At 41.8% G+C, this 72,089-nt stretch overlaps 1 protein-coding gene across 3 annotated transcripts; it reads left to right on the top strand.

Annotated features, from left to right (window-relative positions):
* The first annotated feature begins 24,982 nt into the window (after positions 1 to 24,982).
* Positions 24,983 to 52,739, top strand: ZDHHC22 (zinc finger DHHC-type palmitoyltransferase 22). Of its 3 annotated transcripts, none has more exons than XM_060757984.2 (3): positions 24,983 to 25,417; positions 29,583 to 30,164; positions 52,224 to 52,739. In XM_060757984.2, the coding sequence occupies exons 2-3, from the start codon at positions 29,597 to 29,599 to the stop codon at positions 52,487 to 52,489; spliced, it is 834 nt and encodes a 277-aa protein (XP_060613967.2). In that variant the 5' UTR covers positions 24,983 to 25,417; positions 29,583 to 29,596; the 3' UTR covers positions 52,490 to 52,739. The 3 variants fall into 3 exon arrangements, with proteins under 3 accessions (XP_060613967.2, XP_060613976.2, XP_060613982.2); XM_060757993.2 differs by lacking the exon at positions 24,983 to 25,417 and adding an exon at positions 26,853 to 27,296; XM_060757999.2 differs by lacking the exon at positions 24,983 to 25,417 and adding an exon at positions 27,456 to 27,502.
* The last annotated feature ends 19,350 nt before the right edge of the window (positions 52,740 to 72,089 follow it).

Raw genomic sequence — 72,089 nt, 5'->3', positions numbered from 1 at the left:
GTGAAATAGTCGAACGAGATCTTTAGGAAGTTTTAGAAGAGGATGATTGAGCAGCCAAAGGCCTCCCAGATGTTACTGATTGCCACCTATCACCATCCCCAACCACTGACCATGCTAAGTGGAGTTCAGATGTGCTAGTCTAAAACCACCCGAAAGGCAATGTGTTCCTATCTCTAAAGAAAGTTTTTTTGTCATGTCAGCAGCAACTTGAGAAACTGCAAGTCGCTTCTGGTGTGAGAGAATTGGCTGTCTGCAAGGGCGTTACCTAGGGGACACCCAGATGTTTTGATGTTTTACCATTCTTCTGGTAGGCTTCTCTCATGTCCCCACATGGGGAGTTGGAGCTGACAGAGGGAGCTCATCCGCACCCTCCCCAGATTCGAATCTGCAACCTTTCGGTCTTCAGTCCTGCCGGCACAAGAATTTAACCCATTGCGCCACTGGGGGCTCCTTCTAAAGAAAGTGAAAGGTATAGAATCATAGAATCATAGAGTTGGAAGAGACCTTGTGGGCCATCCAGTCCAACCCCCTGCCACAAAGCAGGAAAATCGCATTCAAAGTACCCCTGACAGATGGCCATCCAGCCTCTATTTAAAAGGTGCCAAAGGAGCAGGCTCCACCACACTCCGGGGCAGAGTTCCACTGCTGAACAGCTCTTACAGTCAGGAAGTTCTTCCTAATATTCAAGTGGAATCTCCTTTCCTCTAGTTTGAAGCCATTGCTCTGCATCTTAGTCTCCAGGGCAGCAGAAAACAAGCCTGCTCCTTCCTCCCTATGACTTCCCCTCACATATTTATGCATGGCCTTCATGTCTCTTCTCAGCCTTCTCTTCTGCAGCTAAACATGCCCAGCTCTTTAAACCACTCCTCATAGGGCTTGTTCTATAGAGCTTTGATCATTTTACTTGCCCTCCTCTGGTCACATGCCAGCCCAGAATTGTGGCGCCCAGAATTGGACACAGTATTCCAGGTGTGGTCTGATCAAGGCAGAATAGAGGAGTAGCATGACTTCCCTGGATCTAGACACTATACACGTATCAATGCAGGCCTAAATCCCATTGTTTTTTTGAAGCTGCTGCATCACGTTGTTGGCTCATGTTCAGCTTCCTGTCCACAAGGAGTCCAAGATCTTTTTCACACATACTGCTGTTGAGCCAGGCATCCCTCATTCTCTATATTACAATTGTTGTATTCATGTATCTCAATGTTTCCCCAGCAATGTGACTCAAGCCATTTTACAAATGTTGTTTCATTTTGTGAAGCTGTTCAATCAATTTGAGGGGGTATAGTTTTTTTAAAACCATTTTTGAAGTGCCCTCAGTGCATGTGGTAAACATTTGGGAGTGGCTTTGCTGAAGATTACTTGGAGTGGGTGGCAAACCATCCTGGAAAGATTTTACCTTTTACCAATCATCTCATTTGTCGATGTTTTGGGACTTTTCATGTTTTTTTTCTATTTAGACCCATATTTTTTTGACATCAATTAAAATTTCTAATTGAGTTCTGAATAGTGGTCAGCATAAAAAAGAAAAGGCCGCCAGCCCTCTTGTTATCTCCATGACAAAGTGTTCTAGGGCATTGCACAATACTTTATCATTCCTAGAAATGTCCTCTCTTTGCCATAGCCTAAATGTTCCTGTAGACAAGAAATGCCTAATCCAGAGAGAAAGTCCTGGAAGGAGCTTCAAAACTGAGCAGCTTTGAAAATTAAACTTTGTTATCAAAAAGGCAGTAAATCAGGCAAAAGGGGACAGTGGATTGTTGTAGGTTTTTTAGGCTGTATGGCCATGTTCTCTAGAAGCATTCTCTCCTGATGTTTCACCTGAATCTATGGCAGGCATCCATGTCTGAGTGCTGTTCTTTATTTACTGTTATAATTTTAGAGTTTTTTTTAATACTGGCAGCCAGATTTTGTTCATTTTCTTCCTTTCTATTGAAATTGTCCACATGTTTGTGGATTTCAATTGCTTCTCTGTGTAGCCTGACATGGTAGTTGTTAGAGTGGTCCAGCATTTCTGTGTTCTCAAATAATGTGCTGTGTCCAAGTTGGTTCATCAGGTGCTCTGCTATGGCTGACTTCTCTGGTTGAAGTAGTCTGCAGTGCCTTTCATGTTCCTTGATTCGTGTTTGGGCAATGCTGTGTTTGGTGGTACTATGTAGACTTGTCCACAGCTGCATGGTATCTGGTAGACTCCTGCAGAGGTGAGGGGATCTCTCTTGTCCTTTGCTGAATGTAGCATTTGTTGGATTTTCTTAGTGGGTCTGTAGATAGTTTGTATATTGTGTTTCCTCATCAGCTTCCCTATGTGGTCAGTGGTTCCCTTGATGTATGGCAAGAACACTTTTCCTCTGGGTGGATCTTTGTCTTTTCTCTCGTGGATTGTTCCCGCTCTTGCAGGTCTTCTGATGTCTGTGGTGGAGTATCCATTGGCCTATAAAGTCCAGTTTAGGTGGTTCAGTCCATCTTGGTGGAGGTGTGGTTCACAGATTCCTTTTGCACAGTCTGCCACGGCTTTAATGGTGCTTCTTTTTTCGACTTGGGTGATGGTTGGAGTTTTTATGTAGATATCTATCTGCGTGTATAGGTTTTCTGTAAACTGTGTGACCCAATTGTTGATCTGGTTTGTGGATAACTAGGACATCTAGAAAAGGCAGTTTTCCTTCATTTTCTTTTTCCATGGTGAATTGGATGTTTGGGTGGGGGACAGTTATGGGTTCCTAGTCACACTGTCTCTCCTGATAGCTGGAAGTGAAATGACTAGCACTTTGGTCATGAGGAGGTGAAGTAATTCCAAATGATGCTCTCAACACTCCCACAATGACACATCACAATCCCCGAATTTACTGCTAAAATGCTTTTGGATATACCACACAACTGAAAATGCTTTGAAGACAGATTCAAAGTGTTTTCAGCTGCCAAAAAGGGGAGTTCCCATTTTTAGAAAATCACTGTTTATGCTGTAGATGAGTTGCAGACTGGTTTGGAATGAATATAGAATGACTTCGTGCTTTCCTTTTTCTCTACCACTTGCAACCCACTTAGATTTGGCATGATTGCTATCTGTGTACTGACAGCAAATGACCTCACTATACTGGATGTCAGGAATTAGGGGACAGTGTTGGTCCTCCCAAGAAACCTTGGAGAGATCTCATAGCCCACTGTAATATATATTGAAAATGCTCCTCAACATTCTCTAGTGCAGTGTTTCTCTATCTGGGGATTATATCCGGGGGGGGGGGGGGAGGAGGGGGTCACGAGGGGTGTGCCAGAGGAGTCACCAATGACCATCAAAAAACACAGTAGTTTCTGTTGGTCAAAGGGGTTCTGTGTGGGAAGTTTGGGCCAATTCTATCGTTGGTGGTGTTCAGAATGCTCTTTGATTGCAGGTGAACTATAAATTCCAGCAACTACAACTCCCTCCCAAATGTCAAGGTCTCCTTTCCCCAAACTCCATAAGTATTCACATTTGGGCATATTGAGTATCCGTGCCAAGTTTGGTCCACATCTATCATTGTTTGAGCCCACAGTGCTCTCAGGATGTAGATGAACTACAGCTCCAAAACTCAAGGTCAATGTCCACCAAATCCTTCCAGTATTTTCTGGTGATCATGGGAGTTCTGTGTGCCAGAAGGTCCCCATTCTGTATCTTTGCATTTCATTTTTTTTTTTGCTAGAAGTGTCTCTTTGCCTTTTCCCACCGAAGTAACACCTATTTATCTACTCATGTTACATGTTTTCGAAGCTGACAAATGGGAGTCACCCATCTCGCAGATTGAACTGCCAACCTTCAGGTAAGCAGTTCTGCAGCATAAGGGTTTAAACCTGTCATGCTACCGCGGCTCCTTCTCAAGCACAAATTTTGTAGATGACAATGGAATGAAATAATCAGAGTATGTTATGTCTGCAAGTATTAGAGTATTATCTGTAATACACATTATAATTGCAACTGGTTTAGTGAGAAAATCTGCTCTACAATTTTAAAAGAACCTCCAAACAGCGTGGTGCATAATTAGGATTATTTTGCCAAGGTTTTTCTTGCTTATCTGTGGAGGCAGATATCATGGAAATTATGCACAGACCAATTTTTTGCTCGTCAGTTGTTGTTAGTGTTAGCATATTTTATGCATCGCCCTAAACAATTCTTCTTCTTCCATGTGGCCCAGGGAAGCCAAAAGTTAGGACATCCCTGTCTGAGAGCAACCTACTTGGCCCAGGGGATTGGCTGACAGAGAACTGCTTGGGACATCATTTTTGCACTGTTTTTTTCCCTCCTCCCAAGTCTAAATTGATAATTTAAAGATGCCTTGCATGTTTTAATGGACCCTGTCAGAATTATTGCTTAATACTAAAATGAGGTTACCTGAATGACATTGTGGCCACAGCCTGTCTGAAGGATGCACTCTTTTTCACTTCAGTGCCTCCAAACTGTCCTGGCTGATTTTCAGTGTGTGGCAACGTGCAGCATGTAATGTGCTGCTTTGGATGACAACTTTTGGCCCACAGCAGTTTTCTACTGTTGAACTACAAACTCAGGAAAACAGGAGGCTTGCAAGGAGAAACAAACAAACCAATGTCAGGTCAGATCTTGGCCCATGAAAGAAAGAAAGCACTTCTGCATTAATGCAGCAGATTTCAATACTGCATATGTATTAATACGATGGGGTCGGTTTATTCAACTCCTTAAAACCTATGAGAATGTGAGAGCCATTTCTTCTTGTCCCTTTGGTAATCAGTCAGAGAATCATAGGGTAAGAAGCAGCCAAAAGAGATATCTTGTCCAACTCCTGCCATATAGGACTACACAGTTAAAGCACTCCTGAAAGATGGCTATCCAACCTGTGCTTAAAGAAGGTGACTCTACCACCTATTCTGTGGTCAAATAGTTTTTATGCTTCCCAGTATTTAGGTGCAATTTCCTTTTGTTATTTAAATCAATTGGCTTCTAGTCTGTGGAGTAGCAGAAAACAAGTTCGCTTCATCTTCTCTCTATATCAGCGTTTCTCAACCTGGGGGTCGGGACCCCTGGGGGGTTGTGAGGGGGTTTCAGAGGGGTCAACAAAGACCACCAGAAAACATATTTGTGATGGTCTTAGGAATCCCTTTGGCAGAGAAGGCTGAAGATCTTTCTGCCTGTCTTTCTCTTCATTTTTGGAAACAGACGGCAAATCCTCCCACCAAAAGCCCTCCTCCTGTTCTGATTGGCTGACCTCTCAACCAGCCTCTCAGCCAAGGGGAGAGCTGTTTCTGAGACTCCAAGCAGGGAGGGGAGAGCAGGCGAGCTTGACACATAGCAGTGTGGTGCACATGTGAGGGCGAGGGAGAGCGTGCAATTCTGGAGGGAGGCTCACGCCAACAAATCCCTTCAAGGCATGGGGATTCCGTGTGGGAAGTTTGGTCCAATTCTATCATTGGTAGGGTTCAGAATGCTATTTGATTGTAGGTGAACTATAAATCCCAGCAACTGCATCTCTGAAATGTCAAGATCTATTTTCCCCAAACTCCACCAGTGTTGACATTGGGGCATATTGAGTGTTCATGCCAAGTTTGGTCCAGATCTATCATTGTTTGAGTCCTTAGTTCTCTCTGGATAAAGGTGAACTACTACTCCAAAACTCAAGGCCAATGCCCAGAAAACACTTCCAGTGTCTTCTGTTGGTCATGGGAGTTGTGTGTGCCAAGTTTGGTTCAACTCCATCACTGGTGGAGTTCAGAATGCTCTTTGATTGTAAGTTAACTCTAAATCCCAGCAACTACAACTCCTAAATGACAAAATCAACCCCCCCAAACCCCACCAGTATTCAAATTGGAACATATTGAGTACTTGAGCTAAATTTGGTCCAGTGAATGAAAATACATCCTGCATATCATATATTTACATTACAATTCATAATCGTAGCAAAATTACAGTTATGAAGTAGTAACAAAAATAATTTTATGGTTGGGGATCACCACAACATGAGGAACTGTATTAAGGGGTCGTGGAATTAGGAAGGTTGAAAAACACTGATCTATATGATATCCTTTCAAATATTACAAGATGACTATCATATGACTTCTAAGTACACCAGGCAGACTCTCAAAGAGAAGGGCAAAATTGAGGTTATTGTGTGTTTTTCAGTCATTTTTGGTAGCAATATTGATTCAGAAGGGATTTTACTTTACTATCATCTGAGACTAAGAGAGTGTGACTTATGTAAGATCACTCAGCGAGTGCCCATGGCTGAAAGAGGATTCAAACCCTGGTCTTCAGATCATAGTCCAATATTCAAAGCACTATCCCATAAGCTTCTAAAGGTCTGAGGCTTCAGTAAGTCTGAAATCACTTAACCCAGGCATGGGCCACTTGGCCTCTCCAGGTGTTTTGGACTTCAACTCCCACAATTCCTAACAGCCTCAAGCCCCTTATCCTCCTCAGCCGCTTAAGTGCAAATACCTGATATGCCCAAATTTTGTCATTTGGGAGTTGTAGTTGATGGGATTTATAGTTAACCTACAATAAAAGAACATTCTGAACACCACCAATGATAGAATTGGTCCAAACTCCCCACACAGAACCTCCTTGACCAACAGAAAATACTGGTGGTGGGCATGGACCTTGCGTTTTGGAGTTGTAGTTCACCTACAACTCAAACAATGATGGAACTGGACCAAAGTTAGCACAAATACTCGTTATGCCCAAATGTGATCACTGGTGGAGTTTGGGGAAAATAGACCTTGACATTTGGGAGTTGTAGTTGTTGGGATTTATAGTTCATCTACAATCAAAGAGTATTCTGAAACCCATCAACAATAGAATTGGGCCAAACTTTGCACAAAAACCCCCCATGACCAACAGAAAATACTGTGTTTTCTGATAGTCTTTGATGACTCTTCTGACACCCCCTTGTGTCCCCCCCCCAGGGGTTCCGACCCCCAAATTGAGAAACACTGCTTTAGACTAACAAATTAATAACTGCTCAGATTAAGCTCAAAGCAACCATTCAGAGTCTGAAAATAATGCTCATATATTTATTTAGGTTTTATCTTTTCATTGATCATCCCTTCAATTTAAGAGGTATATTTGCACATATCACTGGGCAATTCATTGCACTCAAACAACTGAGTATAATTCATAGTTATTAAACCATTGCCTGGTGTGAATGAGATCCAGCTACATCCTTAATGCAGATTTAATGGGTGTTTCAGCTATTGCTTTGCATAGTTGGCTCCTGAGTGAGAGTCAGAAAGCATGAAGCTCAATAGGCTGTTAATTATTTTTGCCAGTGACAGGCAACCAGAATACTGGGCCGAAGCGCCTTTCCGTTCTTGGCCACTGGTTCATGGTCAGGCGGTTTTCCTCATTATCAAATGGTACAGCCGCCTGCAAGTTGCTTGGCAGATTGGAGCAGAACACACTACTTTAGCAGAAGAACTATCCAGACTAGACATATCAGCATTAAAGGAAAACCCACTAATTGTGATATGCCCTCTGGGTGGCAGCAAAGAAATGAACCATTCCATGGAAATAGTGACCTTAAATATTTCTTGCATGTCAGAATATCTTTTCAGGACCACCAATAGAGAGGAAAAGGTTTAGTTGTGGCTTGGAAACCTCAGAAGAGCCTTGCAATGTGTAAGTTGGGTTGTGTGTAGAGTTATCATTATGGAGAGCGGCTGGTGCTGTATTTCAGTCCTGAGTTGCTCAGCTCTGTGGATTATGATACCCCCCCCCCCAAAGTTACTGGTGTAGTGAGTTGTGGAATAATGTGACATTTCAGATGTTGTTTTAGAGCTTGAGAAAGTTACTTCCCAGTCAGCAGGACCATTAGGATTCAGGAAGATGTGGTCTAAAAGATAAAAAGTTTCCATACTTTCTCACATCCTGTGGCAATGATCCTCACAACTTAATCAAGTTAATCACATAATTAGAGTTGGTATTTACAAAAGGAGTCATGTAATCCAAGTCCTTTCCATGAAGGGATAAACATGGTCATACAGCTTGGAAAACTCACAGCAACCCAGTGATTCTGGCCATTAAAGTCTTCGACAACACAAACTAAAACACTCCTGGACGGCCATATGTTGACAGTGCTTTGATTTTGTATTCCTGCATGGTGGGGGGTTGGATTGGATGGTCCTTTGTAGTCTCTTCAAACTCTATGATTCTTAAGATGTTTATCCTTTCATCTCTCTTGAATCTTCCAATGTTCAGCAACAATGGATGACTCCAGGTTGCTGTATAGCAAGACAGATTTCCCCCTCCTTCACTTTCTTCACACTGTGCATAATTTTCTACAGTTTTAATGTATTGTTGAAGGCTTTCATGGCCGGAATCACTGGGTTATTGTAGGTTTTTGGGGTTGTATGGCCATATTCTAGATGCATTCTCTCCTGATGTTTCATCTGCATCTGTGGCAGGCATCCTCAGAGGTTGTGAGATCTGTGGAAACTAGGAAAATTGGGTTTTTATATATCTGTGGTGTTTCCAGGGTGGTAGAAAGAACTCTTGCCAGATGGAGCTAGGTGTGAATGTTTCAATTGGCCACCTTGATTAGCATTTGATGGCCTGATAGTTTTTAGGTGTTGCTTGTTACTGCCTGGGAGAATCCTTTGTTGAGAGGTGATTAGATGTCCCTGATTGTTTCTTGTGTGGAGTTCCCCTGTGTTTGAGTGTTGTTCTTTATTTACTGTTATAATTTTAGAGTTTTTTTAATACTCGTAGCCAGATTTTGTTCATTATCATGGTTTCTTCTTTTCTGTTGTACTTGTCCACATGCTTGTGGATTCTCTGTGTAGTCTGACATCGTGGTTGTTAGAGTGGCCCAGCATTTCTGTGTTCTCAAATAATATGCTATGTCCAGGTTGGTTCAGCAGCTGCTCTGCTATGGCTGACTTCTCTGGTCGAAGTAGTCTGCAGTGCCTTTCATGTTCCTTGATTCGTGATAGGGCAATGCTGCATTTGGTGGTCCCTATGTAGACTTGTCCACAGCTGCATGGTACATGGTAGACTCCTGCAGAGGAGAAAGGATCTCTCTTGTCCTTTGCTGAATGTAGCATTTGTTGGATTTTCTTAGTGGGTCTGTAGATAGTTTGTATGTTGTGTTTCCTCATCAGCTTCCCTATGTGGTCAGTAGTTCCCTTGATGTATGGTAAGAACACTTTTCCTCTGGGTGGATCTTTGTCTTTACTCTCGTGGCTTGTTCTCGCTCTTGCAGCTCTTCTGATGTCTGTGGTGGAGTATCCATTGGCCTGTAAAGCCCAGTTTAGATGGTTATGTTCGTCTTGGTGGAGGTGGGCTTCACAGATTTTGTTGCACTGTCTGCCAGCGCTTTCTGCAGTTTTGTTACATCTCCTCTTTTCAACAGTCCCAGTTGTTTGTACCTCACATGGAAGAAGATTTAATCCAGCCCCTTGATACATTTTGTTGCCCTTGAAATGAGGACGTGCATTTGTTTACTGTCCTGAAACATTTGCCAATCTGTTTCATTAGATGCTGCCAAGTTCTAGCATTATGATAGATGATTTGGGGGGGGGGGGGGGCTCACCATGTAAAATTTTATCAACTTCTGTCAACTTCCCCCATGCTCTGACATTTCTCCCTAAGGTAAAAAGCCCTAATTATTTTTTGTCTTACCCCACAGAAAAGGCGCTCCAACTCCCTGATCATTTGGTTTCCCTATGCAATGTCTTTTCAAGCCCAGCAGTAACTTTATTAAGAAGTGGCAATCACAGCTGCACACAGCATTCCAAATGAGAATGCACCAAGAAATTGTGGAAAGCCATTGTGATACTGACATTAAAAGAAATCATCACTCTGATCCATTTTCTAAAAACCTTTAACATGAAATGTTTCTATTATTCAGCCACTGCACACAAAATGGTTCTTTTCATTGATTTTTCCACTGTGATCTCAAAGTACCTTCTGCTTAGGTGCCATTAGTTCATACCTTCTGCGGAGACATGTACTCAGAGGTGCAAAGAGCAAAACAAGAGGAAAGGAAGGACAGTGTTGTATATAAGCATCATTGCCTATGTGTTTAGGTTCAGAAGCACATACTGGTAACAGCTGAACAACCTCTTGGTGTAGCATAAAATTCACATGTGCAGAGCTGTTATATGAAGACTATCCCTATGCAGAATTATTTATTTGTTTTTTATGATATTTCTATCTTGCTCCTCTCACCTCGAAGAGGACTTCAAGCAGCTTACAATTATTGCAAAGTTCAGTGCCTCATTACACATACAGATAAACAAATACAACAAATTGAGCAATAAAACAGTTAAAACATATAAATACAATAATATAATAAAATACAATAAAAACATAGTGCCTGGTTCCATAATTGTTATTCGTGGTGCTACATTCAAGTCGGATTCCATATTGCACTACTCTTAAAACATCTGGAGGGAGGGATCCAGTCTGATGTCACTGGGGAGGGAGTTCCATAATCGAGGGGCCACCACTGAGGAGGCCCTGTCTCTCACCCCCACCAGTTGCTCTTGCGAAGGATGTGGGATCAAGAGCAGGGCCTCTCCAGCAGATCTCAATGCTCTGACTGGCTCATAGAGGGAGATACGTTCAGACAGGTAAGTTGGGCCAGAACCATTTAGGGCTTTATAGGGTAAAGGCAGCACTTCGAATAACAAAAATTTATAACACGTGACTAGGTGCCATTGTGCAATGCACACTACATGATACGCAACTGAAGCACACAATATACAATGCGCAACCACAATGAATATGATATGCAACTGCAATACACATTGTACAATATATAACCATAGCTCTCAGTATATCATAATCATGGGTGGTCACTCATGACTGAGTTTGATTGTCTTCCAGATGTAGAGCCTTGGCAGTGGATCTGTAAATGACTGTGAAGACCTGTTCTGAATCCACACGGTCTTTCACATTGAGGACACAGATTTTCAGATGGAAGGCAGTCCCAACAAAAGCTTGCTTGATGTGCTTTCCTCTTGGCACATTCTCTCTCTTTACCTCTATTTGTGCCTCTTCAAAATCCACAGCATTTTGCTAACGGCTGATCACCAGTTACTGCACTCAAGGGCCTGGGCTTCCCAGTTGAGTTATACCACATTTTTAAAGGTTAGCTTAAAATCTTTAAATCTCTTTTGTTGTCCACCAACATTCTGGTTTCTGTTCTTAAGCTGAAGAATAAAGTAACTGCTTTGGGAGACAATTGGAGATTCAGACAACATGGCTAGTCCAGCAAACGTGATGGTGGAGAATCATCACCTCCATGCTGGTGGTGTTTGCTTCTTCTAGAACTCTGATATTTGTCTACTTGCCTTCCCAAGAGATTTACAGGATTTTTTTTGAAGGCAACACTGATGGAAGCTTTCCACAAGTGTAAAGTGACATTTGTAGGTGGTCCATGTTTCCCATGTAACTTCAACATGCAATGGACAGCCATGACACATAATGTACAAATGCAGTGTGCAGGAAGAAGGCAAAACAGAACACACTGTATGTACAATTCTGCTTATACCAGTGAGCAATGGTGACATTTTGGCCCCACATGCATAGCAGGAATTATTCTTAAAAGGGTTGCAAACATAGTTGGCTGAACACAGAAGTCTCTTTATGACAGAATGTGTCCCACTAGAATTCCTAACTGCACATAATCCATCTTAATGTGGTTTAGATCCTCACCATCAGCTCTTAGTGCTAACTTTAAAAGATCTGGGTATCTGAGATGTCATAGAAGGTAGCCCTTCCATGTCCTTGCCTCCCTTTTGCCCTTCGTAAGATGAGCCCAAATTACCTAGTGTATAAGGAGGAAGGATTTAGTACCCCAATGTGCATCACTTTACACTTACACTAAAGTGCATTTGCCATTTTGTTACCCATTCACCCAGTGAATATATTAATATTAAAGCACCATTAAGCAAACTATTATATCAAAACACAACTGAATTAAAAACAATTTAAAAGCTCATCACTAAAAAGTGCAGCACCTATCCATTAAAAGCCCTTTGCTGAGAAGTCAATCAATTCCCCAAAGTCCACCTAGATAAAAGGTCTTCCCCTTTCAATCCTCTTTCCTTGCTCTCTTTTTAAAAAAGCATTCCTCTTCAACATCATCTATTGTTCTCTAAGGAATGCTGCATTAATTTGTTTGTTTTCTTGCCTTCTGTTTTTTTCTTCTTCTGTATGATTGCTAGTTCTATATATATATATATATATATATATATATATATATATATATAAAATCGAGTTACACACTTGGTGGTTCAGGGTAATGTCCTCTGTGATATTCTAATGGGAAAGTTGGCAAATTATGGGCGATGCTATGCTAATATTAGTTAAATTTGTAGTTGGTTGATGTCCTGATTTGGCCACCACTTGCTTTAAAAATATGCCATTTTCTCTCTCCTCATTCTACTTTCCCCCTTGTCTTCATATTACTTTTACTGCTGTAAACTGAGCTATTTATTTACTTACGGTGTCAGGAGTGAACCAAACAGTTGTATTGCATTAAAAAACAACAAAAAAACCCCACAAAGTTTGCGAACTTAGCATTCTATTAAATGTCCTTTGACCAGTATCTGGCCACTTGGAGTGTCTCTGGTGTTGCTGCAAGAAGGTCCTCAATTGTGCATGTAGCAGGGCTCAGGTTGCACTGCAGTAGGTGGTCTGTGGTTTGCTCTTCTCCGCACTTGCATGTTGTGAATTCCACCTTGTAGCCCCATTTCTTAAGGTTGGCTCTGCATCTTGTGGTGTAGTTTGCAGGTTACTCTCAGTTAACTCAGCAGGAGAGACAGGGGAGGGGGTGATATAATTTTGCCCTTCCCAGAAGATTTAGGCAAAAACAAACTGCTACAACTTCTCTTTTCTTGCGTGTTCTTCCTTATTAATAATTATTGAAATTTTGACCACATTCGAATATTGCTTGACCATGCACATCCTCATTTTCGCTGTTGAAATGTTGGAGGGTGTGATTTTGTTCTGGACCTGATGTTGTTTTACATCATAAATGACATGATGGAAGAAGTAGGGGAAATGCCCAACAATTTTGTTCTATCTTGTTGTGACCTTTGTGCCTCACACAAATGGGTTTCATGTCTGTGTAGGGACTCCATTTGCAATATTCTAGAGGTCAGAAGTTTGGCAGGAAACACTGAAATGTATCTGGGAAAAGGGGGGGGGGGGTTGTTGCTTGTTTAGTCAATCTCAACTCATTTTCCTGCAAACTTGGATTACACATCTGTGCTCTTCCTTGGAGATATGTCTTTCCTTCCTTCCTTCCTTCCTTCCTTCCTTCCTTCCTGCCTGCCTGCCTGCCTGCCTGCCTGCCTGTCTGCCTGCCTGTCTTTCTCTCTATGTATGCACTCCTTTTCTTTTCCTGCCCTCCTTTTCTGTGCAGCCACATTGGTTTTGTTTGGATATTTTCCTTCTTCCACAGGACTGTGCTTTTCACAACTCCTTCTTCAAGACCTCCCACCCATGCTGGTTAGCCTTTTCTAGCCATGGCATTTTATCCAGTTATTTCCTTGATTTGGTAAAACCAGCTTTTAACTGAAATCCAAGATCTGTGTTTGGATGTACTCTTTTGCCCTATCCATTATTGCAAATTCTCGCATTACATGGTCACTTCCCTCTAAATTACTTTTTTTTATTTGAGTGACCAACTCCTCCCTATTGATCTTTCTATTTAAGAAGGCCTTTAACTAAGTCACTGGAGGATAGAGTGGAGTTTTAAGGTTTAATGTCTGTATATAGGGGCGTCTTGTTTGGGGAAGGCGATAATTGATTTTATTGAATATATACTTTCACCATGTTTTTACCTTTGTATCTATATTTTAACATTTGGATTGTGCATTTACATGTTGAAAGCCGCCTTGGATCTGCTTGCGGAGAAAAGCGGGGCACAAATATCTATATAAATAAAAAAATATAATGTTCATTTGTGGGATTAACATCACTCAAAAACCGCTGGATGAACTGACACCAAATTTGAACACAATACACCTATCAGGCCAATGAGTGGCCGTCACTCATAGAAACACTGAAAAACACAGAAGATACTTAAAAAGCAAAAGAAAAAACACAACAAAAATATATATTACAATGTATGCTCAAAACCACATATCTACAGAAACACACATATACGCATATACACAAATATATACACACACACATATACACACACGAAACACATATACACAGACTGGGCCACAGCAACCCATAGCAGGGGACGGCTAGTCTTAAACAAACAAACAAACAAACAAACAAACAAACAAACAAATAACACTAAACTAGAAGGAGTGCCTAATATTGCAGAACCGAATCAATTGTCAGAATGACCATCATAGACTGGAGAACTGGATCAAAACAAACAAAAAGAATTTCAGGAGGAACAGGTATCAAAACTTGCATTTAGGCAGGAAATATCAGATGAACAAATATAGGATGGCTGACATCTGGCTTGGCAGTTAGTACATGCGTAAAAGATGTTGAGGTCTTAATAGATGACAAGCCAAATATGACTCAGCAATGTGATACAGCAGCATAAAAAAAGCAATTTTGCTGCTAGACTGCATCACCAAAAGAATAATATCCGGATGAAAGGAAGGAATAGTATCACTTTCTTCTTCTTAGTCAGGTATTGCCTGTGTGCCCAGTTGTAAATTCCACAGTTAAAGGATTTTTTAAACCTTGGAATTTGTCCAGAAGAGTGTAAACAAGGTAGTACATATACCATCTGAAAAATTATGCTTTATAAAGAATGATTGAGTGAACTGGGTGTGTTTGATTTGGAGAAGAAAACAGCATGTAAGGTGAATCTCTGTAGACCCAGAGATAGATGAGATCTCCCAACTCATTACTAGTGTTCCCCTTTGTGAGAGGTACTTAAAAAATGATGGCTTGGACGTTCTTGGAGGAAACAAGTTAAATGAATTTCGGATTGGTTTCAGACAGTCCACAGTACAGAAACAAGTTTTGTTGCCCCAAGTGACAACCTATTCCAGGTGAAAGATAGGTAGAATGCTATTTTTTCCTTTCTGGATCTCTCAGCTGATTTTGATACAATTGAGCATGGTATTGTATTGAACAGGAATGAGAAACACTGTGTTGCAGTGGCTACATCTTTATCTGAGAAGTCAGTTCCAGAAAGTAACCTTGTGGGATTCCAGTTCATCACCAGATCTACTAAGCTGCAGGGTGCCATAGGATTCCAACTTGCTGTATACTATTGTTATGAAGCTATTGGTGAGATCAATAGGATTTTGGGGACTAGATACCATCAATATGCAGATGATGCCATGATCTCTTACTCCTTGTTGCTGGGCTTTCCTGTGATTGTGCTAATACTAGAACAATGCCTGGGTGGTGTAATTGGTTGGATGAATACCAATAAATTGAAACTGAATCCTGATAAAATTGGTGAATTATTATGGAGTGATGGGGAATTCCCAGGTCTGGGAATTAAAACAGTGAATTATTATAGATGAGGTTGTATTCCTCCTAAGGAGGCAGATGCATACCCTGGTAGTAGTTCTAGGTCCATTTCTGTCAGAATAGATGTGGCCAACTTTGACTGATCTATCAGACTTTCCTGGAAAGGGACAATGCAGTCACTATTTCACACATTAGTGACCAATCAATTAGACCAGTGCAATCCACTTTGTGTGTCCTTTCCCATGAAAATGATGTAAAAGCTATGGTTATTGCAAAACACAGCAGTCAGATTACTGAGCAAAACAATGTACAGAAAGAACATAGCACTAGTTTGAAAGGAATCGCACTGGCTGCAAACATGCTTCTGGTGTGAACTCAAGATAATGGTAAAAATCTTCAAAGACCTAAAAGGTTTGGAACCACAATATTTGAAGGAAATCATCTCCCTACATAAATCTGCCTGCCTGAGGATCTGTCTTCAAACTGTCAAGAATGGGAGCAATAGACCTGGTTGACCAGGGAAAGCACCTTGTTCTACTTTGATCCTGACCAATGCTAATGTTGACCTCATGCCAACCACATGTTATTAAAGCCTTTTGAATCTAGCTAGCTTCTTTTAGAACATAATATGTTTTGTTTTAAATTGTTTTAATCTTTCAAATTATTTTAATATCTTAGATTGTTTGATATGTGTCAGTCTGTTTTAATTACTTTAATTAACTTAATTACGTTAATTACTTTAAATTTTAAATTGCTGTAAACTATTTTGTATTTTATTAATTTTACTTATAGAATGCCCTGGGGTCTGATGATATAGGACCAGAAACAATTTTTGAGAGCTTGCCTGGCTTGAGTATCAGACTAGGACTTTGAGAGACCAGGGTGAACATCATAACTCAGCCATGGAAACCCTTTGGACAAGTGATATCCTCCCAGAGGAAGACAATACAAACCCCCTCTGAACAAATCTTACCAAGAAAGCCATATAATGGGATTGCCTCAGGATCCCCATGAGTTGGAAACAATATGATGGCATGCAATACAACTCATGCTTGCACACACACACACACACACAGATTAGTCTTTCAATAAGATTTGCAGGCGATATGGTAGGTGACTTCAGTACCTAGAGAGCTTGGAAGAAGAAGCATTTTAATGCTGTTCCAGAGGATAGGATCTAAGCTACAGGATTCAAATGAATAGAAAGATTTTGACTAAACATTAGAAAGAGCTGAGAATGGAATGGGCTATCTCAAAAGAGAGTGGGCTCTGCTTTAATAGAGGTTTTAAACCAAAGGTTAGATGGCTATTTCATGCAGGTTCATTAGCAATAGATTTTCTGCATTTGCAGAGGATTATAACAAATTACCCTTGATGTCCTTTCCAACTCTTAAATTGGATCAATGTTTAGGTAAATATGAATGAAGTGATGAATGAAGTGAAACAGATGTAGTTCTTTAGATGGGTAGATTGGCATTTTTGCCATTTGGATTAGGACTGTGTGAAATAACACCATTAAAGTTCCCAACTAGGAAACCTAAAGCACTGTCTTCTATATCAAACTTCCTAGATTTTAGTATCTTCAGAAGATGTCCTACCATCCTCCCACCATCTGAGAACATACCTAGAAGCGGTGAAGATTCTCTTTCAGTTCCATGATTACAGTGTATGTAGAAGAAGAGTATGGCATATTACTGCTTATTGCCACCTCTGTCTTCCAGCTGAAATCACCACAATATCAAGGGTCTACAAACAATGACAATTCCCTTTCAAAATTCTTGCAAATCCCTGGTCTATAAGAGAGAATCACTGGCAGGAACTAGCCAGGTGCAAAGACAGGGAGCAACATGTGCAGCAAACCCCTAGATTTCAATGCTGTCCTCATATGCACTCTGACGATACCATGACAGGACCTAATCTTGGCATCCATAACATCAGAAGGTTAATTCTTCTGTTCATCTTCTAGTGCAGTGCAAGCTATCATCTCACAGCAATGCCCTTTTGCTTTCTATATGAGATGAACAGGACAGTCTCTACACTAAAGAATAAATGGATACAAATCTGACAAATGACATTTTTTGAAAACCAGTGGGAGAGCATTTGAGTCTCCCAGAACAATCTGCAATAGCTCTTAAATTGGTAATCCCTAAGTAACATGAAAGATAAGTTCAGTTCTATTCCTTACAATTTAATATTAACATAAAACAAAATAATTCTAAATAGCTTGGTAAAATCAATCTATCTGTTTTATAAAAGAATTCTCGTAAATCATTGCCTGGGTTTTCTCCATTCCATTTCATAGAAGCATACACCGTAATCATGGAACTGAAAGAGAAACTTCACCACTGTTGGACAGCTCTTTCTTTTGCGACTGCATGGGCGATACACCTCCCACCAGCCAACCAAATAAGACACTCACACAAGGTTTTGGGATAAACAATGGCCACAACTCATTTATTGATAACAAGAACAAGGGCTGGCAGCCATGCATGGGTCCTGGATCAGGATCGGGCAGCCAACTGCTGTCCGATACTGCTTAACCCGCTAGGGGGCTGCCGGCACAATACCGGGCCAACGTAAACTCGGCACCCCTGAGACCACCAGACACTCTCCCCCTTCCACTAAGGGGGGATAACAAGCCAGATCCAGGGCCCATGCCACACGTCAACACGGAGTTGGGATGAGTAGTACAAACAGGCAACTAAGAACAAGTTAACAAGAACAAGCTAACAAGAACATGCTAACCGGAATCCAAGACACAACCAGCATGCAGGGCGAATGGGATGGATCAGCTGAAGCAGGCACAGTGCCTGCTGAGGAGCCTGGGGCAGTCTTAAATAGGCTGCCCGAGAAAAGCATTGCCTAATTCACATTTTACTAGCTTCTTTGTGAAAATATCACTGTAATCCTTGTTGAAGGCATTACCAATATGAAGATATACTACATCTACAGCACTCCCATTATCTACCAAGTGTGCACCTCTACCAAAAATGGAGAGAAGATGAATCTGGCATTACTTGCTTTTCAGAAACCCATGTTGACTTTTAGTGACCATAGCATTCCTTTTAGGTGCTTATAGATTGTCTGTTTAATCTTTTCTTGGTATTGATGTGTCTTATACAAAATGACAAAAGAAATGTGTTCTATTTCAATTTTAGCTCATTGATTTTTTAAAAATATTCTGGTTTCTTTAACCGCCTCACCTTTTTCTTACTCAATGAAACTATTAGAAACTATTATCTTCCCATCTGCATAAAATGGAGGGTGTGTGTGTGTGTGTGTGTGATAATATATATATACCAAAGGGTATCTAATTTTTCTGAGACCCAGTGTTTTTATAACTAAAATGTCACCATCTTTACACAAGAGGAAGGTATATGCAGAACTGGTGAATTCCCAAGATATCTGAAATACCTGCATTGTAAGTGCTTTAAGGGAAAACTCCACAATTGCTATGGAATACTGACTATTAAGCTAGAATGGAAATTGTATGGGAGGCAAGATGAATCAGAGTGTCCTGACCAGAAATCCCCTAGACCACAACATTTTGCTGCAGTTCCAAAACCTATATTCTATTTCTAAGCTTCGAAACACTATCACTTTTGTTAGCTGCAGCCTACAGACGTCAGATCCGAAAGAACCATTTTAATGAGAAATCTGAGCATGAATTACTTTGCCTCTGTAATGACTCCATTGGGGAAAGCTGTTCAATTTCTGTTATACGTTTCATTAATAAACTATAACTTGTGGTCGGCCTATATGGGGAGAATTAATGCCTTTATGTTAGTCATTCTCTTTAGTCTCTGTGAACCTGTCATCACATGAAAAGGCTTCTACGTGTGTGTTTTCCCCCCTCTTTCTTTTTCTTCAAAAGATGAAAGCTGTTAAAATATGGAGAAAATACCGTTTGATGAAAAACAGAACCTAGGTTGGTACGTTACATATATACTTCGTATTGAAAGCTTTCCCTAAATTGAATCAACAATTCATGAGATTCTACCCTTTTCACTCAATAGTAATATGATCAAAGAAAGGCCATTGGCATAATCCACCCTGACACACTCTTTTGTGAACCATACTGAATGGGGATTCTGGGTGTAAGAGTCCAAGAAAGGAATTTATTTTAAGTTCTCACCATTCTGTTTTAACTTTCTCTCATTCTACTAGGGCATGTGCAAGGGAAGTTTGAGGTGAATTATATCCAGTAATGTTTTCATAGATTAATATTTTAATGAATCCCAAGGAAATCTGTATCCACAATAAAAGTGAAAATACGTATGGATGTGTCTGGCTGGGGTGCCCACCTCCACAGATAGGCTCCCACTTTGACAAACAATTTTAACTCACAGTGCTGAAGAGTCACCAAAAGCCCTCCCACCAATGACATTTCAGGTTATAGCGAGCACCATTAACATGGAGCCCATCCCCTGCCAGTGTCTTCACCAAACACCATACTGTCCACCACCCAAGGAATACTTTCATTCGAGGACAATTTCATCCTAGATTTTACATGTTTCCCCCACCACAGACATCCCAGTGTTTCTTACTCCTCCATTGGTGTGGAATTTGCATGGCCCCACCCACTGTCTCTCCCTTAACCCTTTCCTACTTTTTAAAACTCTGTCTGCACAACAAACAGAGCAGAACTAATCAGCAACTATACATACTGGAAGAGTTTGGGGGACTGACTCCACATGATGGAAATTGTAGTTCACTCTGCATCAAGTGAGAGCACTGTGACCCCCACTGTCAATGGACTTGGACCACATTTGGCACACAGTACCCCTATGACCAAATAAAAATACTGGAGCAGTTTTTTGGGGGGGGGGGAGTCACCTTGATTTAAAACCGTTCTAGATACTGGAATTTATAGGTCACCTGCAATCAAAGAGCACTCTGGACTCCACTAATGATGGCTGTGGATCTCACTTGGCACATAGAACTCCCATGATCAACAAAACATACATGAGGGCTATGGGGGAAATTCGTCTTGATTTATAGGAATTATAGTTCAAACAATGATGGATCTGCACCAAATCTGCCACACATACCCAATATGCTAAAATTTGAATTCTGGTGGGTTTTGGGAGGAATTGGCCTTGACATTTGTTAGTTGTAGGTACTGGGATTTATAGTTCACCTGTAATCAAAGAACACTCTGCACCTCAACGACTATGGTCTTGGACCTAACTTGGCACACAGAATCCCCATCACCAACTGAACATACTGGAGGGATTTGATGGGACTGACCCACCATGGTGAGAGTCGTAATTCATCCTCCAGCCAGAAAGCACACTGAACCCCACCGATGATGTGAAAACTTGCCCAATATGACAAACTTTAAGTATTAATGGAGTTTCAGGAGGTTAACCTGGCATGTTGTGAATTGTAAACTTACCCAACATGATGAACTTTTAGTATTGCTGGAGTTTCAGGAGATTGACCTGGCATGATGTGAGTTATAGTACACCCACGATTGTAAAATGTCTGAATGTATCTCCTTCTATGAACCATCTTGGAGGTTAAGATCTTCTGGGGAGGCACTGCTTTAGGTTCTACCTGCTTTGCAAAGGTGGTTGGTGGGGACAAGACTCAAGGCCTTCTCAGTGGTGGCTCCTTGGCTCTGGAACTCTCTCCCCAATGAGATTAGATCAGTGCTCTCCCTCCTGTTCTTCAGAAAGAAATCAAAGAGATGGTTATGGGACCAAGCCTTTGATTAGTAAAGTAATGCAGTACAAGAAATAAATATGATATATGTGCAATCGAGATTTGGAATTGCCCTGGTCTATGAGTTTGGATCATGTGATTTTAATGTTTATATTAGGTGGTTTTAATTTCTATGTTTTCATGTCTGAATGTTGTTTTGTCTTATGTTTAATTATCTTATTGATTTTAATGCATAGTTATATGTTTTGTTTAGATTTATGATTTGGTTTTATATGTATGTGAGGCATTTAATTTTGCCATTATTTCTTGTAAACCTCATTGAGTTCCCCCTGGGATGAGAAAAGCAGTATATAAATACAGTAAATAAAATAAAATAAAATAAAACCACTTCTTCTAATCATCTGGGAAATGCTGGGTACCCAAGCTAGTATACAATAAAAAAAGCCCTGTGAAGGATTTAGAAAGTATATATCTGAGCATAGAAAGAATCTTGATTGCATGGTTGCACAGGCTACCAATCAATAACAAAAATAAAAGAAGATAAAAGCAGCGATTTGAGAGCATTTTGCTCTGAAGTCAGTGGAAGTTTTTAGTAAAAATGGTACAGGGAAGGAAAATGATATTCAAATTGTAAGAGGCTGTTAATTAAAGCCAAAAAGGGATGATTTGTTTAATGAGGATAAAAGTGGAAGTAATGAGGCTTGTTTGCAGGAAGGTCTGTCAAACAGCATTTTCCAGTGTCTATGTTTGGTTGTGAAAGCAGGACAATGGGGAAAGCGTATAGGAAGAGAATCAATTCATTTGAAATGCAGCACTGGCAAAGAGTTCTATGGATACTGGCTCACTAAAAAGAGAAATAAATGGATCCTGGAGCAATCAAGCCTGAACTCTCTCCAGAAGCCAAGCCGGTTAAACTGACACTGTCATACTTTGACAATATCATGAGAAGACATGACTCACTAGAAAAGATAAGAAGGCTTGGTAAAGTAGTAGGCAGTAGGACAATAAGAAGACGGCATTACAAAAAGATAGATTCAATTAAAGAACCTGGGGCAATAAACCTGAAACAGCAGGGCTGTTGAAGCTACAGTGACTTGGAGGTCATAGGTCAAAGTCACCTTGAGGGCAGTAAACAACAACAAATGCTAAACAGCAGGAAAACATTCCAGCTACAGAAACACTCTGGCACTAGATCAGGCTGCTTTGGGAGTCCATGGGACCCCTTTCCTCTATAGCTGTCTTGAAACCCTAGGAAAAGGGGAGGCACTGGAATGGTAAACTAAATGCCAGCATTTTACATGTCCATTTTGAAATTCAGGACTTGTAATCTTAAGGTGAAAAGTCATTTACCATTACGAAATGGTAAGCGTGAACAAAGTGTAGCACTCCAAATATGATTTGACTGAATCATCCGGGAATCCTCAACATTGGCTAGGCTGCTAGGGTTGATGGGAGCTACAATCCAACAGCACTTGTGAAATGGCACTTTCTCAGTAAGGATGTAATTGCTTGTTGGCACACTTGACTTTCCTTCGTCTCACACACACGTGTGTGCATACAATCACTGCAAGAGGTTAGCTTTAAGCAATTGCAAAATTAATATTTCGTCTTCATTCTCTAATATTGTCTGTGCAAGATCTAGCACTATATTTATGAGTTTCTATTTCTCAGAGTCTGTATGGTAAGCCATAAGTCTTTTGTGTGTGGATTTGTATAGGAAGAATTCATTAGCTGATCAAGGGCAGACCTTCCAAGTAAAATGAACAGATTCTGTTTGGTTATTGATTTCTTATTTCCATCGATACAGTAATGCAATGTTTTCTTCAGCTGGATAATTCAGTATAGTTGAGTCACATACTAACCTGGTCAGTCATGTCCGGGAGTGTTGTATGAAGATCTCTATAACCATAAAGGCAATTATTATCCTATTCAGGTGTAAGTTTTGGAGCAGGCAGTCCACTTAATGATTAAATTAGGCTTCTAAAAATCCTCCTCCTCACTCCAAGGGCTTTCACAATGAAAGTAAAAAGTTACAGAGAAGAACAACAATTTATGAGGTGTCTCTCTCTGATCACACTAGGGCCATTGAGGGAGGGCTATATCGATAGTAGAATATTTTCTATATATACATGTAGAAGATTGCAGGTTCAATCCTTGGCCTCCCCAGCTAGTAGGATCACATAGCAAATATTGCAATAAGCCCTCTGATTGGGACCTTGGAAAGCTGTAGCCAGTTCATGGTTTGATGGACCAGTAATCTTCCTCAGTATTGCCCTCCATATGCTCTTGACTCACAGTACACATCAGATCAGGACAATTGTGTGAGATTATGGGAGCTGCAGTTCCACTCAACATCTGCAGAACCACACCTGTCCATTTCTATGGTATAAGGGAGAGTGTAATAAATTTAAAATCCCTAAATCAAATCTGTTCTACCTACTTGGTCATATTAATTACTTGACTATTGTCACTTCAGAAGATGTTTCTCAAGAGTCACTGGGACTAGAACTATGCATCAATTGAACTGTGTGCTTCTGGGTTGTAGTACAAGGCTTCAGGTTCCACCTGAACATGAGGAAGAACTTCCTAATTCTGAGAGCTGTTCAACAATGGAACTCTCTGTCCCAAAGTATGGTGGAGGCGCCTTCTTTGGGAGAAATCTCGAAGGCAAGGTAGTCAAGATCACAGGCATGACTTAATGGATTGTGGACCTCAAATCAGAGAATTGTTTCCTTTAGAATTCAGATCAGGCAATGCTGCAAAAACAGTGAGGATCTCGAGCCTCATTTCTAGTTCATATTTAGGGTCTAAGATCTTGGGAGTTTGGATTCACGTTTTAAGAAGTTTCTATTGTGTTGTTTTTAGATTCATATTCATGTTTTAATTCATGTTTCCTGGATTTATGCTTATATTTTGATTCTGGTTTTCCTGTAGCTTGTTTTATGGAACAGATTTGGGCTGTTTGGATTATTACCTTTGGAGTGCTTTTTCTTATTGCCAGTTTGGTTTGGCTTATTACTTGTTGACTATTTTCTCCATTTCCTATTGGATTTTGCCTTTCTTATTTCTTAAGGTGACTTTCCCTTTTTATATGTATTTCTCCTCAATAAACTGTCTTACTGTCACTTTTGAATTTTTGGCTGATGATGAGGTCAAGGTGATTTCTGGGTGGGTTGCAACAATTTTTATTATTATCATCATGATTTCTATCCCAGCTTTCTCCTCATAGGAACTCAAGGTGGATCATAATAACATGACACAATAATAATATAGGGATGGATATAAACAAAAGAAATATTCATTTAGAACACTATCTGACTATCCCACTTCCATTACCCTTAAGAAGAATATATACTAGGGCTAGGTTTGAATAACTTGGTATTATGATTACTGTAACATCCCAAGAAGTAAGAGATTCTGTGTATGGGGAGAACAAACAGTGGAAGATATCGAACATTTCTTAATTGGCTGTCCAGCATATGCTGAACTGCGATACAGATATTTACATCCAATATTATCCAGCTGAAGGTCCCCCAATAAAAATGATCTTCTAACATTCATTTTGCAAGGACAAGAAAGATCCACCATAATCAGAGTAAGCCTTTTTATTCTGAAAGCTATCAAGAAAAGAGCACATTTCTTGAAAGAAGAACCAGGACAATAAGACTCTTGACTGTAAATAGAAGATCAGCTATTGCCCTCACCTTTTTGCCTTGTATTTTATTCATGTTGTATTTTGAAATGGTCATATGACTAGTCAAATAAATAAATAATAATTATTATTAATACAATTAAAATTACATTTAAAACTCACCAACCTTCCAAAATCCCACCCACAACCTTCCCAGCAATATTACCTCCCAAACATCTGGCAGCAAAGATAGGTTTTAAGCTGCTTGTAACAGGCAAGCAGAGATGGGGCCATCCTGATCTCCCTGGGGATGGCCATCAATGGGGAGTGCTTTGTAGTGCTCCTGCATGGCAGAGGGTTGGCCTGAATGCCCCTGGGGTTTCTTCCAACTCCATGATTCTCTGATCCCTCCAGGGAGGGCAGAGCTTGGGTTGGTGCTGCTGGTGCTGAAGGGACAGCTCCCTGCGGAGCACAAGCAAGCGCCTCCTTCCTCCGCTTCAGCACTAAGGAGGCGGACAGCTCCCCGCTTTAAAGGAAGGCGGATCCGCAGGCGCTACAGAAGGGCTCGGGATGAATGGCGAGTGTTGGGGGCTCTTTCAAAGATTTCTCCAAGGTTCACACTGCTGGAGGGAGAAAGAGAAAGAAAGGAAGAGACTGTCCTGAGGCTGGCCAACGCTGAAAGACACCGCAGCCCTTCCTCTGCTCCAGGCGCCCAGGTAAAGACGGTGTCGGGGACGCAGCAGCGAGAAACCCAGCAAAGGGAATGTATTGTCGAAGGCTTTCATGACTGGGTTGTTGTGAGTTTTCCGGGCTGTATGACCATGTTCCAGAAGCATTCTCTCCTGACCTTTCGCCTGCATCTATGGCAGAGATCCTCAGAGATTTTGAGGTCTGTTAGAAAGTAGGAAAATGAGGTTTATATCTGTGAAATATCCAGGGTGGGAGAAAGGACTCTCGTCTGTTGGAGATAGGTGTGAATGTTTCCATTGGCCACCTTGATTAGCATTTAATGACCTAGCGGTTTCAAGGTCTGGCTGCTTACTGCTCGGGGGAATCCTTTGTTGGGAACTGATTAGCTTGCCCAGATAGATTGTTTCTTGTCTGGAATTCCCCTGTTTTTGAGTGTTGTTCTTTATTTACTGTTACGATTTTAGAGTTTTTTTTAGAAATACCGATTAGCATTTAGCCTAGCAGTTTCAGGGTCTGGCTTCTTACTGCCTGAGGAAATCCTTTATTGATAGGTGATTAGCTGTTCCTGATGTGAGTTTTCTGGGCTATATGGCCAAGTTCCAGAAGCAATCTCTCCTAATGTTTTGCCTACACCTATGGCAGACATCCTCAGATGTTTTGACGTCTAGAATCATAGAATCATAGAGTTGGAAGAGAACTCATGAGCCATCCAGTCCAACCCCCTGCCAAAAAACAGGAAAATTGCATTCAAAGCACCCCCAACAGATGGCCATCCAGCCTCTGTTTAAAAGCTTCCAAAGAAGAAGCCTCCACCACCACACTCTGGGGCAGAGAGTTCCACTGCTGAACGGCTCTCACAGTTAGGAAGTTCTTCCTAATGTTCAGATGGAATCTCCTTTCTTGTAGTTTGAAGCCATTGTTCTGCGTCCTAGTCTCGAGGATAGCAGAAAACAAGCTTGCCCCCTCCTCCCTATGACTTCCTCTCACGTATTTATACATGGCTATCATATCTCCTCTCAGCCCTCTCTTCTTTAGGCTAAACATGCTCAGCTCTTTAAGCCGCTACTCATAGGGCTTGTTCTCCAGAACCTTGATAATTATAGTCGCCCTCCTCTGGAAACATTCCAGCTCGTCAATATCTCTTTTGAATTGTGGTGCCCAGAATTGGACACAATATTCCAGGTGTGGTCTTACCAAGGCATGACTTCCCTTCCTTTCTCAGAGAAATGCTTTTGGAACATGGCCATACCATCCGGAAAACTCGGAACAACCTCAGCAAGGAGACTTCAAGGTTATGGGCTGGTCCCACCAGTTGGGCGGATTGGGAGTTGGAATCTAGCGGGAGAAGGATCTCAGGTCCCGAAGCCTGGCAGCAGGAAGAAAGTGGAAAAAAGGAACTGGGGAAAAAGTTCCCCCGAGGGTTGTGATCCCGGGAGCAAGGTGTGCCAGGAGCGGGCCTCCTCCCCTTAAGGGCTGCGGCTCCTAAGTTTGGCCTTCTCGTCCGGAGAGAGCAAAGGAAGGCATGCCCTCAAAGCCCAGCCTGCCGCCGTAGCCCAGACTGCTTCCTTTGGTTGCCTGGTTTCACGGATTGGTTTTTTGGGAGAGACATTCCAGAGCAGAGAGGGAAAGGAGAGCGCGGGGGGAGAGGTTAGACTTGGAGGCGAACCTCCCTGTTTGGGTGCCTGCGCCCCGGCGGTGGGTGTGAGTGGGAGGCAATGTTTCGCGTTGAGTGACTGCGAGGCGATAGCACACACACACACACACACACACACGGAGAGACACAGAGACACGCACTCACACGTCCACGGAGGCGGAGGTCCTCCCAGCTGCACCGCTGGAAGCTGGACAAGCCCTTCACCCGCTGCTCTCCGCCTTCCCTTGCTTCTCAGGACAAGCGCCGACGAGGTAAATCAAGCCGGTTGCAGATGGAGGGCTTTCCGGGCGAAATTAGAGCATTGGAGGGTGTTTTATTTCTCTCTCTCCGTATTGCAGCGGATTAGAACAGCCACCCTGCGCTTCCTCCCCCCCTCCCTCCCTCCCGCCCTGGTGATACATAATCAATAACAACAACAGACACCAGCAACTCTGGGAAACGCAGAGCCTCCTCGGAAGTAAGCCTTGAGACGCGCAAGAGGGACTTGCTCCCAGGAAAGTCAGTCTCTTAGGCTGGGAGCAAGGGAAAGACGGGGAGAAGGGAGGCGATGCAACTGGCAGGGAGGCAGAGGACCCTAAAGACAAGCTTCGGAGATGGCTGAGAACCTGCCGACTTCTCTGGGGTTCCGATTTGAGGGTCTTGGGGGGCGAAAAGGAATGAGGTCTCCTTATCCCGAAGAGTTTGGTTTCCCGGTGTGAGGACCACTAAGCTGGGAAACGAAAGGTATATGTCTGGGTTGTTGTAGGTTTTTCGGGCCATGTTCCAGAAGCATTCTCTCCTGACGTTTCGCCTGCATCTATGACAGGCATTCTCAGAGGTTGTGAGGTCTGTTGGAACCTAGGAAAATGAGGTTTATATTGTCAGCATTGATGTATCGGTGTGTGTGTTTTCCGGGCTGTATGGCCATGTTTCAGAAGCATTCTCTCCTGACGTTTCGCCTGCATCTATGACAGACAGCCTCAGAGGTTGTGAAGTCTATTGGAACCTAGGAAAATTGGGTTTATATTGTCTGCATTGATGTATCGGTGTGAGCTGGTGCTGGATTGGGTTGTTGTGTGCTTTCCGGGCTGTATGGCCATGTTCCAGAAGCATTCTCTACTGATGTTTCACCTGCATCTATGGCAGGAATCCTCAGAAGTTGTGAGGTTTGTTGGAAACCAGGAAAAATTGGGTTTATTTATCTGGAATGTCCAGGGTGAGAGAAAGAACTCTTGTCTGTTCGAGGTCCGTGTGAATGTAGCTTTTGGTTCAAGGTCTGGTGCTAGATTTTACCTTTGTAAGGTAATGGTGAAACCAGACTCAAGACAAAGGGAAATGGAAAAGGATCTGGGGGAAGGAGAAGGCTTCCTATCACCAGTACTAGCACTAGGAGATGATCTAAGGTAGTGGTTCTCAACCTTCCTCATGTCACAACCTCATGTCACAACAGTTCCTCATGTTGCGGTGACCAGCAACTATGAAATTATTTTTGTTGCTACTTCATAACTGGAGCTCCCGGTGATGCAGCAGGTTAAACTGCTGAGCTGCTGAACTTGCTGACCAAAAGGTCGCCAGTTCGAATCCGGGGAGCAGGATGACTCCCCGGATGGTCTTTGGTGACCCCTCTGATACACCCCTCACAACCCCCACCAGGGATCCCAACCCCAAGGTCGAGAAACACTGATCTAGGGTGCATCAACAATGTAGAATGACCTCACAGACCTCACAACCTCTGAGGGTGTTTGCCATAGATGCAGGCGAAACACCAGGAGAGAATGCCTCTAGAACATGGCCATATAGCCCCAAAAAACTTGCAACAGCCAAGTGTAGAATGAATTGAGTTTGATAGCACTTTCACTGACATGTGTCAATGTTGTGGAACCATGCTGAGACACCAGCACTCTTTAGCAGGGAAGGCTTAAGATCTTGTGAAGGTACAACTTCCATGATTCCAGAGCACTAAACCATAGAAGTTCAAGTGGTGTTAATCTGCATCCATTACAGTGTAGAATGGATAGAGATTGATACCGGGCTTTAGCACAGCAGGTTAAATCATGAGCTGCAATACATTTTGTCAATCAGGAGGTTGAAAGGCTGGGTCAGGATGAGCTCCTGACCTTTAGCCTATCTTCTCTCTTCTTAGTGGTTCAAAAGCAAAATGTGAGTAGATAAACAGGGACCGCTTAAAAGCAGGATTTTAAAGGCACCTGGAAAATGATGATGATTTATCAAAAAAGGAGGAAGTTTACAAACAAGGAGATGGATTGACAGCACCCTCCTCCCCATGACTGGATCCGAGCACAAGCTTCCAGGATGCTGAAGATGGGAAAGCCTATATCCCTCAATCTATGTACAATTGTCTGCTTTGTCAAGTATATAAAAAGGCATTGGATGTTTGCTGCACATGTATGTTCTGTGATTGGGTTGAGACGGGTGAAATATAAATACTGTCAATAAATAGATGCACTCCTGGGTGCCAGGGAAGCAAGACAATCTCCACAGCTGAGGGGCTCCCATTGACCCTTGTTCTCCGCTTGTTCTCTTTCTCCCTTCTGCAGGAATGTAACCCACTATGCTGGTGCTCAGGTTCCTCAATGTGGTGGCTCCTGCCTATTTCCTGTGCATCTCCATCGTGACCGTTGGCCTCCAGCTTTTTCTTTTCATCCCCAGCATGTTCCAAGACCCTTCGGCCACCCCTCTCTTCTCCTCCGCTCTCCTGCACGGAGCCCTCTTCCTCTTCCTCTCGGCCAATGCTCTGGGAAACTATATCCTTGTGATACAGAACACCCCTGAGGACTTGGGTGTTCAGGAGGACCTGGGCTTGGCCAAACCAGTGGCCCCTGAGTCAGAAGAGGGTGGGAATGGGTACCCTGGTTCAGTGTTGCCTGCTGGCACTCACTTCTGCAAACTGTGTGCCAGAGTCACCCAAAGGCACGACCACCACTGTTTCTTCACAGGGAACTGCATTGGGAGCAGGAACATGCGGAACTTTGTCATGTTCTGCCTGCACACCTCTTTGGCTTGCCTCGATTCCATGGTGGCCGGGGTGGCTTATATTTCTGCTGTGCTCTCCACCTCCTTTGCCAGCCCACTGGCTTTCCTCACACTTCTGCCTCACTCCATCAGCCAGTTCTTCTCAGGTAAGTATCGTCCATCTAACTGACCGAGCATCCTAGCTGCTTCTCTTTGGTCTCCCTTTTCCTCCCACACACTTCTTCAGAAATGATCCTTTCCCATGAATTCTTCTTTTTCCTCTCGCTATGAGGAATGCTGGAGGGTGGAAGAAATGGCAACTGTGTGATCGGAGTCCCTTCAGGGAGAGAGGCCGGGTTATAAATAAATATCATTATTATTGAATATTATTTGATATATAACAAGATGAGTACACAGTAAAGAAGAACACTATGCTGGCTTTTGTATTTGATCACACATCAGACACTTCCCAAGTGTCTAGGACTGTGTGGTGTATCAGCAAATAATGTATGCATATCCAATTAAGGTGGCCTTTTGCAGCTGACAGATGGTAATTTTGTCAGTGCCGATTGTTTTTAAATGCAGGCCAAGGTCTTTAGGTACTGCACCCAGTGTGCCGATCACCACTGGGACCACCTTTATTGGCTTGTAACAGTAAATAATAATAATAATAATAATAATAATAATAATAATAATAATAATGGTGCAAAAGGCCACCTTACTGGGATCTGCACACATTATTTGCCGATACGTCTCACAGTCCTAGACACTTGGGAAGTGTTTTCTGCTGCTCTGGAGACTAGGATGTGGAACAATGGCTTCAAACTACAGGAAAGGAGATTCCACCTGAACATGAGGAAGAATTTCCTAACTGTGAGAACTATTCAGCAGTGGAACTCTCTGCCCCAAAGTGTGGTGGAGGCTTCTTCTTTGGGGGCTTTTAAGCAGAGGCTGGGTGGCCATCTGTTGTGGGGAGCTTCGAATGCAATTTTTCTGCTTCTTGGCAGGGGATTGGACTTGATGGCCCACAAGATCTCTTCCAACTCTATGATTCTATGTTAGTATATGGGGTTTTTTTAATGGAGAAAGAAAAAAAGCAGATTCAACAAAGATATTAAAGATTATGCTAAGTCAGAAGAAAGGGAACCATTTCTCTCCTGCCCATCCTCCTTAAAATATTAGGATGTTTGGGTCTCAGTTCCTTTGTTACTCCCAACTGGAACACCAACTGAACTAACTGGATTTAATTATCTATTGACTTAACATTCAGAGGGATAACGAGTCAATGTGTTGGAACTAACCAAGAAAATTCCAAACATGGTCAGTTCAACTCATGCAGATCCATTGAACCTACTGGATTTACTTATATGTTGGTTTAACACTTTGGAGACATGAGAGAAGCCTCTCACAGTCTGGTAAAACATCCGGGTGTCGCCTGGGCAATGTTCTTGCAGATGTCCAGTTCTCTCACACCAGAAACAACTTGCAGTTTCTCAAGTCACTTCTGACATGACAACAAAATACTTCCGGTGTGGGGTGGAGGTTTCAATGGGTTGGAACTAACCAGCAGAATTCCAAACAAGGTCTCTTCAACTTTTGTGTGTGTCAGGAGCAACTTGAGAAACTGCAAGTCGCTTCTGGTTTGAGAGAATTGGCCATCTGCAAGGATGTTGCCCAGGGGATGCCAAATCTTTTGGTGTTTTACCATCCTGTGGGAGGCTTCTCTCATGTCCCCGCATGGGGAGCTGGAGCTGACAGAGGGAGCTCCTCTGTGCTCTCCCTGGATTTGAACCTCCGATGTGTTGGTCTTCAGTCCTGCTGGCACAATGGTTTAAACCACTGTGCCTCTGGGATCCATTGAACCAACTGGATTTACTTGAGTGTTCACAACATTCAGGCACGGAGGTGGGGAAAGACTTCAGTAGGTTGGAACTAACCAACAGAATTCCAGCCAAGGTCAGTTCAGGACAGAGGAAAATAAGTACATCTTTCTTTAGTGTATTGTCAAACTCTGGCATCCAGTTGCAAAATGTATAAGATTTACTACAAAACAAGATTTAATGCAGTTAGTAGCCATCATGGCTAGATTTAGGAATGACCACTGACTTGAATGGCTTTGATCGGGCAAATTCATGGGCAACGGGGCCATCAGTGGTTTCTTGTCATGTTGGACATATGCTACCAGCAGTGTCAGAAGCTGTATGCCTCTGAATGCCGATTGCTGGGAATTGATAAGAGAAGACTGTTTTTGTGTCCCTGTCCTACTTGTGGGTTTCCCATAGGCACCCTGTCAATACATGTTGGAAAGAGAATGCTGGACCCAATGGGTTTGGCCCAGCATGGCTATTATGTGCTGAAGATACCGGACAAAACCATCCTGAAAGAAAGGTTAGGGCTGACTTCAGGTTACAGCCAATGCTATGTATAATTTATTAGAGTCTAAGAAAAGCACCCAGCAGTCCTGAAGGGTGAGTCAATGAGAAGCAGCCCAAGGCCATTGTCTGCCTGAAAGGTTTAGTGCACATGGAACGATGGTGGAATGTTTGCATTATTATAGCAAGCTACAGAGAGGTTGGTGGAATTGCTTGTTGAGGAATCTCCTTTCTCCAAAGTGAGGCACCGTGAGGCAGAGCTGCCTGAAGCAGCTGACTTGGAACATCATAAAAGGACAGCTGGATGGGAATATCATGAAATGACAGTGATAGTTGAATTTTTACTGCTAAGTGGCCAAAATAGCTTGAACAACCTTTTTACACCTTGAATGTGTGCATGCATTTGCTGCTGCTGACTCCGGCAGTAGAATGTCTTGAGACAGTCCTGGATATAGCTATTCACTGATGGACACTGACCTTGCCTCCCTTTTTTGCGGCAAGCACTGCAGTAGATATGTAACGGGATCATTATCAGAAGAAGAAAATATAAAATATAATTTTCATTTTAATTTCTGCTGAATTTTACTGTAGTCAGCCATATGTATGAAGAAACATCCATAAGATTGAATTCAGCCTACTTTTTTTTCTGTGTCAGGAGCAACTTGAGAAACTGCAAATTGCTTCTGGTGTGAGAGAATTGGCTGTCTGCAAGGACATTGCCCAGGGAATACCTGGATGTTTTGATGTTTTACCATCCTTGTGGGAGGCTTCTTTCATGTCCCTACATTGGGAGCCAGAGCTAACAGAGGGAGCTCATCCGGACTCTCCCTGGATTCAAACCTGCAACTTGTTGGTCTTCAGTCCTGCTGGCACAAAGGTTTAACCCAGGGATCCTCAAACTTTTTAAACAGAGGGCCAGGTCATAGTCCCTCAAACTGTTGGAGGGCCGGATTATAATTTGAAAAAAAATATAAGTAAATGAATTTCTATGCACACTGCATTTATCTTATTTGTAGTGCAAAAAGAAACAAACAAACAAACTCAAAAACAATTAAAATGAACAATTTTAACAAATATAAACTTATTAGTATTTCAATGGGAAGTGTGGACCTGCTTTTGGCTGATGAGATAGGATTGTTGTTGTTGTTGTGTGCTTTCAAGTCGTTTCAGACTTAGGTTGACCCTGAGTGAGGGCTGGGTAAATGACCTTGGAGGGCCGTATCCGGCCCTCAGGCCTTAGTTTGAGGACCCCTGGTTTAACCCATTGCGCCACCAGGGCCTCCATTAGGCCTACTATTATCTCATTATACAGAGCCTCCAGTGGTGCAGAAGGTTAAATGCTGAGCTGCTGAACTTGCTGACCAAAATATCAGTGGTTCGAAACCAGGGAGTGGGGTGAGCTCCTGCTGTTAGCTCCATCTTCTGCCAACCTAGCAGTTTGAAAACATGCAATGTGAGTAGATCAATACTCACATTACCTTCCCAAAACCTCCAGGGGTAAGGTAATGTTGCTCCATGCAGTCATGCCGGCCACATGACCTTGGACTGTCTACGGACAATGCTGGCTCTTTGGCTCAGAAATGGACATGAGCATCAACCCCCAGAGTTGGACATGACTAGACTTAATGTCAAGGCAGGCATGTAGCCGGGGGGGGGGGGGCTTGTGGGGCTTCAGCCCCCCCCCCCAAATTCCCATGGTGGTTCACGAAAAGGCCTTACTGGTGCATTATTTAAATTGTTATGTTTATTCATATCATGATCAGCATACTCAATATATCCCATATGCATGGGGGTATTGGGGTAACGATACAAAAGGTTTGCTAGGGTAGACCCTCTTTCACTCAGTCTCAGCCCCCCCCGAAACAAACTCAGCCCCCCCCCCCCCCGAATTGAAATCCTGGCTACGGGCCTGTGTCAAGGGAAAACCTTTACCTTTACCTTTACTACTATTATATTCACTCAGTAAGACTTTCTTCTGGGTCAGACATGCAGAAGATAGTGCTATGAATATTTGGTAGCAGAAGGAGACGAGGATCAGAATTAATGTGGTGCTATATAACACTTGCAAATGCTCTCCTGTCTGAGCTTGAGAGAAATTCTGATCCTGACCTTTCTGGGCAGGATCAAATAGGCCTTAATCATGTTGTTCTTCCTCTGCTCCAAACTTATTGCTATTCCTCCTACCACCATACCCTACTGTCTGTGTTCGGTTTCTACTTTCCTTCTTCATGTTTTCAAATTCATCCCACTCTTGCTCTCTGTTCCAAAATTCAACAACAGAGCTAAAGACTGTCACAATGAGGGAGTGCACACAATATTTATGCTATGCTTCAATTTTGAAAAGGTCTGCATAAAATAGGATTTCCCCCACTAAACAGGCTTACTCATGTTGAATATCTCTAGCTTGATGACTGTACGACTTAGAAGAAAGCTTCAGTGTCCTCTAGTGCTTTACTGCTTCCCTATAACAGGGAAGGGAGAAAGGTCATGGGTTGATTATATTCAAGATTATCAGTGATAATTGTTGACTCTCATTCGTGTTCATGATTACTCTTTATTGTTTGTAGCAACTAAGACTAAATGGAGCCAGTTTGGTTGTCAGAGAACATAATAACTGCAAAGGGCAGATAAGGTCTAAAACATCAATTTCCTGGCAGAGCTGCATAAGGAGAGTCTCTCCTTGCAGCACTAAGCTATATAACTGCTGTTCAAGCCCCCTCCCAAAATCTAATTGCTAGCCTCCAACCAGAGTAAAGCTATGAATCAATAACATTTACATCATAGTCAACTTCAGTCATTCATTTAATATGTCTATGCTAATCAGGACTGGTATTGGATTTAGGCCATTGAAATCAAGGGGATTTATGCCAACCTGATGAATAAGTACCATTTATTTTAATGGGTGGAGCCTGTGGTGGCGCAATGTGTTAAACTCTTTTGCCAGCAGGACTGCTGACTGATAGGTTGGCAGTTCGAATCCGGTGAGCAGGATGAGCTCCCTTCTCAGCTCTAGCTTCCCATGTGGGGATGTGAGAGAAGCCTCCCACAGAATGGTAAAAACCTCAAAACATCCAGACATCCCCTGGGCAATGTACTTGCAGACAGCCAGTTCTCTCACACCAGAAGCGACTTGCAATTTGTCAAGTTGCTCCTGACATGAAAAAGAAATTAAAGAGTCTATTGGGGGTAGAATGATTGGATTTAGTTCACTGTCCTGTTTCTCCAAGTCCAGGGTTGCAGTTCAAATCAACATCTTTATTAATGACTCCGAATGATGAAGGGTTAGAAGGCATGATCATCAAGTTTGCAGATGACACCAAATTGGAAGGACAGCGAATACCTCAGAAGATAGGAGCAGAATTCAAAAATGATCTTAATAGACTAGAAAGATGGGCAAAAGCTGACAAAATGAAGTTCAACGGGGACAATGTAAGATACTCCACTTAGGCAGAAAAAATGAACTGCAAAGATACAGAATGGGGATACCTGACTCAAAAGCAGTACGTGCGAAAAAGATCTTGGGGTCCTCGTGGACAACAAGTTAAATATGAGCAAACAATGTCATGCGGTGGCAAAAAGCAAAAACAAAAAAATGGGATTTTGGCCTGCATAAATGGGAGCCTAGTGTGCAGATCCAGGGAATCCATGCCACCCCTCTATTCTGCCTTGGTCAGAACACACCTGGAATACTGTGTCCTGTTCTGGGCACCACAACTTAAGGGAGATGTTGACCAGCTGGAATGTGTTCAGAGGAGGGCGACTAAAATGATCAAGGGTCTGGAGAACAAGCCCTATGAGGAGTGGCTTAAAGAGCTGGGCATGTTTAGCCTGCAGGAGAGAAGACTGAGAGGAGTCATGATAAGGGCCATGTATAAATATGTGAGCAGAAGTCATAGGGAGGAGGGAACCAAGCTTGTTTTCTGCTCCCTGGAGACTAGGATGCAGAACAATGGCTTCAAACTACAGGAAAGGAGATTCCACCTGAACATGAGGAAGAACTTCCTGTGAGAGCTGTTCAGCAGTGGAACTCTCTGCCCCAGAGTGTGATGGAGGCTCCATCTTTGGAGGCTTTTAAACAGAGGCTGGATGGCCATCTGTCGGGGTGCTTCCGTCTTCTTGGCGGGGGATTGGACTGGGTGGCCCACAAGGTCTCTTCCAACTCTATGGTTCTATGATTCTGCAAGGAGACTGGAACTCATTCACAGTACATTGTTGTAATGCTCTTTCATTTAAATGCTTTAGTTCCATCCTTGGAATCCTGGGATTTGTAGTTCTGAGAGGCACTGGACTTCTCTGGTAGAGAATTCTAAATGCCCTCTCTAAACCGCCAATTCCAGGATCCTATGGGATATAACCATGGCAGTTAAAATGGAATCGTATTGCTATACTTGTGCAATGTGAATGGTCTGGGTTGCATTTTTGAAGGGGAGGAAATCAAAACATTTGAATCAATTTCTAAAGCTATGAGCTTGCCAGGTTTCTTCTGATACCAGTCAACATTATAAAGTAGAAAGAAGTGGGATCTAATAAAGTTCATTCCATCAGGGCTCTTAGTTTCAATTGCTTTATTTCTTAGTTCCTTCTTTCTAAGTCCTTTTAGACGGTCTCTGCTAAGATGTGCTATTGCTCCATGTTAGCCTTGTTATTATGAAAAGTCCCGCTCTTTAATTATGAATCTGAGCACGCTACTTGCATAATTCAAGAGGTTGTTGTAATTTAAAACAAGGATGTATCATCCCCAAGAGTCTAATGTAGTGAAGAGGTGTGCATCACATTGAGAAACTGGGGAGGGAGAAGCTTTTCTCCTTGTCCTAGAATACTAGGACCTGCCATCTCTGTGAATTTCAGTACCATTAGAAATAGTGATAGCTGAAGCAGAAAGGTAAGGAATCATTTCCTCTTCAATTGGTGCACAGTGGGCCCTCGGTATATGCTGGGGTTCAATTCCAGGAGCCCTTCTGGATACCCAAATCCATGGAAGATACTCAAGTCCCATTATGCAATGGTGGAGTAAAATGGTGCTCTTTATATAAAATGACAAAATCAACTTTCGTATTGTTGAAGGATTTCATGGCCAGAATCACTGGGTTGCTGTGTGTTCTCCAGGCTGTATGACCCCCTGGAGGTGCAGCAGATTAAACCTCTGAGCTGCTGAACTTGCAGACCGAAAGGCTGGTGGTTTGAATCTGGGGAGCAGGGTGAGCTCCTGCTGTTAGTCCTAGCTTCTGCCAACTTAGCAGTTTGAAAACATTAAAATGGGTTGTCGGTTGCTAAATCAGACTTTGATTTGGCTACATGTTAATAATAATGTTTTAAATGTATTTTAATCTAATGTTTTATCTTTTGTTTAATGTTGTATGTAATGTGTTGTATTGGTCCATTTAGTTTTCTTGGCAAGGATACTGGGGTGGTTTGCCATTGCCTTCCCCAGGGATCATGCTTGGTCTGACCTCTCTGCCACGACCGTCCCGTCTTGGGTGGCCCTTCACGGTTTCGCTCATGACATCACTGAGGTGCTCAAGCTCCAGCGCCACGACAAGGCGGAGATCCTTTGCTGGAGTGCGGGGCTTGATGAATGCAAAGCTGGGGTGAAAATTGCTGGAAGAAACATTAACAACCTCAGATATGCAGATGACACCACTCTGATGGCCGAAAGCGAGGAGGAGCTGAGGAGCCTTCTAATCAAGGTGAAAGAAGAAAGCGCAAAAGCTGGGTTGCAACTAAACATCAAAAAAACCAAGATCATGGCAACAAGCATGATTGACAACTGGAAAATAGAGGGAGAAAATGTGGAGGCCGTGACAGACTTTGTATTTCTAGGTGCAAAGATTACTGCAGATGCAGACTGTGGCCAGGAAATCAGAAGACGCTTCCTTCTTGGGAGGAGAGCAATGTCCAATCTCGATAAAATAGTAAATAGTAGAGACATCACATTGGCAACAAAGATCCGCCTAGTCAAAGCCATGGTATTCCTTGTAGTAACCTATGGATGTGAGAGCTGGACCTTAGGGAAGGCTGAGCGAAGGAAGATAGATGCTTTTGAACTGTGGTGTTGGAGGAAAGTTCTGAGAGTGCCATGGACTGCGAGAAGATCCAACCAGTCCATCCTCCAGGAAATAAAGCCCGATTGCTCGTTGGAGGGAAGGATACTAGAGACAAAGTTGAAGTACTTTGGCCACATCATGAGGAGACAGCAAAGCCTGGAGAAGACAATTATGCTGGGGAAAGTGGAAGGTAAAAGGAAGAGGGGCCGACCAAGGGCAAGATGGATGGATGGCATCCTTGAAGTGACTGGACTGACCTTGAAGGAGCTGGGGGTGGTGACGGCTGACAGGGAGCTCTGGTGTGGGCTGGTCCATGAGGTCACAAAGAGTTGGAGACAACTGAATGAATGAACAACAACAAAATGTGTTGTATGTTGTCGACATCAAATTGCTGCCGTTGTAAGCCACCCTGAGTCCCCTTTCGGGGGTTGAGAAGGATGGGGTAGAAATGTTGAAAATAAATAAATAAATAAATAAATAGATCAATAGATACCACTTCTGCGGGAAGGTAACAGCACTCCATGCAGTCATGCTGGCACATGACCTTGGAGTTGTCTATGGACAACGCTGGCTCTTCAGCTTAGAAATGGAGATGAGCACCACCCTCAGAGTCAGACACGAAAAGACAATGTCAGGGGACACTTTTCCCTTTACCTTATGGCCATGCTCCAACAGCATTCTCTTTTGACGTTTCACTCACATCTATGGCAGGCATCCTCAGAGGCTGAGAGGTCTGTTGGAAACTGGGCAAGTGGGGTTTATATATCTGTGGAATGTCCAGGGTGGGAGAAAGAACTCTTGTCTGTTTGAGGCAAGTTTGAATGGACAGTCCACAGATAAATAAATCTCACTTGCCTAGTTTCTAACAAACCTCGCAACCTCTGAGGATGCCTGCCATAGAAGTGGTCGAAACGTCAGGAGAGAATGCTTCTGGAACATGACCATACAGCCAGGTAAACTCACAGTAACCCAAAATCAATATTTGTTGTTCAAAATATTTTTTTAAAAAAAATCAAGTTGTGGATGGTTGAATGGGTACAGAATCCATGGATATGGAGATTTAACTGTAACCACCATAGGGCAACTTCCATCGCCTGATTCATTAGACTTGTGAACTAAATCGTTTCTTCTTAGGTAGGCTGGACTGGATTTCAGATTAGGCATGTATGCCTAATGCCATCAAAACCCCACCACCACAATTCAGTATTTCTGTCATGACATTATAGCAACAATGGCGCCATTATTGTCATGAAACCGTCTCATGTCTCCTTGGAAGAGAAAAAAATCCAGGTGCTGAAAAGCGGGGGAGTTCTGTAGCTTGCCTCATCCCTGGCTTTTGCAAACTTTGCTCAGAATGAATCATCAAAACAGCAATTTCAGCTGTTTATTTGCTTACTTCAAGGAGGAGATTAAGAAGCCGGCACACGTTTTAAAGTAAGTGGCTTTGGGAGATTTATATTTGGAAGAGGAAGCAAAGGAGTTGGTTATTCCCTGCTCGGCAAGCCTTTAAATCATGACCCTGCAGCCTTTTCGAGGGGAATGTCTCTGAAAATCTCCCTCCAGAGTTTGAGCATTGAAAGGGCATCACACAGGCTTCCAATTACTGTTTGTCTCCAGACTTGCTATCCATGATTTTAAAACTGTCTCACCCAGGAGAGAAATTACATGTCCCTTCTCTTTGCTTTCTGAAAAGACCCTGGTCTGACTTTTGCCATTCAGTGTTCATGGTACCTTCCAAAATGAGTGGGATGTGAAGAAGGATCAAAGCATTTAGAAGGCAGCATTGAATGGATCCCCTTAAGATGCCTTTTCAAGTTTACAGTAGAATCTTGGAATAACCAGCTGGCACAGTCTCCTTATACTATACTATAACAAGCTGCCATTTGCTACCGCTAGAAGTAGAATAGAGATTTTTCTCTTTCTCTCTTTCAATTCCTCTCTCTTCCCCTTACCTCTCTCTTTTGTGACCCTCAAATGCAGGTCATGATTCAGGCAAAGTACTTCTTAGAAAAGAAAGTAGTTCTTCCCACAAACAAATACCTGTCTTTTGCATTTTGCTATGACTTAAATACATCCTGTTTTTTTTAATTGGAGGAATACATGGAGAATCAACCCACTGATGTCTATTATCCATCTTAGCAAAATACCAGGAGAGATACTACCATTAGCAGGGCGAACCAGTCACCTCAGAAAAAGCAATTATATTATCGTTATTATTGCATTTTTTATGTCAGGAAGAGAGACACGTTTGTGGGATTTTCTGCCTCGGATGCCAACATTCATTGGGTAGCTTCAGGTACCATGTGCAGGGCTGGATTAACCATTAAGCAAAATAAGCACATGCTTAGAGCATCAAGGGAAGAGGGGCACCACAGAGATTTTCTATTGCCAGATTTGCTATGGACCATATGGCAGGAAGCTGCAAATGATGCAGCTGAATCAGGTTTCATATAAAGGGGTTCCCACAATAAAAGACTTTGCAATTAGAAAAAGTAGGGGAAAACTTTTCAAATATAAATAAAATGGAAGCATACAACCCCCCCCCCCACTATTTTGCATTTTACTATTAGTTTTGTTTCTTTTAAAAATATACAATTTTATTTTACAGTTTATTATTGGTTATATTTTACTTAACACAATCCACTGATTATTTTTTATTTAGGTTTCTTGTGCCAATTTAATACGTTTTGTTTTTATTTTCATATTGATTTTCCTTTGTTATTACTTGTTTGATTTCATAGAATCATAGAGTCATAGAATCAAAGAGTTGGAAGAGACCTCATGGGCCATCCAGTCCAACCCCCTGCCAAGAAGCAGGAATATTGCATTCAAATCAACCCTGACAGATTTGATTTAATCTTAAATTGGCTATAAGTTTATTATTGTCCGTATTGTTTTCACTGTCATATTGTTGTTAAACCACTCTGAGTCCCCTCAGGGAGATGGGGTAAGATATAAATAAAGTTGATTATTATTATTATTATTATTAATTATTATTATTATTATTATTATTATTATTATTATTATTAACATAACAAGATTAGTACCCAGCAAACAAGATCACTATACTGGCTGTTGTATTGGATCACACATTGGACACTTCCCAAATGTCTAGGATTGTGTGATATATTGGCGAATAATGTGTGCAGATCCCAGTAGGGTGGCCTTTTGCAGCTGACAGATGGTAATTTTGTCAGCACCAATTGTGTTTAAGTGCAGGCCAAGGTCTTTAGGCACTGCAACCAGTGTGCCGATCACCACTGGGACCACCTTTACTGGCTTGTGCCAGAGTCTTTGCAGTTCGATCTTTAAATCCTCATATTGTGCCAGCTTTTCCAGTTGTTTCTCTTCAATCCTGCTGTCACCTGTAATGGCAACATCAATGATCCATACTTGGTTTTTTAACACGATTGTGAGGTCAGGAGTATTGTGCTCCAAAACTCTGTCAGTCTGAATTCAGAAGTTCCAGAGTAGTTTCATGTGTTCATTTTCTGTAACTTTTTCAGGCATGTGATCCCACCAGTTCTTTGTCGCAGGCAGATGACATTTGTGGCCCAAGTTCCAATTAATCATCTGAGCAATGGTGTTATGCCTCTGCTTATAGTCTGTCTGCACAATCTTCTTGCAGCAACTGAGGATGTGATCTATTGTTTCATGTAGACTCATTGTTTCATGCTTCCTTTCAGAGTCTACATTTGGGATCTGTCGTTAACTTTTCCATTCTGGCTTTGATGGCATTGGTTGTAATGGCTTGTTCTTGGGCTGCCAGAATCAGGCCCTCCGTCTCCTTTTTCAAAGTTCTATTTGTGAGTCACATCCATGTTTTTTACTTTGTCAATTTTGCTCTTAATTTTTCCCAGGAACTGTCCATGAAGTGCCTTCTTTTGCCAGTTTTCTCTTCTGCTTTGCATTGTATTTTTTATGATATTACTATTATTTGAAACACAACAAGATGAGTCCACAGCAAACAAGATCATTCTGCTGGCTGTTTATTGGATCACATGGCGGACACTTCCAGCGAATAATGCATGCAGATCCCAGTAAGGTGGTCTTTTGCAGCTGGCAGATGGTAATTTTGTCAGCACCAATTGTATTTAAGTGCAGGTCAAGGTCTTTAGGCACTGCACCCAGTGTGCTGATCACCATTTGGACCAGTTATCATCATCATCATCATCATCATCATCATTTAGATGGAGGCACCAAAATCTTTTAAATCTTTTAAGTACTTAGAGTCTCTAAAGGTCTTAATCTGATCTTAACTGTGTTCCATGACTTGGGAGGAAGGGACACCATTTGCCATTAAGTAGAACCTCCATATTCTGAAGCAATGTATCCATGAATAACAGATAAGAAAATAAGAAACACAGCAAGTTTATTGCCTTCAGGCTCTACTTGTAAGGTCCCAACTGCTGGCATAATTGGAAGCAGGGTGTATACTGTAAAGCAGGGTGTATACTGTGACAGCCGGTTATTTCAAGATTATGTGGATTTGGTTCTGATGTGAACTAGCGAAACTCCACTGGATTCTTGTTAGGGTCTAAAATCTTCATAAGTAGACGAATTCTATGGAAACTAGAATTGCAGCATTGTCTGTATCCAGTAGAAGGCTGTTGTTACTTTATATGTAGAAGAACCAGCAAAGTATCTGATGTACATCAGTGTGCAATGCAAATCAGTGCCCAAGGTGCATCAGTGTGTGAAGTGCATCACCAGCCACACAATGAACCTAAGTCTCCAGTGTACTTAAGTGAAGGATTTGGATTGGTGCCAAATGCACTCAGTTGCCTAATGCACATTGGTACACAATGCACATCAGTGCGCACTGGTACACATTGTACTCGTCATTGTCCCATTACACATTTTTCACAACTCAGTAAAAGGGTTTCTTAGCACCTCTGCTATCTACTTAGATATATGTTAAGTTATGTAGCATATTGAATCATAGAAGACTCTGATGTTTTTAAAAAATATTCTTATGCCATGCAAAATGTTTCTTTGAACCAAATCTAGGAAATGGTGTGAAACCTGGATGTAATGTTGAAGGATTGCTTGTGTTGTAAATTGCTTTTTTTGACTACAGTTCTTAGCATCATCTGGCCAGCATCTTTCACCATCTGAAGGAGCATTTCTTATAAACACATTGTAAACAGCAAATCTTCTAATTTGATTCTACTTGTTCTATGTTTATTCATTCAGTCACTTCTGACTCTTTGTGACCTCATGGACCAGAACACACCAGAGCTCCCTGGTGGCTGTCACTTCAAGGATACCATCCATCCATCTTGTCCTTGGTCGGCCCCTCTTCCTTTTTCCTCCAATTTCCCCTTCATCATTATCTTCTCCAAGCTTTCCTGCCTTCTCATTATGTGGCCAAAATATCTAATCTTTGCCTCTAATATCCTTCCCTTCATTATTTCCTGGCGTATAGACTGGTTTGATCTTTTTGTAATCCAAGGCACTCTCAGAACTTTCCTCCAACACCACAGTTCAAAAGCATCTATCTTCCTTCGCTCAGTCTTCCTTATGGTCCAGTTCTTGCATCCATAGGTTATTACAGGGAATACTATTGCTTTAAGTATGCGGATCTCCGTTGCCAGTGTGATGTCTCTACTCTTAATTATTTTATTGAGATTGGTCATTGCTCTCCTCCCAAGAAGTAAACATCTTCTGATTTCCTGGCTGCAGTCTATGTCTGCAGCACTCTTTGTGCTTAGGAACACAAAGTCTGTCACAGGCTCCATGTTTTCTCCCTCTGTTTGCCAGTTATCAATCAGTCTGGTTGCCATAATCTTGGTTTTTTATATTTAACTGAAATCTAGCTTATGCACTTTCTTCTTTCATTTTGGTTAGAAGGGTCCTCAGTTCCTCCTCGCTTTCAGCCATCAAAGTGGTGTCATCTGCATATCTAAAGTTGTCAATGTTTCATCCACCAGTTTTAACTCCTGCCTTGGATTCATCAAGCTCCGCACATCGCATGATGTGATCTGCATACAAGTTGAGTAGGTTGGCTGAGCGTATACAGTCCTGCCATACTCCTTTCCCAATCTTGCACCAGTCTGTAGTCCCATGGTCTGTTCTTACTGTTGCTACTTGGTCATTATACAGATTCCTCAGGAGACAGACAAGGTGGCTTGGGATCCCCATACCACCAAGAACTTGCCACAATTTATTATGATCCACATAGTCAAAGGCTTTAGAAAAGTCAACAAAAAAGAAATAGATTTTTTTTAACACCCTGCCTTCCTCCATTATCCAACGAATATTGACAATTTGATCTCTCATTCCCCTGCCTTTTCTAAACCCAGCTTGTACATCTGGCAACTCTCACTCCATATATTGCTGGAGTCTACCTTGCAGGATCTTGAGCATTACTTTACTGGCATGCGAAATAAGTGCCACTGTATGAAAGTTTGAGCACTCTTTAGCATTCGATAGCTAGAAGTTTTACAAGAATGTATACATTCCTCCCTAGCATATCATGCTGGAAGAGGAGACATTGAAGTTGTCTGTGATTTACTCACTATTATTTTCCTCATTGATTGTTTAAAGACAGAAGCGTGGATGCAAATAACTCTGACCTTTCCTATTGACATCATCTCTGGGCAATATCCTCTTCAGGTTGAGATCGTAACATTTTTCTAAAGGTCTTGTTGAAAACCCTGGAGAAATGTCTTATGTTGTTTGATAGTTACAAATACCAAAAGGAATGCCACCGAAAGCTTTTTAAATGCCACCACACACTATATAGTAGTGGAATCAATCACTCTATCTCAGTCCAAATCAGTGAGATTTCTTGATGTACCTGAACACTGGAAATGCTTTCTGTGTAGCTGCAGTAAATCTGTACCTGCTTATCACAACAAACAATTACCCATTCAATTGATTTATTTCTGAGGGTATATGGACACCAAGAAGATGTTCAATGAGACACTGAAGCAATTTCTACATGCAATCCATTGCCTTTCATTCTGACTCAAAGAGAAATCAGGCCTCTAACGTGGCAAAGCTTAATAAATACACTTTATTTATTTTCTGCTCTATCTCCCCAGAGGGACTCAGAGAGCGTTACAATATACAATATACACACATGAGGCAAACATTCAATACTTTTTACACACAGTGAAGAATAACATACAACACAAGCAAAAGCTAAAAGCCTTCCCCTTTTTTCCATCTCCAGCATCTGGAGGTGATGCTCAACTACGTCCATGCGGAGGCACTCTTGTTTCATTCTTCCATGCCAAGGAGCCTGTTGTCCATAGACATCTCCGATTGTGTTATAGGCATGTCTGCATATCTACATGAGCGCCCTTTTACCTTGCTGCCAAGGTGGTACCTATTGATCTAGCTGTATTGTATGCTTTCAAACTGCTAAGTTGGCAGAAGCTAGGACTCACAGTCAGGAGCTTGCCCTGATATTGTTCCATTCTATGGATTCCTAGGACATATAGTTTAGAGATCAGCTTCTAGTGCCTTCCTGTCCTTGCAGACAGCCAATTCTTTCACACCAGAAGTGACTTGCAGTTTTTCAAGTCACTCCTGACACGAAAAAAGTGCCTTCCCAGACTATGGAATCTGTGACCATTTAATTACAAATTTAAATGCATGCCAAATAACCACAGTAATCCTTCAAATAATCTATAATTGTAAAAGGCACCATAATCCTAGCATTCTTGGATATATTACAAGTGACCAAAGGACAAACTGTCATCACCATTCAGGCTTAAAAGGAGAGAATCAAATATCTTGAGTTTCTAATTCAGCATCTCCATACTGGAGCCTCTCTTTGAAAGAGACTGGCAAATTTCAGGTCAGCAATATTACACTTATTATGGCAGAAGGAATCCTCTGGATACAATCAACAGGGTTCAAGGCAAAGAAAGTTTCATGAGGATCATACATTGTTAGATTGTAATGGAGATGTGCTAATGAGGTATACACTCATTAGAAATATAGAGAATATACATATTCTTATGAAGAGTGAAAACAGTAGATTGCTATGACAGTCAGTAATAAATGTCTATTTCTCCTCAACATCTATTCAATATCAATATGCATGTGCTAAGTGCCTCCTGTCTACAAACTCTAGTAGCACATTCTAGTCTAGCCTATATGTTGCACATTCTAGTCTAGCTTCTGCGTTGGAATGAATATGTCAACCTCAAACTGTCAGAGTCTGGCATATCTGACAAGACAGTTAAGTCCCAGTGAGAGGAATTAAATGCAATAACATTGAAAGTGTCCTGTTTTTTTATTGCTTCAAATGGGATGGCACTCTTTGCCCCAAGTCATGGAACATGACATGTTCCATTCTGACCTTTCCAGAGATTTCATAGGCTCCTTTTGAGATACTGTTCATCTTCTGTCTTGGGCTTTAATGTACAATTTGGGTGGCTTTTTCTTTGTCATCTAGAAAGAGGCTAGAGATTGCATATGTCACATGTGCCATTTAAAAATACAGGCACCATTGAAGCAAAATTATATATATCTCATTCATTGGTGGCTGGTGGCTCTGATGCCAGTGGACTGCTGAATCCACTCTTGGGTTTAGTATGGATTTTAAAGGAACAAACTGCTGTGCTGAACTCTACCTTCCCAAATAGTTTCAGTACCTTAGTTGCCTTCTTGTAACAACTCGGAGTGGATTCACTGCCCCATTCACGTTAGAGCCATTAGCTGCGACTAGCCTCATTCTATAATTAGGAAAGGCTAGCATGAAAATACATGTCTGCTTTCACAGTTCGTTGCCCAGGTGCTACCTGTTGGTGGACAACTTCAGTGTGTTTGCCTGCTCTTCCTTATTAGTGCTATTATTGTGAACATTCATGTCATTTCCAGCTTGTAGCAACCTTAGGCGTGGGATTTTCTTGGCACAATTTGTTCAGTGGGTCTGCCTTTGTTGTTCTCTTAGACTTAGGGAGTGGAACTTGCACAAGTTCACCCAGTAGGTTTCCATGGCAAAGTGGAAATTGAAACCCTGGTTTTGAGGGACTTAGTCCAACATTCAAACCACTATACCATGGTGACCCCCAGTCTTCTAAGCTACTTCATCCTTGTTACTTCACCTTTAAACTGGACTTGGACTGGACAGCTCTTGCAGCAAAGGACCAGAGACTGTCTTATGAAAGCTCTTCATAGAATGCCACAATGCAAAGGAGAACAGGGATTCTGCCTCTTGAAGAGCTGTGCAGAAGAATGATTTTCAACAAGTAGGTAAAGGTAAAGGTTTCCCCTTAATATTAAGTCTAGTTGTGTCCAATTCTGGGGGTAGAGCTCATCTCCATTTCTAAGCTGAAGAGCTGGCATTGTCCACAGACACCTCCAAGATCATGTGGCCAGCATGACTGCATGGGGCACCATTACCTTTCTGCAAAAGCAGTACCTTTTGATCTACTCACATTTGCATGTTTTCGAACTGCTAGGTTGGCAGAAGCTGGGGCTAACAGTGGGAGCTCACCCTGCTCCCCAAATTTGAATCATCGACCTTTCAGTCAGCAAGTTCATCAGCTCAATGGTTTAACCCGCTGTGCCACCGGGGGCTTCTTTCAACAAGTATGTCATGATTAAAGGTGCATTTAGTTATGTGATTTTGCATCTGAAAAATCCATATCTATGACAGCTCATGCTAAAATAAAAATCAGGTAGTTTAAAAAGTGCAGCTACATTCAATTTGTCTTTCCCCCTCTTCCACTCTCCTTTTAATGCTGCAAGAGATGAACATGGCTTCTTCTTTGAAAATGTTTATAGGTGAAGGAGCTCTTTCTCCCTTTACCTTCAGCCATTTTTTCTGGCTTTTGCAATGTTTTTGTTTTCTTGTTGTTCATTCGTTCAGTCATCTCCGACTCTTCGTGACCTCATGGACCAGCCCACGCCAGTGCTCCCTGTCGGCCATCACCACCCCCAGCTCCTACAAGGTCAGTCCAGTCACTTCAAGGATGCCATCCATCCATCTTGCCCTTGGTTGGCCCCTCTTCCTTTTACTTTCTACTTTCCCCAGCATAATTGCCTTCTCTAGGCTTTGCTGTCTCCTCATGATGTGGCCAAAGTACTTCAACTTTGTCTCTAGTATCCTTCCCTCCAGTGAGCAGTCGGGCTTTATTTCTTGGAGGATGGACTGGTTGGATCTTCTCGCAGTCCAAGGCACTCTCAGAACTTTCCTCCAACACCACAGCTCAAAAGCATCTATCTTCCTTCGCTCAGCCTTCCCTAAGGTCCAGCTCTCAGCAGAAATTACTAGCTACATACTAAACTATACAAAATAAATGTCCAGTTGACCTCCCGATTCAGTTAATAGTAGGAATTGCATATATTTTAATGAAGGAAATAGCGAAGAAACAACTGGCTTATCTAAAGTGCAAGGATGTGTATCTGGAAGTACAGCCCACTGGATTTAACAGGACTTAGCTCCTGAAAGGAATACTTTTATTATAATTATAATTTCTAATAAGTATGTGTATGGTTGTGGCCTTAATTCCTTTCTTTATGCTGTCTAATCATGAAGAAGACCTTGTGTATATTGTACATTTTGCCTCAACTTGCTGTGCTGTGCAATAACTCCTGGTATCTGTAAATCAAGCCCTCAGTATCTGCTACAGCAGATGTGGGCAGCATATGGCCCTCCAGATGTTGTTGAGTACCACTTACACAATCCCCTGGGATAGGTTGTGTTGGCAGGAACTGATAGCAGTTGCAGTCCAATAACATCTGGGACACCACATGTTTCTCTACTCTGGAGGCTTCAGTAAGTTATTAGATGTAACTTAACAGTGCCAAGTCCAAATCTGGAAGGCATATTGGGGATTCCTGCACAGCATTCTGATCTTCACTCATATCTCTACTATTTCTCTCCCCTGGGCTCCAAATAAACAGGAGAAATCAGAGCAAATCAAGACAGTGGTTGCTGCTTATGCTCCTCCTCCTGGTTCTGTTTGCATGTGCAAAGAGATCAGACAGCTGAAAGCAAAGAGGATATGGAGTGGGACCAGGGGCTCTCTGGTTCAGCAATAAGCTGCCAGCTTGGATGTTTGCCTTGGCAGAAGCCTGAGAGAGCCAGCCCCAGCTGCCTGTCCTCCAGAGAGGCACTGAAATGTGATCTCCCCTAGCTGGTACCATTGGCCACTCTGGCTGTGATTGATGAGTATTATAGTCTGATGCATGTGAGGGATGCTAAGCTATAGAAGGTCTGCTTTTGCCAGATGGGTTCATTTTTGCATCCATCCAGATCTTGTGAAATTTCAGATTGTGAACTGGTCCATATGATGGGCATGAACGGGTGTGAATTGACTGTGGAATCTAAATGCAGAAACAAAATGTGTCTGTTCTTTGTTTGAATGTTGCCTGTGTCTCCTGTTATCTATCTAGAGTAATGGAAATATGCTATTTTGATATAGTTTAAACTTTTGATACAGTTTAAACTACCTGCCTAACCCTTTACCTAAACTTTACATATGTTGATAAATCATATGTTTCTCTAGATCAGTGGTTCTCAACCTGTGGGTCCCCAGGTGTTTTGGCCTACAACTCCCGGAAATCCTAGCCAGTTTACCAGATGTTAAGATCTGGGAGTTGAAGACCAAAACATCTGGGGTCCCACAGGTTGAGAACCACTGCTCTAGATCAATGGTTCTCAGCCTTCCTGATGCCTTAACCCCTTAATACAGTTCCTCTTGTTGTGGTGACCCCCAACCATAAAATTATTTTGTTGCTACTTCATAAGTGTAATTTTACTACTGTTATGGATCATAATAGAAATATCTGATATGCAGGATGCATTTTCATTCCCTGGACAAAATTTGGCACAAATACCCCATACACCCTAATTTGAATACTGGTGGGGTTGGGGAGGGATTGATTTTGTCATTCGAGAGTTGTAGTTGCTGGGATTTAAAGTTAACCTACAATCAAAAGGTATTCAGAATTCCATCAATGATGGAATTAAACCAATCTTGGCACACAGAACTCCCATGACCAACAGAAAATACTGGAAGGATTTGGTGGGCATTAACCATGAGTTTTGGAGTTATAGTTCACCTACCTCCAGAGAGCACTCTGGACTCACACAATGATGGATCTGGACCAAACTTGGCACAAAAACTCAATATGCCCAAATTTGAACAGTGGTGGATTTTTCGGAAAATAGACCTTGATATTTGGGAGTTGTAGTTGCTGAGATTTATAGTTCACCTACAATCAAAGAGCATTCTGAACCTTACCAGTGATAGACTTGGGGCAAACTTTCCACACAGAACTCCATGACCAACAGAAAAGACTGTGTTTTCTGATGGTCTTTGACGACTCCTCTGACACCCCCCTCCCTGAGGTCCCGACCCCAGATTGAGAAACACTGCTCTAGATGTTACGGCAAACACCATGATTCCTCAACGTTCGTACTGCTGGCTAAGGAAAATAGGAATTACAGTGTCAGAACATCTGGAGGACCACTCATTTTTCCCACCCTTGATTATACCTTGAGTAAATTGCTTTTTCAATGACAACTTCAAGAACTGAAATGGCCATGCTGGACAGGGTATCTTCTGAGTTATGGTCTATCATACTCATAATCAAGCCATGCACATGATTAAATGCATGTTCAAATTTCACAAATGAAAACCAGTACATGTGTGTTTAAGTGTGGTCAAAATGGCCACAATAATGAGGGAGATTGCATAAGTTGGAGGGAAGACAATATTAAAAGGAATTTTTTAAAATTTCATGCCAAAAGCATTGCATAAATAGATAAGTCTAAAGCTGATAAAATAAGGGCATGACAATAGCTTTGGACCAAAAACGGGCAACCGCAACTACATTGACTGTAGCTTTAAACAGTACTTCCTTTGTGCAAGAGGCAGGACATTGTGGGCAAGCATACAGATGCAGAGTTGTTTGTTCTGCTCCACAGTCATACAAGGTGGAAGATTCTTCTAGGTAAGGCCATTTTGTCAGGTTGTCTTTTGATCTACCAACTTTGCTTCTGAGTCTGTTGAGACTTCCAAGTTGTCCGTTCTTGGTTTGCCCCTGGAGGAAGACCCTTGTGGGGGGTCATGCAGTTGGAATTGCCTGAGGGACATTCATGCTGTTGCTGGAGGAAGATTTAGAGGAGTGGTGGTTCTCATGAAACTTCTCCTTGATTTAAGTCCTGTGATTATTCAACATGGCTCATTTAGTGCTATATTCATCTGCTTTGCTTGAGCATATTTATGCCAGATGGGGGAGTTAAATAAGACAAGGCCAGAGCTGATGTTCTTATTAATTTTGGGTCTGCACCCCATGCGCTATTAGTAAGTTTCTGCAGGATGTTATTGCATGCAGCTACTTTGTGTTTGGTGTTTGCAGTGTTTCCTAAACATTAACATTTGGTCAACTATTAAGAAGTGACATGATAGTCAGGTTTAAATATTTGAAAGGATGCTCAAGATCTTGAGATTAGGACATGGAGCAATGAAAAGAATTTCCACTTAAACATCAGGAAGAACTTCTTGATGGAAATAGCTGTTCAGCACAGGAATACACTGTCTTGGGGTATGTTGGAGTCTCCTTTTTGGAGGTTTTTAAACAGAAGCTGGATGGCCATCTGTTGGCAGTGTTTTGATTGGCCTGGATGAATCATAGAATCAAAGAGTTGGAAGAGACCACAAGGGCCATCCACCCTAATTCCTTCCCATGCAGAAAAACAAAATCAAAGCACTCAATCACAAGGAAATGTGATTGTGGCCCTTGTAATCAACTCTAAAACCCTATGAATCCAAGAAAATGTATTTGCTTTGCTTTTCTCTCCCCCCACCCCTGCCTTTTATTGGTTGTGGGTCTGCAGGAGCTCTTCTCAGCTTGGAAATGTTCGTCATCCTCATGCTTTACCTCTGGCTGGGGATTGGACTTGCCTGCGCTGGCTTCTGTTGCCACCAAATTCTGCTGATCCTGCGAGGGCAAACCAGGTACCAGGTGCGGAAAGGGATGGTGACACAAGCCCGGCCCTGGAAGAAGAACCTGGAGGAGGTCTTTGGGAAGAGATGGCTGCTGGGACTTCTCATCCCCATGCTCAACGTTGGAAGTGACTATCACAGGCAGAAAGAGAAGTGAGGCTTCACACACACCTCTACCCCAGCACAGATGGACGTGCACATAGGTGTGTACACATAGGCACATACACAAGTACATGCACACATGCTCTTACTGTGCTGAAATGCAGCCCTCTGGGTGGTTTGATCCTTTCCTTCACTCCTCAAGGTTCAAATTGGGGAGAGCGCAGATGAGCTCCCTCTGTCAGCTCCGGCTCCTCATGCGGGGAGATGAGAGAAGCCTCCCACAAGGATGGTAAAACATTTAAAAAAATCTGTCCCCTGGGCAACGTCCTTGCAGATGGCCAATTCTCTCACACCAGAAGTGACTTGCAGTTTCTCAAGTTACTTCTGACACACACACACACACACACACACACACAAAACTCCTCAGGCCTTGCTACCTAGAAGAAGAGAAGTGATTCCCAAGTGTAACAAGGCTAATTCTGTGCTGTAGAGGGGGAAAGGTGATGAATTGTTATGTGAGATACAGGGAAAATATGGCACTGAATTAGTGAGATAGTGGAACCAGGGTTTCCAGGACCTGATTGTCAGGGCTTTTTGATTGACAGGGTCAATGACACCATCTGCCACTACCTGTGGGCTTCCCTGGAGCTTTCCAGTTCTCAGGATAATACTGAGCTGTGGGTGGATTCTTTCAGAGACAATCTTGTTAGGAATTCTCTGCCAAAATGAAAAATGTCAGGGGCACCATTGGTGTGAATGGGTAATTAAGATCAGTTTGCTTTACAAAAGGCCTGTTTCTGATGATTATGAATGCTGCCAGATCTGGCAAGTTGGTATATGAATCCATATAGCTGCTTGCCCATTTATTTTGGGGGAGGGGGGAGGCGTGAGGATTCTTTTTGCAGATATAATTATTAATGCATGTCTGCACTTCAAAATGGCCCACTGCAGCACTGGCAGCCATGATTAGGTTGTTAAATATAGGCATCCGGTCCTTCCTTCCTTGGGCCTGTGGATCATTTTAGCACTATATTTCCCTCTTGTTTCTTTCTACCTTGTCTTTCCTGCTTAACATGCAGAAGAAATAGGAACAGCAGAACCTTCTGCCATATGAAAAAGTAGGCTGTGTCGTCACGAACAAGCTGTAAGTACATAGGTTCCTGTGGGACTTGCCCAATGTGTGAACCAAAGGTTTTTTTTCTCCCCTTCCAGTATTAAAAACTGACCCCAATAGAAAAAAAAGATGCCATTTTCAAAAAGTGTGCAAGGTGAGTATAGAATGCAAAGTGATAGAGAGTTCGGCAAATGGAGTTCAGAAATTGAACATTTAAGTGCCAACTTCCCTGTCAGCTCTATTCATTCCAGAGTGAAGGAATAGCAGATCATGTTCTGACTGTCTGGCGAATCAGGATACCAGGTTTGCAAGTTGGTCTTTTATTATTGGGGTGGCAGAAAGACTCATTTTCCAACCCCCTTGCAACATTTTGAAGCCGGTCTGGATTCACATACCAACAAAGAAGGTTATTGGAGTGAAGCATAATGATGCCCAAAGGTTCAAGGAATGGACAAGCTAACTGCCTTGTTCCAGAATGTTTGAACTACAATTCCCACCCTCCCAGCCAACATGGTTTAGGACAATGGGAGAGTGTAGTCCCACCCATCTCAGGGAAGGAGCAAGATAGGGTCAGCTGAAACAGGCAATGATACTTGAATTTAAGGGAAACAGCAGACTTTCAGCTGTGTTTTGCAGTCAGGGGAAATACAAAAACACAGAACTCCATCTCTTGCCTGGAGACTGCAGGAGGCATCATTTTGCCTGTGTCAGGAAGCAACCAAGAGAAACAGCCAGCTGAATTATTGAGTAGGAAAGGCTCTAAGTAGCAAGCCCTTGAATGTCGGCCCCTAGATTAGCACTTTACCATATGTAATTCTTTCATGATTAATAGGGTGAAGAGTTCATACTGTACATGGGAGATAAGAGGCATTTCAAGGATCAAAACCCTCCAGTCTCATTTTAAAAAGAAAGGAAGGAAGATTTATTTTAATGGCCTCTGTACAGCGAGCTCACTCTCACAAGATACCCTAATTTGTCTTGATGATGGCCTCTGAAGACCACCTATTCCTAAGAAGAGCTTGCCCAAATGGCTTCTCCAGATATGTTGGATGATGAGACTACAAGCTCCATCCTCCTCAGCTGGCATGGAAAGTGCTCAAGTATGTTATCGTCCAAGGCCTCAAGAGGATTGTCTAGAACAATGTTTCTCAACGTGTGGGTCGGGACCCTGGGACGGGTAGCAAGGGAGTTTCAGAGGGGTCGCCAGATATATTTCTGATGTTCTTAGGAACCCCTTTGGCAGAGAAGACTGAAGATCTCTGCCTGTCCTTCTATTCCTTTTTGGAAACATACAGCGAATCCTTCCACCAAAAGCTCTCCTCTGCTGTGATTGGCTGGCCTCTCAGCTGGCCTCTCAGCCAAAGGGAGAGCTGTTTCTGAGACTCCAAGTGGGAAGAGGAGAGCAGGTGTGCTCTGCACATGGCAGCATGGTGCACATGTGCAGGTGAGGGAGAGCGTGCGAGGCTGGAGGGAGGTTCGCACTAGCGAATCCCTTCAAGACATGGGAGTTCTCTGTGGGAAGTTAGGCCCAATTCTATCATTGGTGGAGTTCAGAATGCTCTTGGTTGTAGCTGAAGTATACATCCCAGCAACTACAATTCCCCAATGACAAAATCAATCCCGCCCCCCACAACCCCACCAGTATTCAAATTTGGGCATATCAGGTGTTTGTGCCAATTTGGTACACTGAATGAAAATACATCCTTCATATCAGATATGTACATTACAATTTACAACAGTAACAAAATTACAGTTATGAATTAGCAACAAAAATAATTTTATGTTTGGGGGTCACCACAACATGAGGAACTGTATTAAGAGGTTGTGGCATTAGGAGAGTTGAGAAACACTGGTCTAGAATGTTACTTCCAGTTATGTATTCATTCGGTTCAATGGAGGCCATTAGCAGAGTCAATCCAAGGACTGGTTGGGTCAGTATATCAGATGAAAAATATTTTGGTGCAAGATGTAGCTCTCTGTGTACCAGGACTCTACAGTGAAAGGTGCCTTATTCTAAAAGAGGAATGAGAGAGAAATTGAGAGGGAGAGCAGGAGAGAAACAAGGAAAGAGACACACTGTCATCCCGTTTCAGTTCAGCATCTTTTGTTCTATTGCTGATAGGGTTTTCTGCACAAACTTAAAAATTCACCCATCCATCTTTTGGGTTGGGTACTTGCATCAGCAAAATTTAGATCAAAGCACATGGGCCAAGATATCAAATGATGACATTCGCCCACAAAATGAGCAAGGAGAAAGCATAAGAAAACACACCTCACCTTTTCTGTATGCAGTTTGTTTGTTTGCCTGCTTGCTTGTTTATTTATAGCATTACCCTTGATACCGGTGTTTCTGGGGTCATCAACAATATGATAGGAAAATGTTAAAAACCAAGCAATTAAAACAGCCCAAGTGGAATAAAACTATAATACACATGAGCACCATGAACTTAAAGCATAATAGATGTTTACAAGTCTAAATTATTTTAATAGCTTTTAATCTGTTCTAAGTGTTATAGTTTAATAGACTTTCAGGATTCTTTTCAAAATGTTCAGATTATTTATTTTTATTATAAAAAGTTTATATTGATTGTATTATGTACTGCTTTGAAGATTCTTGGATGAGATAGAAATATTTTTTAAAAATGAACAAACAAATGCAGTGTGTTGTCAAAGGCTTTCATGGCTGGAATCACTGGGTTGCTGTGAGTTTTCTGGGCTGTATGGCCATGTTCCAGAAACATTCGCTCCTGATGTTTCGCCCACATCTATAGCAGGCATCCTCGGAGGTTGTGATGAACCAACCTGGACACAGCATATTATTTGAGAACACAGAAATGCTGGGCCACTCTAACAACTACCATGTCAGGCTACACAGAGAAGCCATTGAAATCCACAAGCATGTGGACAATTTCAACAGAAAGGAGGAAATATACTGGCTACTAGTATTTAAAAAAAAACTCTAAGATCGGGACATTAAATAAAGAGCAGCACTCAAAAAATAGGGCAACACGAGACAAGAATCAATCAGGGGCAGCTAACACATCCAACAAAGGATTCCCACAGGCCCAACCAGCCAAGCTTTGAGGTTGCAAGGCCATTAAATGTTAATCAAGGTGGTCAACATTCACACTGGCCTCAAACAGACAAGAGTTATTTCTCCCACCCTGGACCTTCCACAGATATATAAACCCCACTAGTTTCCAACAGACCTCACAACCTCTGAGGATGCCTGCCCTAGATGTGGGGTTATTTTTCGTGTCAGGAGTGACCTGAGAAACTGCAAGTAGATGTAGGCGAAACTTCAAGAGATAATGCTTCTGGAACATGGCCAAACAGCCCAGAAAATGCACAGTAACACAAACAAATGCAGTTTGAGCATCCCTTATCTGGAATTCTGAAATCGGAAATATTCCAACATCTGAAATGGTCCACCTGCATGACTGAGTTTGTGACAGCTTTGCTTTCTGATAGTTCAATATACACAAACGTTTCATGGACACAATTATTGAACAATATTGCTTTAATGACCTTCAGACTATATGTGTAAGGCGTATATGAAACATAAATGAATTTTGTATTTAAAATTGAGTTTCATCTTCAAGATATTTCATTATGCGCATAGATATATGAATACAGGTATTTCAAAATCCAAAGATAAGAATAAAAACCTGAAATCCAAAACTCTTCTGGTTCCATGCATTTTGAATAAGAGATACTTACTACGTAAATAAAAGCAAGAGCTGGGCTATAATTTAAGCAGGACAAGTATCTCCTCTAAAATAACAGGGAGATAGATGTTCCTATACTCCCTTGCTCAGATTACAAGCCTGAAGCGTCAAAGCCACATGGAGAAATTAAAAGATCTCCTATTGCTTTAAAGACATACGTTTTGCTACCAGATGAGCCAACATGAAGGGAGGTTTCCACAAACAAGAGCACCATCACCAAGAAAAATCTTTCCTCAGCAATTGCTACTATGGTCAGCCCTCCACATTCTCTAGGAATATTGTGAAAGTGGAAATCGTGTGAATTAATAATTTGTATTTTTTTAACCTGAATGTATTTCTAGGTCCTCTAGCACAATATTCAAGGGAGTAGAGATTCCTGCACATACTATATTAACGAAATCTGTAAATAACCATTTCCCTCAAAATTAAACCCACAAATGAGTGGTTTTTCGGGTTTTTTTTTTTGCTGTAATGGGATGGCAAATCCACCCCATATTTTATTTTGAAAGAAGCTAGGTGATGGTCCTTACTTGGAAATAGCTTTAACCCTTAATTTTCACTTTAAAACACAATGTGAACTCATTTCTTCACTAACACCTTAGCCATCATCCACTGTTGCCATTTTCCTGGTCTCCATCCATTTCACTTTGGACTATGAGGACCCCTGGAGATGGCTTCCAAAGATGCCTAAAGGGATGCCTGATGTGAGAGGCACCCCTTTAGGGATCAAAATACCAAATCATATAGAATTGGGATTCAATTTTCCCCCTGTTTTTGTCACCATATTCCCAATTGTCTTATTGATATAAATGTCAATAGGACAATTGATATGAGCTGTCAATAGGACGCAAGGTGAGTTTGTTGTTCCTCTGAAGCAGGGGGCACTGGATCTTTCTCCTTCCATGTCATTTTCCATCTGTATTAACCAGCAGTTACAACATGCACTCACAAAATGAAACACACTTCTGAAGGGGTGTTTTAACCATGAGAACATCTTCAAGAAATAATGACCGATGGGCTAGATTGCTGATAAGAGCACATAGAAAGCTGGCCTTCAATATAAGACACAAGCTTGCATGAAAACACCTTTATGTATTATGCTGCATTTCACAAACAGACAACAATAAAGGGTATCATTTCTTAAAATAAAAAAAAATGTTTGGTTTCTTCTGCTGTGATCTTTAACTCTTCCTTTGGAAAAGAGGGATGGCGGCTGCAATTACTTGATAAAAAGATGTAGAAAAATAAGCTTTTTAAATTTTTCCTGGGACTAGTTCTGCAAAGTGCGGTCACTGTGTAACTGAAATGCTTTGCATTTTGAATTCCTAAATAACTGAATAAAACAGGCAATGCAAACACCTATGCAGAACTATGGACTATAATGCCCAGAATTCTTTAGCAAGCATAGCAACTGTTGGGATCTAGTTGTATTTCCTCTCTAATCTCTGCCTCTATGGGCTGCTGAATTGTTAGTGCCAGGAGTCTCAATCTAGGAATAGGACTATCCAAACAAAGGAGGTTCTATCCCAACCTTCCCCAACAGGATGCTCTCAACATAAATTGGACTCAGGGTGAATCACAGAACACATACACGGCAAACATTTGATACCATTAAACAGACAGTACAGACAACAGATAGAAGTATATCTTGACGGTTTCCCTAACTTTAGCATCCTGGAGGTTGTGCTCAATTCCGGTCACAAGGGGGGGGGGTCGCTTCATCCTCCATCATGAAGAGCCCTTGATCACATACTTCTTCCTTCCTTTGATCACCAGCATTTTCTGGTATTTCCTTTTTATGGTGCCGTAAAATACCTCCCCGCTTAAGTGGTGCCTAATTTATCTGTTCACAAATCATAGCTGTTTTTGAACTGCTTAGGTGGACAGTGAGCTTGGCTGAAGGTTGGGTGCTCACCTCGACATGGGCTTCGAACTGTCAACCTTTCAATTGGTGTGATCTTTTGCTGCTGGTAATTAACTTGCCTGTCTGGTTTTAACTCCCATTATCCCCAACTAAAATGGTGCTGGGGATGGTGAAAGCTGTACGGCTAATGTGGAGGGCATCAAATGGGAAAGACTGCAGCCTTTCCAATTCTTGACATCTTGCTTAGTATCTTCTTTCCTCCCACCATTTTCCTCAAAACCCATGAATTGTGTCAAGCTCAGAGATGGGAAAGGATTGACTCTGTATTCCAAGCAAATTGCATAGGATAGGCCTGCTGGAAGGAGCCCTTGAGAAGATTTGGTCAACTATCTTTACATGTTGTTTAACTTCACTGTACGCAGCCTTGCTATCACACATCTCTCCAATCACGCAACTCTTCTAATTCAGGATCATTGGTCCCACACTCATACTTCTGTGTAAGGCTGTAACCCCACTCTCCCACACTTCTACTGCTCCATATTTTTAATAATAAACATTATAAAATTTGCATTGCAGGTATAGTTAATGAAAAACAAGTACTTCTAAAATAAATTGCGGTCTTGAGAATAGTGCTGAGGAGGTAGGAGGAGAAAAGGAGAATCTTGCCCCCTGCCATCACTTCAGTGTTAGCAAGTGAGTACAGAAGAAGAATGGCCCCACTGATTCAGGTAGGTGACAGGAAAATGGTGTGATTGGCAACTATTGGTGGTTTCTCTCCATGAATAGCGAGGAACAGGTTAACCATGGGGAGGAGGCAGATTATCAATGAGAGGTGCATGGTGTTGCATGACAGGGAACATCACCAAAGGTGACAGTCCTGCTTCAATGCCAGTTTGCCTTCTTCTTATACTAAAGGTCAAAGTTTCTTGCTTACATACATTTTTCAAAATGGTTATTTGATTTTTTACAGAACCCTGTGGAAAGCTAGATGGAGTAGGCACCTTCTATTATATAGCAACAAACTACTCAATAGGAGAACCGATAATTTCCCAAGATATTTGGGTTTCCTTCATTGGAGATTTGGGAGCAGAGGCCATTTATTGGTTGTGCTGTGATGGATTTCACTAATCTGCAGGGCATTCAGCTCAATGACAATTGAAATTTCCTCCAACTCTTCTAATCCGGGTAGGTTCGAATCTGGAGAGAGCGTGGATGAGCTTGCTCTGTCAGCTCCAGCTCCACATGTAGGAACATGAGAGAAGCCACCCACAGAGATGATAAAATGTCAAAACATCTGGGTGTCCTCTGGGCAACATCCTTGCTGACGGCCAGTTGCCTCACACCAGAAGCGATTTGCAGGTTCTCAAGTTGCTCCTGATAAAAAACAAAACAAAACAAAACCTCCAGCTCTAAGCTCATGCTTGTTTTTCTCACCAGCACTGATAGCCTTACAAAAACAAGTGTGAATCTCCTTACTAAACACTCTACTTCAGCCCTTCCAACACAGCCTATAGATCTTGCTACCCCCACACATCCCAGAAATTGTTCCCATTTCCTGGAAAATCCTAAAGAGGGGGTGATTATTCATTCAAAATCAAACTGAAATGTAATTCTACTATTTGAATAGGTTGCCATGATATTATCTCCACTGGCAGGCTAGACCTTGAGATTGTCATCCCACCACCATGGAAGAGTGAGTCAGCTTTTTGTTTTGTGCACCTGGCTTTGGACATGGTCCCAGTTAGTGCTCTATATCATCTTATCACTGCCTTTATTTCCCTGTTCATTTCTAAAATGAAAGGACTCTGAAACATCCAGATAATTCTCCTTTTTTTTTGCATCAGCACAATTAAATTACAAGGGATTTGTCCTTTACCCTTCAAATCTGATTGACTTGGCAGACATCTGTCGGATGTTCTGCAGCCTGCAAACAGACCACTTGTGGTGTGGGAGATTTGTGTCGAGTCTCCTGCTAAAGAGCAAACACAACAGCACTGTATTTTGATGCAGATATTCAGTCAAGCAGAAAAAGAAGCACACCCACCCTACCTACTGCTAATGATTCTCAGTCAGTATCCAGTAAGGCTGAATGAATCCATCAGTTTTAATTTCTCTCTGCCTCTTATTTATTTTTGTTGTTGTAGTTTTGAGTTATCTCTGTTCCCTTTTGTGTTTTGTTTAAAGTTGCCATACAAATCATATGCATGTCTCCCAATGAGCATTTCTGTACACAATTCTAATAACTGTACAATCTTCGGTGATCGTGTTTTCTAATGTAACGCATTTTCAAACATTATTTTTCACTGACACATATATTTTTGTGTACACTTTCCAGTAATATGTGATTAGTGAATTCCCATGAAAAATTCAGAGAAATGTGAATTTCAAAATATTACCCAGCTTGCATATTATTTTTTTTAAAAAAGCAAAATTAAGTATGTTCGTCTTAAAATGCCAATGTAATAAACTTATCCCTGTGAAATTCAAGTCAACAGGTGACTTGAAGCTGCGTACATGCACACAGCTTGTGCTCTATTTAGACCAGACCTAGACCACAATGCCATGTCAGCAGGACTTACTCTGAACATCTCCTTCCTCATATTCTGCCAAATCGCCGAACCTGAATCTAAACCCATGTTGTACACAAGGGCAGGAACACCTCTGACCTTAAACACCACACCAGCTTGGTAAATTCAGCAAGCAGTTTATTGAAGAAAATATGTAGGCAAAGCAGTAAAGTTCCCAAAACAAAGGATAGTCCATGACCTTCAATGCAAAATAGGATCCATTGGAACAAAAATCCATAAAACAAGGCAGCATGAAAAATCCAATACACAAAACAGGAGCTTGGCAAAAACTTGGTACATGAAACTAAGAACATTTGAAAGCAAGACCATCATGAAATTCCAACATTGACCCAACGGAGGCAACTCATTCCCATGAATCAATATAAGACTTTTAAAGATCCCAAAACTGAAAGGAAAGCATTTATCTTGGCCTTACCACCAGATACAGGTTTCTTATTTCTATTTCCTTGTAAACAAACTGATTTTCTTTATGCCTGAGCACACTATTGCTGTTTACAAAAACCTTGCTTTCTATCTACACTCTCATTAACTTGATTCTCATTAACCTCTGCACCTGACAAATCATCTTCAGACAGTTGTGCTGAGAAAGACTGTGAAGGGCATCACCCAAGAATGTGACCTTGTGAATCTTCCAGAGACAGCTTGGGCCTTTTGTCTAAGCTTACCCTAAAAAGTTTGGCAAGGGAGAACACATAGCCAAATGTAGTAAATGGGTACATGATAGTATAGGGGCAATGTAGGGATATACAGTTATGAGTTTTTTCCCCATGACTAAAGTAGTGAAAACATCGATCAAACCCTCCCTTCTGAAGTCACTGAATTGCATGAGAAAAAGTATTTCAAGTTGTATTAACTTTTGTGACACAATTGTACATAAGAAGCCAGGGAAGGAAAAAAAACCCAGCAGAGACATAGTACTTCTTTTCTTGAATGTAGTTCCTACCTCATATTCCCAGTCTGTTAAAGAAAAAAAAAGGACAAAGCACAATACAATAGTACTTCTTTGCATGATTGCTTGCAATTCATATCGAAAGCTAAAAGTTGCATTTCAGCTATGTGTGTAGTTTTTGTTAAAGCTCAGTGTTATTGAACATTTGCAATCAAGAGTAAACATCACTGAGTAATTATGCCTGGGTAAGTGGGCATGTGTGTATGTGCATAGTCCATGTGCATGGCTATTTACAAACACATATTCATGTGCCTGTGAGCATATGCTTCTACACGCCCACATGGTCATCAAGTGCTTCTGCATTGCAAAATGTATCACTCAGCTTCTGAAGGTAAGCTCTCAAAACTGTCCCTCATTTATTCATGTTCCCTGTGTGCTGTCTACTCTCTGACCTTATATTCCTACATAGGGCCTGAAACATCTACTTTTAGCTTTCAGAACAGTACAAAAGAACGGAGTTGTGAAAATGCTTTTTCTTTGTGGTTTTTCCAAATCTGGGGAAAGCTGGGGATGTAAGGATGTTATCACTGGGATGTTTATAACAAAGCTACTTGGGGGTAGTCCCTAGACTAGAGCTGACCTCTTAGCCATTATCTGCTGGTCCCTAGCAAGTTTCCAGAAAAGAAAGCAAGGGCCACACTGATATATAGCATGCAACCATCCTTCCACATGTGAGAACAGACATACCAGGATGGACTGGGTAAGGGTTAACATGTTGAAACTTCATCCAGACAAGACATATGTGCTCTTGGTCAGTCAAAAGACAGATTCAGGATGGAGACCCTGCCTGTGCTGGATGGGGTTACACTCTTCCTGATATCTCAAGTCCGCAGCTTGGTTGGTCTGTTGGACTCAACTCTGAGCATGGATGTCCAGGTTTCAGCAGTGACTGACCAGTGGTGAATTTGTACAGCTAAAACTAGCAAACTAACTTGGACCAATCCTTAAGATGTCAGATCTGGTTATGGTGGTACATGCCTTGCTTATATCCTGTTTGGACTACTGTAATGCATTTTAATGCACTTTTCCCAGCTATCTTTGGAAAGAATTTGGATCAGTGTTTCCAAAATGCCATGACCAAAATGCTGACAAAATGCCAGTGATAGAGAGCATAAAACTCCCTTGTTCAAACAGCTTCACTGGTTACCATTTTGTTTGCAATTCAAAGTGCTGGTCATGACTTACAGAGTTCTATATAGCTTGGGTTCACACTATCTGAAAGACCGTATCTCCTGATATGAACCTGCCAGAGCTTTAAGATCCTCAGGAGAAGGCTTTCTCTTGATCCTGCCACCATCACAGTTTCACTTGGTGAGGAAAGGAGATTTATTTACTGTATTTATATACTGCTTTTCTCAACAATTGGGGGGACTCAAAGCAGTTTACAAAATCCTAAAGGCAAAATTCAGTGCCAGACATACATGTAGAAATTCATAAAATCTAAATGATAACATATAACTATGAGTTAAAAATCAATTAAGAACATTAAACATAAGACATAAAGGACATTTAACATTAAAACAAAGCAATAAAACATCCTAGTATAAACATTAAAATCACATGATTTTTCTTAGGGCCCTTGCACACAGCCAAATAATCCAGAATATCAAGGCAGATAATCCACAATATCTGCTTTGAATTAGGTTATCAGAGTCCACATTGTCATATAATCCAGTTCGATGTAGATTTTATGCAGCTGTGTGGAAGGGACCTTAGTAGCTTCTCCCACCCTCTTGCACTCCCTTCTGAAGGAGGCTAGGCTGACTCCCCCTCTACTTTCCTTTTGCTAGCAGGCAAAGGCATTCACATTCAGACAGGCTTTTAGCATGTAAGCAAGAAAGCTTTTATGGGAATACTATCTTCTTTTTAAACATCTGCTTCTTTAAAAGAATGCTTTTATACTGTTCCGATTGATTTACATTTTTATTGTGAATTTTAAAAAATGTTTTGGAAGCTGCTCTGGGTCCCAATCTGGAAGAAGATGGCATACAAATACATGAAATAAATAAAAAATAAAATGAATTATGATTGTGGCATTTTGTTACAAAACCCCCAAATCCAGCTGATTTGTACTGGCCTCTCGGGTGCTATTTGTCATACTGGTTTCCTGGTTTTAGGGGGAATATGAGTAGGGACACATTAGAAAATCCTGATAGGTAAAAAGACATCGTGTATAATTCAGAATATTAATCAGATAAGAGCAGAGCCCCCAGTGGCGCAATGGGTTAAACCCTTATGCCAGCAGGACTGAAGACTGACAGGTCGCAGGCTCGAATCCGGGGAGAGAGTGGATGAACTCCTTCTATCAGCTCCGGCTCCCCATGAGGAGATATGAGAGAAGCCTCCCACAAGGATGGTAAAACATCAAATATCTGGGCTCCCCAGGGCAACGTCCTTGCAGACAGCCAATTCTTTCACACCAAAAGTGACTTGCAGTTTCTCAAGTCACTCCTGACACAAAAAAAAAAAATCAGATAAGAGAAGGAAACAATGTAGTCATCTGTATGGGTGACAAGAGACTTGGGAAGGTGCATAAATTATATGTAAAGAGTAAAAGAAAAATAGACTGAAAGGAAACTCACCAACTTTAATGATTAAAACAACTAGAAAACCTAAATGCCCATGGAAAACAAAAATATTGCTTATCCTTACTCTTGAATTGTAGAATGTCTTGGGGTTTTAGAAGCCAACGGTCCTTAATCCTGCTGTTGTTCTGCACTAATTCTATCTCCGTGTCACAGAACTAAAAAAGATATAATCTCATGCATAATAGATGGAGTAAACAACTCAGTTTGTTTATGCACCCTCATTAGGAATCCTGTATGCCTGATAAAAAACTCAAATGTGTGATTCTTATGCATGGCATTTTCAGTTCAGTTGAACGCTAACCATAATCCATATCCCAGTGCAGTCAGCAAGGGCAATATCGACACTGCGATTGTTTTGACTCTTTTTAGAGCCAAATATCAGTGCATATTTTCTCCAATAATGAATACATTTTTGCATTTTATTTTCCACATGGGCATTTTCATGTTCAATGTAGCACATTACAACATTTGGAGAAGAGCAAATTCAGAAGGATTTTGCATACGGATTAAATATGGGTGAAGTTCTTATCAAAATATGAACCAAATGATTCCTCTATCATCTCTATTATTTTCTTTTGTGAGAGTGGAAATCACATAAACAGAGGCTGGATGGCTATCTGTCAGTGGTGCTTTGATTATGTGGTTTCCTCCATGGCAGGGGGTTGGACTAGATGTCCCTTGTAGTCTCATCCTACTCTTTGATTCTATGATTCCATATGACCAGGACTGCATGTCGGCATTGCTATTTGCAAGGGCCCATACAGTTTGAAGAGGGGAGGGAGAAGGAGGGGGTTATTCTACGATCCTGTGATAAATGTCGCAGTGGTGACACTGTCGCAGTGGTGTCCTTGTGAATGTCAGTAATAACACCCAGGGATGACCAAGAGCTTTTTAGAGCTCTGTGGCCCCCATGACAATGTCAACGGGACTACAAGGTAGGTGCCATCCTCCTATTTTTGTGGTGTGGAGTCTAGAGAAAGTGGAAGGGCCAGGTAAACAGTGGTGCTGGTTCTGAACTGGAACCGACCCTACTGTTTACACAGCCCTGAAATGCAGGGACATTCTAGAAAAGGGTTTCTCAAACTGTGCTCCTCCAGATGTTTTAGACTTCAGCTCCCACATTGCTTAACACCTCGTAAGCTGATTGGGATTTCTGGGAGCTGAAGTCCAAAACACCAATCAGTAGATTGGTGAATTGTTTTGAAACTTGGCGACAGCTTGAGAAACACTGCTCTGGAACATTTCCCAACTTTGATTAATGATGAGCAAAACCATGTTAAGGATCCTTGTCCCCTATCGGGGGCAAGAAAGGCCCTTGCATCATGTGAATGCCACAGGGCTGATTCTTGCTTCATAGTGCCCATATAAACATGCCCATAGTCAAACATTATCTGGAGGGAACAGTTTTTGAAAAAGAGACAGCAGTTTTGAACATAAAGCAAGAAAATGAAAAGAGGATGCAACCAATTCATGGCTACCGCAAACCTTAAAAGGCAGAGTGAAGTCTAAAGAACATTTTCCCCCTGGCAATGGCATGTTGGCGGATGTAGAGAACTCCATGCGGTATTTGGTACAAAGTGATATTCGTCCGGAATAGAATTTAAAGAGCTGTCAGCACCAGGAAAATAGTTGCTACCACGGTGTCTCACATGCAAGTTTACACAAGAATTCACCAAGTACAGCTGTTAAATTTTATAGCAGTTATCATTTGAACAAGTGGAAGATTGCTTTTTGTGGAATGGCGGGTGAGTAAATGTAATTGGAAGGTTAGTTAAACAAGGGTGGAGGAACAAAAGGGGAGTTGGCATGGATGCTCTGAGGGCCTTTCCACACAGCCCTATATCCCAGAATATCAAGGCAGAAAATCTCACAATATCTGCTTTGAACTGGGTTATCTGAGTCCACACTCAGATAATGTGGGATTTTCTGCCTTGATATTCTGGGATATAGGGCTGTGTGGAAGGGGCCCTGAGTTAGTTTGAGAGAAATGTAAGGTCATGTCAACATTAGAGGTGTGCAATTCGGTCAAAAGGCATGCCAATTTGGGGTCCATTGTTGGCTGGACCTTCCTTCTGTTTAATGGGAAGTTACTCAAAAGGGGAGGGTGTTGCTGTTTTCATTTAGCAGATTCGTTCCATTGGCTACAATGAAAATTTTAAAGGCTCAATCCTCAGTCATTTTAAGGCCTATCTGTATGAAACCTACCTCAATTGTAGACCCCACTTACAACTGCAGACCTGCCAAGTTTCAAAACAATTCACCAATCTACTGATATTTTAGAATTATTTTAAGTTTTAACCATAACGTTTTTTAGATTAAGACAAACTGCAAGAGAGTAGGGAATTGTTGTTGTAGAGTAGGGGCACAACCAGGCTTTTTATTGGCTGAGAAACAGAGAGAGAGAAAAAATTTCAATTGCCATCATGTTCTGAGAAAAACTCAAGAGATTTTCAATGCCTGCCCTATGCAAGTGCTACTGGGAAAGTAGGTTCCCAGAAGGGAAACTGGGGCTTCTCTGGAGGAGGAGCTTAGGAAACTGCAAAAAAGAAAAGAGGAAGCAGCAGATCCTGCCTCAGCTATGCAGGCTTAACTCCTTCCTCTCCAGGAACTGATAAAAGCTGGCTCCCTTAATCTGTTTTGTTGCTCTTTGCAGCTCCTTCCACCCCATTCTGTTTTAAAGCATTATACAAAATGGTCACCGAATTTTACAAATCACTTTTCTTCAAACTGATTCAGGCTCAAGTCTAGTCTACGCGCCAGTTTGGAGCATGAATGGATTTCATTTTGTATTGGTTTTATGTGTGTGTGTGTGTGTGTGTGTGTGTGTGTGTGTGGTTTTAGCTGTGTTGATTGTTGTCATTCTGTGTCTTGAAAAAGCAACAACAACAACAACAGCTATAAGCTGCATTAATCCTCATAGGTACTTTCAGGTCATTTTGATCTACACAGTAATGGCACACAAGTAAGACAGGAGGAAATCTTTACATTACAACAGAGATGGGAATCAGGGAAAGTCCTCACTCTGGTTCTCTCAGTGAATGAGCCTTGTGGCATTCAGGATTAAAAACACAACATTCAAACAAAATGGTGGAACTGCCTGAGAGGAAACTTACACTATGTCAAACCATTGGTTCATTTAATTCATTATTGTTGATTCTGACTTGCAGCAAACTGTGCTGCAGCTAAAACATTGCAGAGTTTGAAAAAGCTCTGGAATGGGGCTCGTTGAAATATCCTAAAATGTCCATGTTGGTTAGGGGATACTGGACATTACAATTCAAAAAAGTCATTCCCTAAAACCTGCAAAGTTGTACATATTAATCATATGACTATGCCATCTTTTTCTGAGACTAAAGGGTCCCAAAATATTGAATTTTTCTTGGTGTGGAAAGTACATATTTTACCCTTTTGATTATGTCGGGAGAAAGTCCATGTTCAATTGTTCTGTTATATAGGTAGAAGAGCAAACAAAGTTCTCCTATCCTGCATATTCAGCTATTCTACTTGATGCAATTATCATGGTAATAAACAAAGACCCACAAACTTCCATCAGTTAGAACTTAAATCCTACAATTATTCTAAATTAGCATGCAAAATTGCTGTTGCTGCTGTGAAGAAAAAAAACCTTTTGAATAGTTGGACAATTACACTGATTTTAAGATAAATGGTTATTGAAAACATCTCAGCCATACAAGAGTGTAAGAGTGGGAAAGAGAGATGTTGCTCCCACTCATATTTAAATGTACTTTGGAAGGGATTGGAACCATATATAGCACATATTTGGGCAAACTCCTGTCTTACAGGCAGACTCATGATCATGCATCATATCTGGATATATTTAGTAATGTGGCCGCAGCTGTGCCAGTGAATTTCTTCCCTCTTCTTCTTAAATCAGGTTTCCTATCAGGAAACTACAGTCTTTTCAGCCATTTTTCAGCTGATGTGCCCACATGATGCACATGTGCCCCCATGTGGTGAAACAGATTCATTTATATTTTCAGCTGCACTGCTTTCCTTTTAAAGCCTTCGGTTTAACTTCAACAAGGCACATGCTGAAAATAATCCTTCCAGAAATGATTTGACAAAACCAACACATGCATCTTTCTTCACAGAATGTAATGGGCAGAACTTGGAAATATTTTCTCTATGGGTTAAGGTTTCCGGAATGCTCATCCAGCCTGGCCACCATTGACTCCCACCCCCACCCCCAAAAAGGGATATTTTCTACATTTTGATTATAGCTTATTGACCAAATCAATTGTATCCATATGTTTACTTTTTTGAAGAAATGACATTGTGTAAGTCCCAGTGGTCCCATATATTGTGAAAGAATCCAGACCAAGTATTGTTATGTTGTTGTTGTTGTTGCCATTGTTATTGTTGTTGTGTACCTTCAAGTCATTTCTGATTTATAGTGACCCAAACACAATTCTATTATGGGGTTTTCTTGGCAGAGGATTCGGAATGAATGAATAAATCTTTGGAAGTGGCCACAGGGGCTATCTAGAGTTCAACTTCCTGCCATAGAGGAATACATAGCTACAACACTCATTAAAGATGTCCATTCAATCTCTTTTTAGTGTTGTGGTTCAGCCTGTGATTGTTTCATTGCCTGAGATTTCAGAGAATAGTGATCAAAGTTCTGCTGACTCACAGGGGTCTGGAAATGGGGATTTTGGGCTGGGGAGTGTTTTATTATTTATTTTATTTTATTTTATTTACTACATTTATATGCTGCCCTTCTCACCCCAAAGGGGAGAAGGGTGGCTTACAAATTACAATTGTTTCTGATTTGTGTGCTATTTTCTTTGTACTTCATTCTGGTCTTGATCTTATACAGTAAAGACACAAGGAGTCATTGAATAGGTGTTGCTATGGCTGGGCAGCCAGGCTGTTGAAGTACTCTCACCACAAGGCTGTGGGAGCCGAGGTGCCCTGCCCAGGAAAGGCCAAAGAGGTGTTGCTATGGCTCCACACAGGTGTTGATAATCATGATGAAGCTCAGGCTTTTGGGCCTGCATTAGATGTTCCATTACAGACAGAGAAAGAGGCTGAGAGTCCAGAGGTAATTTTCTCAAGAGAATCAAGGTCAGAATGTGAAAAGAATGTATTAATTGGGGATGCAGAAAAGGAGGCCTCCTTTGAGTTAGATAAAAGAGGTAAAATCGTCAACATAGACAGATGGCTCAGGGGAGACGTCGCTCTATCAGATTACTAGACAAGAAGAACCCTCCCAAATCTTCCCAAGGGAAAGGGCATAGCTTTTTGAGTATATATGAGGAGTGAATTAGGCTGATTCCTCAGAGGAATCAATGTTTGGTTTATGGCAGCAATTCCTTCCTTGTGTTCAAATTCCATGGGACTTGGATTTCATGTTTTCAAGTTTATGTTTCTGTTATTTCATGGGCCTTGGATTTCATGTTTCCACGTTTATGTTCCTGTATTTCTTGTATTGCTCCTGAATTACATTGGGATCAAAGACTCTTGTAATCACCTTGGATCTTGGTCAAGTATTTTCATGCATTCCTGTTCCTCTGGATGACTTTTGTGTGCCAAGTCTTCAGTTGCAGTTTGCCTGTGCGTTGGTGTTTGGATTCCTATTACCAAATTTAAGTGACTATTTTTATGGAGAATATTTTATACTACTTTTGATGGGTTTTTATCCTTTTGCTGAAGCTACATTTATTCTTCAACAAACTGTTTTGCTTATATACTGGACTCTGGAGTGTGGGATTGGTTCAAAGGTGCCTTCCCAGCCCTGGTGTGAGACATTTACAGCCCTTCATGGTCCAACTCTCATTGTTGTGGATAGCTTGGAACGTGAGGATGAGAAGATGCTGGTGGAAGATTCAGCAGTCGAGCCAGAGCCCAACAGAGCCCAGAAGTGACCAGGAGCTCCCTTCGCCAAGCTTCCAATCCATGGAAGTAGATAGATATTACTTCTCAGCCTGCAGAACAAGTATAGGTGAGTTCTTCTGAGCAATTCTTCTTCCAGTTTTCCTTACAAACCATCTAGAATGCTAAGATCTTCTGGGGAGGCCCTGCTCCCGCTCCCACCTTCCTCACAGATGCATCTGGCAGGGACGAGAGACAGGTCCTTCTCAGCGGTGGCCTCTCAACTGTGGAACGCCCTGCCTAGAGAGATAAGATGGGCCCCAACCCTCCTATCCTTCCGAAGAATGGTGAAAACCTGGCTTTTCGAACAGGCCTTCCCAAATATTGCATAGATATATGATATTATGGACAACTGACAACGCAGCTGGACAATGATTTGAAATGGAGACGCTTTGATAATGTTTTTAAATGCTGTGTATGATCTTTATGTTTTTATAGTGTTGTTAGTATTTTAAAGTATTAATGATTGTTTTAATTTGTTGTAACTACTCGGGCATCGAATTGTTGCCTATTGTTAACTGCTCCGAGTTGCTCTTGGGCTGAAAGGGGTGGTATATAAATGTAGTAAATAAATAAATAAATTTCATGGAGGTCTCAGCTGTGCAGGTCCTCAAGATTAGTTGAGAAGTGAGCCAGCAACAGTAGGTAGGTAGTCCCCTGACATTAAGTCCAGTCATGTCTGACTCTGGGGTGTGGTGCTCATCTCCATTTCTAAGCCGAAAAGCCAGCGTTGTCCGTAGACACCTCCAAGGTCATGTGCCGGCATGACTGCATGGAGCGCCGTTACCTTCCCACCGGAGCAGTACCTATTGATCTACTCATATTTGCATGTTTTCGAACTGCTAGGTTGGCAGAAGCTAGGGCTGACAGCGGAAGCTCATGCCGCTCCCCGGAATCGAACCTGCGACCTTTTGATCAACAAGCTCAGC

This window comes from Anolis sagrei, chromosome 1 (assembly GCF_037176765.1).
Source record: "Anolis sagrei isolate rAnoSag1 chromosome 1, rAnoSag1.mat, whole genome shotgun sequence".
Classification (NCBI taxonomy): Eukaryota; Metazoa; Chordata; class Lepidosauria; order Squamata; family Dactyloidae; genus Anolis; species Anolis sagrei.
The sequence above is the reverse complement of the archived record's forward strand: the minus strand, read 5'-3'. Positions and strand labels throughout refer to the sequence as shown.

Coding starts and splice junctions, on each gene's coding strand:
- ZDHHC22 (XM_060757984.2), top strand. CDS start 29,597: ATGCTGGTGCTCAGGTTCCTCAATGTGGTGGCTCCTGCCTATTTCCTG. Junction 30,165..52,223: donor CATCAGCCAGTTCTTCTCAG/GTAAGTATCGTC, acceptor GTGGGTCTGCAG/GAGCTCTTCTCAGCTTGGAA.